Source organism: Cannabis sativa, chromosome 5 (assembly GCF_029168945.1).
Source record: "Cannabis sativa cultivar Pink pepper isolate KNU-18-1 chromosome 5, ASM2916894v1, whole genome shotgun sequence".
Lineage (NCBI taxonomy): Eukaryota > Viridiplantae > Streptophyta > Magnoliopsida > Rosales > Cannabaceae > Cannabis > Cannabis sativa.
This window is the reverse complement of record NC_083605.1, coordinates 28645399-28717487: the sequence shown is the minus strand read 5'-3', so window position 1 is coordinate 28717487 and position 72089 is coordinate 28645399. Positions and strand designations below refer to the sequence as shown.

Sequence of the window (72089 nt, the reverse complement as noted above, 5' to 3'; positions counted from 1 at the left end):
ATTTGCTAGGAAAAATGAAGTGATGCAAAGGAGAAGTTTGAACAAAAGTTGAAAACTGGACAGAAATGCTGAAGGAATGCTATAGCATTCTGGGCTGTTTGAGTAATGACGTGGAAAAAGTCTAAAAAACGACTTTCACTTATCCACATCAGCAAATTCGTCTAAGTCACTTAAAATGCACCAACTGGCTGCTGTGGAAGGAAGGAGACTAAACCTAGTGGGCCAAAGTGGAAAAGATGGGGGCTTCTATTTTTAGTGTATCATTTTGTACCCAAAAGACCTAAGAAAGAAAAGGAGAGATGAAGTACACCTCCATCATCATGAAGATGGCAGCTGCCATTTTTGAGGGGAACTAATTGCAGAAAGTACAAAGAGAAGAAAAGAGAAGGGGGACCCAAGTGCAAAAGAAGAGAAGGACACAAGCGTTTTTTTTTTTTTTTGTTTGCATTTCTCTTCCCTTTCCTTTTATATTTTGTACTTGTCTTTCTTATCTTTAACTATCAAAAACTTGATAAGTTGTGAAAAGGGCAGCAGCCATGGATGAAAAATTTCGAATTTGGATTGTAATTTTTGTGTTGAACATGAGCTAATTTTCTTAAGGCTTGAGTGGCTATGAACTCCTATGCTAGGTATTGTTAATTTTAAAGCGTACTTTAGTATTTTTGTCTTTGTTCATTCAAGTGAGTTCTAATTTTTATTTGATCGTTGTTTCTTGGCCAGTAATAAGAATTTGCTAAGTTAGATCTTGTTCCGGAAGGGCTAGATCTAGTAGTTCAACTTGAATGGAGCAAGAGAAATCCTAGATTTAGGTTTTTCTTTGTAAGTGGAATAGGGATATTTCATCTACCTTGCATAACCTAAAAATTGATGCATATTTAGTGTTCTATAATCTGGTTCGATATAGGAATATATGAAACTAGGTGTTAGAGCTTAAATTGTGAGTTTTGGAAAATTCTCACAAACACATAGGAAATTTTGTTATCTCTGGCAGGAATGCTGAGGTAATGCTATAACATCTGGGAAAAACCAGCATAGGAGTAATTAGCTATTCAAGCCACTTTTGCCATATTATATTTTCTTTCCTCTTTGAAAGCATTCTTCTAGCAATAATAGCATTAATTTTAGTACGTTTAAATACTGTAATTTTTAATTTTGAATCCATGCTCACTCATTTCCATGTTATTTCTTTATATTTTAAGTTGTAATTAGTTGGTTTTATAAGATATTTTTGTTTGCAATCCCTGTGGAGACGATCTTACTTATCACTTTATTACTTGTTTGACTACGTATACTTGCGTATATAATTTTCACAACAGCCTAATATGATTATCTCCCTATTATCAATTTCTATGCAATAGTAGGTTTACTACAGTAATTTATAGTCTTCTCAGATATATAAATCTCAATTACATGCAAACTTTTTACTCTCGTGATAAATTTAACATGCAACATGCATTAAACACAGAAACCCTATAAGCTATCTAAACCATTCAGGTATTCTCGTCCTGTATCGAAATTTAGTTCTATTTCACTATAGCATAATCGACACTCACTTCTCACATCTCACATCAAAATCATAAAAGAGTTAATTGATGGCTAAATAATTTAAAGTAATTAAGTATGAATGAAATAGAATACATAGAAATTAGGGAGAAAATAAATCATATTAAAACAATAAAATAATGTTAAACAATCTCCATCTAAACCCTAATTAAATGTTTAGCTACTCATGTTTATGGAAGCACAATCACACTAATTAACTTTAAGAAAAGAGAAGAAAATAGAGAAGAAAAGAATGTTGAAAACCCTCTGAAGAATACCTCCAATATTGCAGTTGATCTCTCCAATTCGTACTCTATATTCTCTGTTTATTTCCCTCTGAAATTGCTTGATTGAAATCAACTCCTGTTCAACCTTTATATAGGCTTTCAAAGACTAAAAAGATAGAAAAACGCACATGTTAAATGCCTATTTGAATTAGGAAACCACCAAAACCCATGTGAGACAAAATATATGATTTTTGTGCTGTTTAGGGGGGCGGGCCGTGGCCCAGCTTTATCATGCTGCGGCCCGTGTTGGAATTTTACGTTTTGACGGTGATTTTTCTTCTGCATTGACTGATAGTATTTTGGCCATAACTCTCTCAATATTTCTCGGAATCGGACGATTCAAGATATTCTGGAAAGATAAAAGAGAGATTTAGAACTTTGATGTTTTGACTTTTTCCAAAATATAACCAAAAGATAGTCAAATTCAAGCTTGAATTTCAGCTTTATTTTTTTTGCGTAATTTTCTCTATTTTAAATATCATCCTTTTGTGAAATATTTTTATCTTTTTTTCCATCTTTTTCCTCTGATATTTTTCTAATCTTCTTTTATTTTAAATCTGCAAAAATAAAAAATAACAAGCGTAAAAATGCTCCAAACACGATTAAAATTCAATTAAAAATATATTAAACTTAATCTAAAATTAATACTAAAATAACCTAACAAATTTACCCAAACTAAGCTTTTACTCGTCCTCGAGTAAAACACGAAATAAACATTAAACAAGTCAATCTCTAAAATATGAGAAATTTTCAAGTAGCTTCAATAACATGATTATGAAAAAAATTCACTTATGCATATAATCCAGAATTTCAGTTCGATTACACCCTTGAGATACATCAATTTATTTTCATTTAGCTCATGAAAGTATAGAATGTAATTAACTAACAATTGAATCACTTTATGCTTGCCGATTACAATCATCAGTCCACTAACCCAAAATTTCATATTCTTGCAATACTTACTATTCTTCACTAATATAGATTAATGCACAACTAAGAATCAAAAGGTCTTTCTAGGCTTGTAATGTTAGGCTTAGGGTAAAGGTAGTTGAAATTGTCATTTAGGCTTTACTATACCATAAGCTTCTCCAATCATGTCACCCAAAATATTTTTCACACAATTGTAATACACCTTTTTCTAATTACATGAGAGATATATTTTTTCACCAAAGTTGCAACAACTTTATATTTATCTTTTTTTTTTTTCTAGATTTGACACTGGTTGTCAGATTTCTCTTTCTTTTTTCTCAAGTTGTTGTCAAACTAATTTTTTTTTCTCTCTCAATTTTCACACTTTTTTTTTTCACACACATACAACAAACTTCCCATCCAAACTCCCCCAAACTAAAGATCTACTTATGGTATAATTAGGGTTAACTTGTGGATATTCATGGGTTTATCTTTTCTAGGCTCATATGTGTAGAGAAAAAAAAATAAGTTACGGCTCAAAAAAAGGGTAACTAGGATAAAATTACAGGGATGGCTTGAAAGACACCATCAATTCAAAAAAAATGCCTAAATCACTTTCTAGTCATGCATAATTTATTATTTCGCCTTATATAGCAAGCAAACAAGTTCTAGAATTTTTCAAACAACTTTCCACATTTCACAATTCGCATACATAAATCAATTCAATTACTAGAAAATTACTTAATATGATTACATGTTCTTTTAAAGCAAAAATTAAAATTAGTCAAGAGTATAATATCACCAAGTACACGGATTTTTCAAAAAATAAATCAACTTTTCAAATCATGTTTAGGGATGTAAATAGGGCGGGGCGGGTGCGGGGATTGCTCCCCAACCCCCATACCCACTTCTTAAATTCACCCCCATACCCGCCGAATACCCGTTTAAATTAAAGAGGGGGCGGGACAGAGATTACCCGACGGGGGAAGGATTCCCATCAGGTACCCATTACATATATATTTTTGAAAAAAAATGATGTCTCAAAGAGAATTAAAAAAAAATAATTATAAAAACTTAGTAAAACAATAAACTAATAGTATGTATAGTAAAAAAAAGAGTGTAATCAATAAAAAGCTTAAAGCATGAAATTATTTTAATTGTAGTAATTATGATTTTAAAACTTAAATATATACATATATCATATCGGGGTGGGTATCTATTCCCCCGCCCCGCTCCGTTTCCGACTCGGGTATGAATCTTTAAACCCATACTCGGGTATAATTGCCATCCCTAATCATGTTATCTACCTACTTTAAAATTAACTCATATTAAGCAAATTGACTTCAACAATAAAATCTCCAAATTAAAAATTAAAAGACTTAAAACTTAAAAATAAAAATTTTAAGTCACCCCCCAGAACTAAAGTGACAAATTTTCCCCAATGTGACATTAAAGAAAAAGGAAAAAAAACTTACCTAAGCGCCACATCAACAAGCGGTTGACGCCCGTAATAAGCTGTTGGAAATTATTTTACCAGGATCTTAGATCTACTCATAAGTATGTTGATTAACACCCTAAATATGAACTTTCTAAAACGATGAAATAAACACATATAAAGTATTAGAAACCTTACATTGGGTGCAGCGGAATATAATGACTCCTTCCGTTCAGATATCTAGCCCTTGATTCCTTTCTGTAGCAGAGAATTATCAATATCTGAACCTGGATCTCTTTCTCTGATTCTTTAGTGCTGAAACTCTTTCTTGCTGAAAGTCTTTCTTCACGATCTTCCTCACTATGATTGAGGTATCACTTGCTGTGTGTGGACACTACTCTAATCACTAAGAAATTTCGAAATTGAAGAGGAAGAAGAAAGAGAGAGAAGGGTCGGCCAAGAATAGAGAGAGAGAGAGAGAGGCTCAGTTTTATCTGAATGAAAAGTCAGAAGAAAAGTATATTTTTCCTGAAGCCTTCACTATCTATTTATAGCATTCCACTAGGGTTAGGTTTGAATTATTTGTCATTAAAAAAATGAAAATATCAGAGGGAAAACCCTACAAAAGTGGCCGGCCATGCAATGTGGATTTGGGCCTCACTTTTTGCAATTTTGCAGTTTAATCTTTTCTGCATCTGATTTTCTCAAAAACGCCAATTTTCAAATTCAACCATTTAAATGCCAATTCTAACTATTTAATAACTATAAATAATTATTAAATAATATTGTCATTTATCATATTTATTAATTGAACTATACAAAGTATCATAATTAACAAATATGCCCCTAAAACTCTTTCTTTACAATTTCGCCCTTACTTAGTGAAAAATTCACAAATAGACATAGTCTAAATTGAGAACTATAATTGATTAATCAAAACCAATTATATGAGTCTTACAAGCAATATTATCTCAACTAGTGGGGGGACCATGGGTCTATATAACCGAGCTTCCAATAAGCAGATCAAGAATTTATAACCTAAATTCACTGACTTATTAATTCTTCGTTGAATCCACGCATAGAACTTAGAATTGCACTCTCAGTATATAGAATGCTCTATATGTTCCACCATATAGACACATCATTAGTTATCCATTGTTATAACCCTAATTTAATCAATGATCCTCTATATGAAGATCTACACTGTAAAGGGATTAGATTACCGTTACACCCTACAATGTATTTAATCCTTAAAATACTTAACCCCGTATAAATGATATTTCAGCTTATGTGAAATGAGATCTCCACCATTTATTTTCGTTTGGTCAAGCTCGAAGGAGATCATCCTTTACTTACTATTCGCCAAATAGAAGCTATAGATTCCATGTTTATGTTAGCGCTCCCACTCAATTGCACTACCGTGTTTCCAAAATGTACGTATCACCCTGACCCAAAAGTAGGCTTAACTAACAAATCAAAGAACACGAATAGCCTCTTGAGATTGAGCCTAATCATAACAGGATTACGATCATTTGATCTAGGATCAACTAGGCGATATTGACTTGAATAGATATGACAGTAAGTTTAATAAATCTAAGTCAAAGTTCAATATCGGTCCCTTCCGATGCATACTCCATGCATCCAACCTGAGCTTTACTTTAACCAATGCTCTGGAAAGAACATAGCATTTCTCCAAATGCAAGTAAACTCTTGTTGTAGATTATCATATCAGTAAAACCCTGTGTCTGATAAATCTAGGAAACTTTATTCACATAGTCATGTTTAGTTTCCAATGTGTTGACAACACAATAAACAGGATCAAGTATGTGAAAGGAGTTTCAGATGAATTTATACATTATGTACATATAATCATGAAATAAATCATGTGAACCATGCAACATTAAATGTTATTTCTGATCTATATTAATAAGTAAATTTGATTATATTGAAATGAGTTTTATTTAGGGCATAAAACCCAACATAAGCGTCATGCAAGACAACTTGAAAATTGTTGTTGTACTTGCCTTCAAGCTTGGCAAGTGATGAGTTTGAACCAAAATCAGCACCAATAATATAAGACTTTGGATGATGTGCTTGGGGAGAAGCCTTTCGTAGCTCGTAGAGAATATAATATGATGTTGATGAAATATATGAACCCATTGGTGGTTTCTTAGTCAATTGTTGGAAATTATTTTACCAGGATCTTAGATCTACTCACAAGTATGTTGATTAACACCCTAAATATGAACTTTCTAAAACGATAAAATAAACACATATAAAGTTTAGGAAACCTTACATTGGGTACAACGAAATAATATGACTCCTTCCGTTCAGATATCTAGCCCTTGATTCCTTTCTGTAGCAGAGCATTATCAATATCTGAACTTGGATCTCTTTCTCTGAATCTTTGATGCTGAAACTCCTTTTTGCTGAAACTCTTTCTTCGCGATCTTCCTCACTATGGTTGAGGTATCAATTGTTGTGTGTGGGCACTACTCTAACACTAAGGATTTCGAAATTGAAGGACGAAGAGAGAGAAAGTGGGTTCGGCTAAAGATAGGGAGAGAGAGAGGCTTAGTTTTTTCTGAATCAGAAGTGTGAAATTTAAGTGTAAATTTCCTGAAGCCTTCACTATGTATTTATAGCATTCCACTAGGGTTAGGTTTGTATTATTTGGCATTAAAATAATGAAAATATCAGTTTAATTTCCTACAAAAGTGGCCGGCCCTATACAAGTGGATTTGGGCCTCACTTTTTGCAATTTTGCAGTTTTATCTTTTCTGCATCTGATTTTCTCAAAAACGCCAATTTTCAAATTCAACCATTTAAATGCCAATTCTAACTATTTAATAACTATAAATAATTATTAAATAATATTGTCATTTATCATATTTATTAATTGAACCATACAAAGTATTATAATTAACAAATATGCCCCTAAAACTCTTTCTTTACAATTTCGCCCTTACTTAGTGAAAAATTCACAAATAGACATAGTCTAATTTGAGAATTATAATTGATTAATCAAAACCAATTATATGAGTCTTACAAACAATATTATCTCAACTAGTGCGGGGACCATGGGTCTATATAACCGAGCTTCCAATAAGTAGAGCAATAATTTATTACTAAAATTCACTAACTTATTAATTCTTCGTTGAATCCACGCATAGAACTTAGAATTGCACTCTCAGTATATAGAATGCTCTATATGTTCCACCATATAGACACATCATTAGTTATCCATTGTTATAATCCTAATGTGATCAATGATCCTCTATATGAATGATCTACACCGTAAAGGGATTAGATTACCGTTACACCCTACAATGTATTTATTCCTTAAAACACTTAACCCCGTATAAATGATATTTCAGCTTATGTGAAATGAGTACTCCACAATTTATTTTCGTTTGGTCAAGCTCGAAAGGAGATCATCCTTTACTTACTATTTGCCAGATAGAAGCTATAGATTCCACGTTTATGTTAGCGCTCCCACTCAATTGCACTACCGTGTTTCCAAAATGTATGTATCACCCTGACCTAAAAGTAGGCTTAACTGACAAATCAAAGAACACGAATAGCCTTTCAAGATTGAGCCTAATCATAACAGGATTAAGAACATTTGATCTAGGATCAACTAGGCGATATTGACTTGAATAGATATTACGGTAAGTTTAATAAATCTAAGTCAAAGTTCAATATCCGTCCCTTACGATGCATACTCCATGAATCCAACCTGAGCTTTACTTTAACCAATGCTCTGGAAAGAACATAGCACTTCTCCAAATGCAAGTAAACTCTGTTGTAGATTATCATATCTGTAAAACCCTATGCCTGATAAATCTAGGAAACTTTATTCACATAGTCATGTTTACTTTCCAATGTGTTGATGGCACAATAAACAGGATCAAGTATGTGAAAAGGATTTCAGATGAATTTATACATTATGTACATATAATCATGAAATAAATCATGTGAACCATGCAACATTAAATGTTATTTCTGATCTATATTAATAAGTACATCTGATTATATTTAAATGTGTTTTATTTAGTGCATAAAACCCAACATCAATATCATTGATGAAGTCGAATCAATGATGCCATGTGCTTCCTCATCCTCCAATGTCAGCGTATCTACTCTTTCACCTAACAATCCCTCTTCTTGTTGCTCACTCTCCACGTGGCTATCCATACCCTCACTTGTGATTTTATATTCAATGATTTCTTGATCATGGATGAATTCATTCTCTTCCATGATTTTATTTACTCCATGATATTTATTATTTACCAAGTAAGAATCTGCTGTCACTATATACTACAAAATTCACTATTCACGTCAGTCAACGTGACTGTTTATCGCGTTGATCGACATTAATAGTATCATATTAAATGTAATTGTCATTTTTAAAATGACACAAATAATCAATGATTTGCGTCGGTGCTTAATCCTTCATTAATTACATAACCGACGGTAAAAGGAAAAATTTGAATATATATATACAATTAGCGTCGTTTTAAAAGACTCGCTAATGTGTTCTCTGTCATTTTCAAATTGACGCTAAACATGTTGCTAGTGTGATAAATTGACACAATACCTCTTATTGTTCACTTACTCAAATTTCTTAGACCCAACCAATTCATTTCGTGAACTCTTGGTGTGCGATTGAGTTGATCGAAGACCTCTGGCGATTCTCCTCTGCCTCTGCACCAAACCTTCAAATCCCTCTGCCACTCTGTCTCGGTCGGTCCTCTCATCTCCGCCTTCCCTATCTCTCGCCAGGTTCCTCTCTCCTCTACCCTTTCTTTCCCTCTCATTCCCTCTCAGTCAGTCAACCTCCTTCTTCTCTAATGGTGGCGACATCTCTTTCGTTCTTCCTCATCATCTTCTCCTTAGGTGAGAATCATCTTCTTCAATCATCATCCGCAATATTTTTATTTGCTAAGTGTAAGTTTTAATCTATATTGTGTATAATCTGTGTATTTTATAATACCTATTTAGGTCAAATCAAATTTTATTTGGGGCTTAAGGATTGAGGTTTCTTGGTCTATTTCTATATCAACTGACCCGTTCTCCTCGTTTTCTGGTGCGTTAATATAAGATTGTGTATTTTTTTGACCTGTTATAGTTGATATATTTGAATTTTATTTTATTTTGTATTTGTGCTTAGTTTTTTCCTCTCAAATTAAGATAGTAATAGTAGTAATTCAAAGGAATAATGTCGTGCATCGGCTAAGTTAGTAATTTACGAAGGTCAACAAAGTTAATTATTTTAGGGATGCATACTTGAGCAAAAATTATTAATCTTGCCTAACTTTTTGACTGTAAAATTTTGTGAAACAAGTAGGATAAGATATATTAAAATTCAGGAATTAGAAGATCTAGCTTTTCTCATCTGTTCATTTGTATTAAGATTATTTAATACTATGTTTTGAGAAAATTTAGTGTTTGAAATGTAGTTTGTTGTTTGTAGAGTAGTATGTATTTTGTTTTACCAATTATAGTTGGTTGATATATTATGTATTTTGTTTGAAATAGAGTTTAAGAAGATCAACACTAAGCTTCATTCTAAAACTACTAGTTGAAATCTTCATCACCAGTTGAAATTTTCAAAACATGGAATTTTATTTTCATGAGCAAAAGGAGTTTGTTTCAGCTTGTTTTAGTATGTAAACTTTTTTTTGTACTAAAATTTTGTCAAGTACTCTGATGATCAAATCAGTTTTATGAGATTTGAAAACTCTTTTCTCTTCTATAAAGTAATTAAGCTTTATTCATAGTCATTTTGGATGGTCTTATCTTAGTGTGTTTCAAAATACTTATTATGTTCCATTGGATGTATATATATAGAGAGAGAGTGAAGGCTGGTAAGTAAAGTTTTTTCCTTTCTCATATTCTCAACTTGGGTATAAGGCTTAATATTAGGTATAGATGTTAAAGATTAAATATTTTTCGATTATCATGTGAACTGCATTAACATCAATTGTTTAATTATAATAATATTCTTGTTATGCTAGCTGCACACAACGTTTGTAAATTTGTATTGCATTATATATAATTATATATATGTATTATAGATTGATTAGACTTTACAAAAATAGCTCAACTGAGCTTATATATAGTAAGCAACATATCGACCAAACTATAACAACAAAACCAATACAGCACCACTAATTAACTGGCATATAACAGTTCAACAATAACCACAATTTGCTATATCAATTTTCATTTATGATAAATCATGTTAGCAAACAAATTAATATCAACTAGCTAGCTAGTTGTAGAGAAATAATAAATTAATTAAGGCTAATTAGGATTTTTGTCCCTTGAACTTTGACATGTACCAAATCATGCCCCCTGAATTTTTAAAGTCATTGAAAATGCCCCCTGAACTATTGAGATAGTTGGATTTAAGGACTTTTTTCTAATTTTAGTAAAAAATTCTAACATGGATGAAAGTTCAGGGGGCATAATTTAGTGCATGTCAAAGTTTGAAGGCATGATTTGGTAGATATCAAAGTCTGAGGAACATGGTTTAGTACATAAACAATCATTGACATAGTAAAATTGAATAAAATTAGACAAAAGACCTTAAATCCAACAATCTCAATAGTTCAGGGGGTATTTTCAATGACCTTAAAAGTTCAGGGGGCATGATTTGGTACATGTCAAAGTTCAGGGGGCAAAAATCCTAATTAGGCATTAATTAATAGTAGAAAAATAAATAAGCATAAGTTTTCTTTAATATTGTCACTCTGGTTTTCTCATTGCTCCACTTATGAAAGCTCTAGATTAAAGTTCTTGCATGCTTTGAATTTCAAATGATCCTTTAGTAAAGCGTGGCACAACCTAGAAAATTCAGTAAAACATTACATAGTGTTCAATTGCAGTTGATCTCTCCAATTCGTACTCTATATTCTCTGTTTATTTCCCTCTGAAATTACTTGATTGAAATCAACTCCAGTTCACCCTTTATATAGGCTTTCAGAGACTAAAAAGATAGAAAAACGCACATGTTAAATGCCTATTCGAATTAGGAAACCACCAAAACCCACGTGAGAAAAAAAAATATGATTTTTGTGCTGTTTAGGGGGGCGGGCCGCGGCCCAGCTTTATCATGCCGCGGCCCGTGTTGGAATTTAACATTTCGACGGTGATTTTTCTACTGCGTTGACTGATAGTATTTTGACCATAACTCTCTCGATATTGATCGGAATCGGACTTTTGAAGATGTTACAGAAAGATAAAAGAGAGATCTATAACTTTTATGCCTTGACTTTTTCCAAAATATAATCAAAAGATAGTCGAATTAAGGCTTGAAGCTCTAGCTTTATTTGTTTTGCGTAATTTTCTCTATTTTAAATATCTTCTTTTTGTGAGATATTTTTATCTTCTTTTCCATCTTTTTCCTATAATATTTTTCTAATCTTCTTTTATTTTAAATCTGCAAAAATAAAAGATAACAAGCGTAAAAATACTTCAAACACGATTAAAACTCAATTAAAAATATACTAAACTTAATCTAAAATTAATACTAAAAATAACCTAACACAGGTCGATCGACCGCTATGACTCAGTACTACTCAATTTTGAGATGTCATATTTCTTGCCACGTGTCAATCATTGATGTTCACGTCACGGGAGAAAGTTTCCAGGTCAACAAAGTCCCTATTATATTTTTTCAACAGTTAAATCATTTAACTATGATATTTATAATGAAATTCTATTTTTTTTTTACAAAAACTAAACTTCGACCCGTTCTAAAATAATTTTTGATTAATTAATTATTTCTTTTTAAAGTGACATCTAATTATTTTTTTTTTTTTTTGCAATAATCGTTTGACCCATCTTCCTCCCTTATTAAAAAAAAAATCCCTAATTTAAAAAATTAAGGTTTCAGCCTGTTCCAACCTAACATCATGTCAATTTCGAGTTCGATGCAATCTCCTACATCTCTGCGCTACCACAAACCCATTCCTCCAATTCACCATGTACAATTAGATTCTCTTTGGTTTTAGTGATTTGCTTGTTATTTTTCTACTCTTATGCTTATTTGTGAAAAAAATAAGAAACAATCTTAGTTAATTGATAATCTACTTTAGTAATTTTTTTACGATCTCTAGATTGATGAAGATAATTTTAATCAGCAAAAATAATTTAATATTTAATTTAATAATTGTTATTACATTTTAAACTATTTTTTATTTAATTTTCTAAAACTTTCTTAAAAAAAAATTAAATAACTTGAACCAATATGAGAGTGAAACACTGATTTGACACTAAAGGTATTGTAAATAAGATCGAGTGTAAAATTACAACTAATTAAAGGTCATTCTTACTATTTTTTTATTAATTAAGGTTATGTGTGTAATAATTTTAAATTATAAAGATTTTTTGTTTACAAATATTTCAATTATTTAAGTTAAAAAAAATTAATTACTAAAAGATTTTTACTTAGTAACAAATTGAATAAAATTAATCAATAATTATTAGTAATTTAACTATAAATATAATTAATTTTAATTAAGTTTTTATAAGAAAATAAAATATTAGGTTACAAGTTATTTATTATTTATCTATTTTTTTATTTCTAAATTAATCACAAACATTCAATAATGATCTAATGACTAAAAATAAATATAACCACGATGGTTATTAATTTAACAATTTAAACGTCCTCTATAATATATATATATATATATGGGTATGCTCTTAATGGGTATTACCCATGTATGGGTATTTTATTCTTGACCATTAAATCAAATATCTAATGGTTGATATTTATAATCATTAATTAAATATTAAAAAAATTAATATTTCCTATTTTGTTATTCTCTATATTCCTAAAATAGATAAAACTATTAATAGAAATAAAAAATTTATAAATGGAATTGTTCTTTAAAAAATAAAACACACTAAAAAAACTAACAAACTATTTTTTTAATAAAAATCATTTTAAAGATTAAAAAGAAAAAAAGTGTATATTTATCTTTTTATAAAATTTCTTCAAACTAGAATTCTAAATTGCATTACTGAAAACAAAAAAAATAATAATTTTAAGCTTTAAAATGTATAAGATTTTTTCTAAACCTAAAATCTTTAATTTCATAATAATTAACAATTAGTTACTATTAAAAAAAAAACACTTATTTATATGTTTTTATTTTTTAAAAAAAACCTGAGCTTACCAAAATCTATAAGAACAAAACCAATGAAGAAAATTTTAACAAAAAAAAAAATGAAGGAAGAAAAAAGTGTCATTAACATTATTGAATAATGGCAATTGCCAACACAAGAATTTTGGCACAAAATATTATATTTGACCCCTAGACAAGATTATCATCTTCCAATCCTAAAAATATAAATAATGAACAATACCTCATTAGTTATTCTAGGAGAATGACGCATGGTAATATAAAAAAATCATTGGATGATAATAATATTTCTCTAACAATGATAGTCTAAGTAAGAACTAAGAAATATTGTAGCGTTTTATTTTTAAGAGCATGAATAATATCAAGACAATTGGATTTCACAATCAAACTCTTATTCTCCTAATAAAAAAAAAAACACATTAATATATATGTAAATAATTTTTAGTTTTACAATAATAAATTATTAATAAACTCACAATTTCATAAAATAATCAAGTAGTAATTTTAATTAATTTTTAAAAATAATTTATAATTTTTTTTCAAACTATTAGTTGTAATTATTATTTCTAATTTTATAAAAAATAAATATAATTTTTTTTTTAAAAAAATAATTGTTAGAAACTTGCCATAAAAGGTTATTAGATTGTTACCTTATTAATTTTTTTTAGTTCCCATCAAATGGGTATTATCCATTAAGAAGTGTTCCATATATATATATATATATATATATATATATATATATAAACTATTTATATTGCTTTTATATTTATATGTATGTTCATGTGTTATATTTCTAGTCTTCTATCTTTTCTTTTCTATTTACTTGTATTGTAGTTATAGAATTGTAACACTTATTTTCAAATCCTTGTATTAGAATTGTAATTTTTTGGTTTTATTATTCATCTTTTATTTCTTCTATTATTATATCATATATTTTCTAACATCTATTAATCAAAAATAATTAACAACATCTCAGCCAAAAAAACACTTAATATAATGAATTCAACAGAGGATATCACACAGCAGATATATATACCCGAAAAGCAAATTCAGAAGAACTAATTCAAGCATCAAAGCAGAGGATCATCAGAAGGAACAACAATAACATCAACAACTATATAAAACAAACAAACACCAACAAGAAACTAAAACAAAAATAAAGGAACAGGATATATATATATATAGCATAGCAGGAATGTCAAAGGATTGATTCCAGCTCATGAGAAAGCGGGTTTGTGTTTGATAAAAATAGAATGTATATTAATATATATATGTCAATGAAACCCTCAGTTTCATTGGTTTTCCCTCATTAAGCCAAGAATATGTGTGTGCAGTAAAATTACAGTAGTTGACTCCAAACAATCTACAGCCTTGTTGAACTAGCAAGCAGCTGGTTCCTGTAAATTAGTCACCACATGGTAGAAGTAGAAGAAATGTCGCTGTTCTTTAATTATTATTTCAATTAGTAGCTCGAGTAACCACCACAATTAATAAGATCAAAATGGAAAGAAGCAAAGAAGATCTAACTTTGTCTTCTAGTTGCTCTTTATTATTCTTTTCTTCAACAGGATTATCGTTGATCTCATTCAGAGACAGAAATTGGCCTATAAATTCCATAGCCTTTGCCTTTATCATATCCCATATCCATTTCAAAATAGTGATAGGAGCCTTGTTTGGTTCTTCTTCGCTTGTAACATTTTGCCTCTCACTTTCAGCTACAATAAATATAACCAATTAATATCATCAATTACTATGTCATATAAAGATATATATATATAACTCATAATTTTATTTTTAAAGAGTGTAATTAATATAAATATATATATATATGTACATATAACAAATTACCTAATAAGCATAAGGGTTCTATGAACTTGCGAACCACCTCGTTGTTCATAATAGCATCCCATAGGGCTTTATCAGATGATAGTGAAACCACTAGTTTCTGCATATATATTTAAGTAAGATTAATAATTAATTACTCAAGTACAACAAAATTACATTACTATTTGTTATTTAGGTATACATTTTGGAAACTTTTACATCTATATATATTTAAAGATTTATTTTTTTCTTTTTCTTATTATGCTCATGAAAGAAAAACAAATTAATTAAGTAATTAACCTTAACAAAAGGATCTGTCTGCAACAAATGGAAGGCTTCGTAAAGTCTTCTAATTCCATAGGACAACAATATTCTCGGTATAGGACCATCCAATATCTCAACGAGCCATTTTGAGTTTGAACCGCGTGAAGATACACCACGCATAAAACTGTTCAACTTCAACATACAAAGATAATCACCTTAATTTTTTATTGAAGAAACATAAATTTCATTTTTATCCTCCATGTTAGCATCTCTAAGGGTATTATTTATTTTTTTAGTTAAATTTAAGCTAAAATATTATTTTTATTATTTTTACTCTAATCATCTTCTTATTTTAATTAGTATTTGATTATTTTAATAATATTTTATAATTTTAATTTATTAAATATAATTTAATTTAATAAAATAATAAAAAAGTAATAGTATTTTTTATTAAAATACTATTAAAACAAATTTAACAAATATGTAGGGAGCTCCCTATACATTCTCTATTATAGGGAGTCATTTTTTTTTTTGTATGGTTAGGTTTATTTTTTTAAGGCTACTCTCTATTTTAGCTAATGAGTATGTTTTTTTAGAGAACTTTGGGAGAAAATGATAAACTTCATGGGTATAGAATAATAATGAAACAAAGCAAAGAAATTTTACTTGGTTTGATAAAACTAACAACCCACAAAGAGAGATATATATCACTTATAACTCAAAATTACACACTCACTATCCCAATACACTATTTACTTTTTCCTCACTCTGAGAGCACTACAAAGTCACACTCACTTTTCTTTTCATAGCTCACTCTTCTTCTCACACACTCACATATTTATAAAGTTACAAAATTTGGGCCCAAGACACTCTAAAACATGGCCACCAAGATACTTTAAACTTGGCCACCAAAACTAATTTTCTTACAATTAATATTTACCCAAAAAGGAAATTGCAACTTTACAAATATAGATAAATAAATAATTTGAGTCAAATGCTAATAATCTCCACTTGGACTCAAATTCTCATGTTGACTTATGAAATTGGACAACAGGCGTATGTATAGAATACGACACCTTTAGAACGATAATTAATAAACAGAATAGAGTACTAAGTAATAATTATAAAAACACACAGAATTATAGTGGTTTGACCTTGTCTAGACGAATAGTAACAACCTACTCTATTTTAGATTTCTTATTGCAACGATTACATTAGCCTGAGTAATCTTGGTTACCAAAACGCTAAGGTCACCCTAAAAATATTGAATATAAGAGTCAGAGAATTAAAGCTATTGCTTTGATATAAAAATCTCAATCCTCTTAAGTAAAGCTTTGGGTCCTTTATTAATAGTACCCAAGAACTTTACAAGTTTCAATGATAAAGAATTGTGGTCCACAATCTTTGATGATGGATGTGTGTGTCCACTCCCTCTAGATCAGGAGATCATGGGTCAAATTGTTGTCATCTCTAGATTGTGAAATTGTGTGATCAAGGTTGATATTCCACGATCAATTGCTCTGTGAAAAGATGCTAAGAGTATTTGTATAGTGTGTAATTATAGGTCACACACCCTAAGGCCTAGGTAGGTGACCTACAAAATCTCGATGCTAGGACATATTTTCTCCTTAGAGCCCAGATAGGTTAAACGCCCTAGCTTAATGAGTGTGAATCTCTATCCATTAGAGTAACTTGAACTTTCAAATGCGTGTTGAGCCCTAGGGACATGCAAGCCGCCTCCTTTCTCACTGGTATGGCTGGCAACACCAAATATTTGAAGTATTTTAATTGTTATTTCTTCACCAAGGATGCTAAGGAAGAATATTCTAAATTTAGGCATGTAGGTCCTTGTTTTAGACAGCTACCGACTCCTTCTATGGCCTCTAGGGCCAAAATACATAGAGACATGCCTCTAGAATAAAAGAATGTTCAGGCTCTTGTTAAGTCAGAGAACCTTAGGGTGGTCCAGTTGTATCCTTATTATTTTGTTGATGTTCCAGAAGAAGTTCCTGATGATGAAGGTCTTATCCAAGTGAAAGTTGCAGAGTCTTAAGAGCATGTACCTAGAGAGGATATGTCTTCTTTGTCTGAGTTAGTTGATGACGAAGTTAATGTGAACATAGCATGCTCAGAAATTTTCAGATGATTTTGATGAGGTTGCTTTTGAGGAAGAGTCTCACTTATGAGTGTTTGATACTCTTTTTTTTACTTTTGAGTTTGTTATTCTTCTAATTTTGGATTATTTTTGTGTAGGTTGAGACATGTTTTGTTTCATTCACTCTCAGTTGAATTCCAACATGTCTAGTTCTTCTGCTCGAGCAACAAAGAGGGCTTGGGTTGAGGTTGATCTTCCTAGTGAGACCCTCCTTGAGGAGTTTCCAAGAGCTCAAGGGACTTCGTCTCCTGCAAGAAAAGAGAGTGTGTCTCTGTCCATTCCGCCTCTATCTGTTCCTCCTCTAAGTGTATGTGGGACTTTGTCAGCATCTGCTACCTCATCTCAGTATCATCAATCTACTATGGGGACTATGGCTGTCATTTCTGCCCGGGCCTTCGGTGAAACCCGAGGGGTGTTTAATGAGATTGAGAGACAAGATTTGAGTATTGTCCTCGCCAAAGCACTTCTTGATATACAAAGCGTAACTCCTCCAAATTTCTCTTCAATGTTTGCTTGATTTTCTTTATGTCTTGATGTTACTCTAACATTTAATGGTATATGTTTGTTATATGTATTTTGCAATCACTAATGTTGGTCACTCATGCTCATAATCACTCCACAGGGTATAATACCACATTTTCAGACCTCTGCACTGAGTTAGAAGCTCTTCGTAGGAGGTATTGGATCTCAAATGTGTTATTACTTCTAGAGATGCAGATACTACCTTGAAAGACAAAGAGATCATTTCCCTTCATGACATTGCTAAGCTTAAACAGTAAGAGGTGGAGGAACTAATGCTCAAGGTGTCCCAGGTAGATACAAATTTCCTGACCATCTTGAGAAGTCTGAAATCGAGCGAAAGAAGTTGGTTCCTGAGATGGACCAACTTCGGAAGGAGGCAAAGGCAGCTCAGGAAGAGTATTCAAATAATGCCTTTACTTTCTTCTATTATGTTTGGAGAGCCAACAAAGATCACTTGAATTTGGACTCCATTCTTGAGAAGACAAGAAAGAAGCAACTTAAGAAGTGTCTGATTCGAGAAGTTACCAAGTCTCAATATCTTCAACTTGATGCTCCTCACTCCACTTAGTCTTCTTTTGTCATCTTTAGTCTTTATTTACTTTTTGTCTTTAGTTTTCATGCTAAGACTATGTCATAACGTACTTAGCAATACTTTACAAATGACATTTTTATACCTTATTGCTTTTTTGTTATAAGTACTTAGCATATTTATTGATTTTTTTTTCCAATGCCCATTAAGTATATCGACTAATAATTCTCATTGGTTCAGGTATCAATATATTTTGACCACGTTACTTTGCATACGATACTAACCTTATTCTTTTATACTTTCTATGATAACAACTATGGTAGTGTGAGTACCAAGAACAAATGGTGAGGCCTATCATTCATACTTTATTTATGTTATTTTTTGCTTTTGGTATTTTTGGAACACAAGCTCTTAATACTTAGGTTCATGCCCTCATTGCTTGTGTATACCCTTATTGGCATGTACTATATGCCCGTTAAGTGATCATGGGTATCATGGCCTTGGTCACTTGCTACTTGACGATGCCTTGCTTTCGAGCATTTAGACAAATAATACTATTATTTTCGTTCAATGATGCAAGTAGCAAATACTTGTCCTGTATTGGTATTCGGGTGGTAGTTTCATACCTAGTAGTCATTATACCTATACACAAATTGCATGTTGTGTAGCAAGTGTCGATCACGGTTCACGTAATCTCTTGGGTACTCATTATAAAATTATAGACAAGTATGTCTAAGTTGGACCAAATTCGAGTCTTAACGAGTCTTAAATCAAATTATCGATTGGTCTTTCAAGGTCCAAGTTCAATAATGATCTAATATTTCACGAATGGTCCTCACACCAGTTTTCTCGTTTTTAAACGTAAACTTTGAGAGGCCCCTCAAGGACTAAATTTGAAGATGATAAAATATTGTGACAATTCTCCTAAGACCAATCTCTCTCTTAGATCTTAAGGGTTGATAGGTTTGTCAAGAGCCAGAATCAAACATGATCTTTGATATTAACAACTGGTCCTTGGACCAGTCTCTTTTGAGGATCGTATGGGTCATAGGACCATCAAGGGCCATAATCGAACATGATCCAGTGGGGTGAACTAATCTTTTATGGAAGAAAATTTAAACAATTTTAAGTAAGATACTTAAAAAATTAAATTTATTCATTAATTTTGTGCACAATATTTATTACATAGATCGTTGAAATTATTACAATTATAAATTGAAATCTAAATTGAAAATAAATAACATGAGTGGTAGTATCGTCGAAGATGTTTACTATTCCAGTACTTCTTGATCAGCTCCCTACTCAGTCGAGCTAGTTTGTATGTTCTTGGTAGGATCACCTCCTCCACAACGTATGGTCCTTCCCACTTTAGTTCTAGTACTCCTACTGTATGATATTTACTGTTTTGGAATACCCTTCTGAGTATTATATCTCCAACAAGGAACTTTTGATCCTTCACCTTTGAGTTGAAATATTGAGCCATTTTTGTTGGTGTGTTGCTACTCTAAGACTTTCATTCTCTCCTTTCTTCAATAAGATCGAGTGATCCTTAGATTAATCATATGTCTCTTGTCTGTGCGATGGAAGAGTTAATTCAACTGGCAAGGGTTATGGCCAGTTGCAGTTTTGGCCATTATTTGATGTGACTAGAAGACCTCCAGGAGTAATACTAGCCAGGCTCCTTTGGCTTATTCGAGGAATTTTTTCATAGTGTCCTTAAGAGTCTTGTTTACTGATTCTACTTAACCATTGGCTTAGGAATGTGCGACTGATAAAAAGCTCTTTGTAATTTCATGTCTTGGAAAAAAGTCAACGAATGTGCCACTATCGAATTGAGTCCCGTTATCTAAGACTATTTTCTTTAGTAAGCCAAAACGACAAATGATTCTTTTACCACAAACTCTAAGACTTTCTTTGAGGTGACCAAAGGTCGATGGCTCAGCTTCAATCTATTTGGTGAAATAGTCCACAACTATTACAACAAACTGGACTCCTCCTCTACCTGTGGGTAGTTTCCCAATAAAATTGATCCCCCATATAGCAAAAGACCAAGGACTTTGCATTTGATTTAATGTGTTTGGTGCGCGTATCATTGAAAATATCTGACATATGTGGCATTTTTTAACATACTCCATAGAATTTTTGTTCATCATTGGCCAGAAGTATCCTTGCATTAATATTTTTTTTGACAAGATTTTCTCTCCCAACGCGATCTTGACAAAACCCTTCATGTACTTTGATCATTAATAATATTGATTGATATGGAGTAACGCACATTAGCAATGGTAGGGATTATCCTCGTTGGTAAAATTCATTCGACTATTATGTACTATCCCTTGGTTAAGATATTTAATGATCAAATTCATCCCCATATCTCCTAGTGCAACAGATAATACTTCCTGGTTGGTTGTGCTCCTTTCTGCTAAGTATTCAATGGGAGAAATGTTCAAGGTATCATTGTCTTTTGCACTGGCAAGCTTGGCTAAAGCATCGACATTAGCATTTTGTTCCTTCGGGACTTGTGTGATTGAGTATTTTTTGAACTGTAATAAGTCTTTTATTTTGTTGAGGTATTGCAACATTCTAAGTCCCTTCTTCTGGTACTCTCCTGGGACTTGGTATACCACAACCTGGAAATCACTAAATATCTCCAGAGATATCGCATGCACGCCTCGAGATATTTGTAATCCTGCTAGTAGTGCTTCATACTCAGCTTTGTTATTTTAAGTGTTAAACCCAAGCCCGGGAGCACAATGGATACAATGATTCTTCAGGGTGATCAATATGATCCTTGCGCCTGAGCGATGTTCATTGGATGCTCCATCAACATATAGCTTTGATATAGGGATATCTTCTTCCTTTTTGGCTTTTCCATTTTTGGTTTGTTTTTAAGGGTCTTCAAGGTTTGTGCCCTCAGCTATAAAGTCTACCAATGCTTGTCCTTTGATCGCTGTCCTTGGTTGATAAGTGATATAAAATTTCCTAGCTCCACTGCACATTAGAGTAATCAACTAGATGTTTCTGGTTTTTGGAGGACTTGCAGTAACACTTGATCAGTTAGGACTTGGATTGAGTGAGACTAGAAGTATGAACTCAACTTTAGAGATTCGGTGACTAAATAGTAGGCTATTTTTTCAAGAGGAGGATACCTCGACTCCGTACCTACTAGCCTTTTACTGATATAGTATATAGGGTGCTTAACATTGTCATTCTCTTTCACTAAAGCATCGCTAATAGCATATTCAGTCACTACCAAGTAGATGAATAAGACCTACAAATCTTCCTCCCACTCTTCGGTCCATTGGTTGTTCTTCTTGCTACCTCTTAGTAGATTAAAGAAGGGGACACACTTGTATGTCGACTTTGATATGAATTTACTTAAAGCAACCATCATCCCCATTAAGATTTGTACTTATTTGATCATGGTGGGTGACTTCACGTTGATCAATGCTTTGATCTTCTTAGAGTTAGCCTTGATTACTCACGAGTTGACTATTAATCTATGAAACTTACCAGAACCAACTCCAAAAAAAAAATACTTGAGAGGATTTAACTTCATGCGATACTTTATGAGTACTACAAAGCATTCCTCCAAGTCTTGAATGTGTCCTCCAGCTTCTTTGGACTTGACCAATACATCATCGGCAGATACCTCCATATTTTTTCCAATCAAGTCTTAGAACATGCAATTCACTAAATACTGGTAGGTGGCTCCTGTGTTCTTCAAGACAAATGGCATCACCTTATAACAATATAATCTCATGTATGCTTGAAAGCTGGTATGCTCCTCTTCGGGAGGGTGCATACTTATCTAATTGTACCCAGAGTAGGCATCCATGAATGTGAGCACTTCGTGGCCCATAGTAGCATCAACTAGTTGGTATATCCTAGGTAGCAAAAAATAATTTTTAGGACATGCCTTGTTTAGATTTGTGAATTCCACACATGCCATTCACTTCCCATTTGGCTTTGGAACCAAAACGGGGTTCGATACCCAAAAACCTCCCTTATAAAACCATTTCTTTTGAGTTAATTGACCTCCTTCTTCAAGGCTTGAGATCGGTCTCGGTCAAGAATTCTCCTTTTTTGTTGTACTAGTGGATAATTCTTGTCAATATTTAAGACATGGCTTATGACGGATGAAGAAATTCCAACCTTATCTTTCTATGACCAAGCAAAGATGTCCTAGTTTTTCTTACAGAATTTCATGAGTTGTGCCTTAATTTCCCTATTTAATTCTTTCCCAACTTTGATTACTCTTGTTGGGTCTTCTTTATCTAATATGACTTCATCGAGATCTTCGATTGGTCCTACCCTCGATATATGCTCAGAATTCTTACCAGATGCTCATGTCTTGGATCTATATTTTGAGTGTTTTCCTGGCCATAAGAGAAACTCTATTTCATCCTTTATCTGATTGCACTTGTTTGTGTCATGTCCATGATCATTATGAAATTAACAACTTTTTCTTGTCTATCTTTCTCTTAGAGTGAATGGGTGGTGGCTTTTGGTATGGTACTTCCTGGTATGTAGCCAAGTAAATTTTAGCACTATTTATTGTTAGAATGGTCTAATTAGTGAATCTTTGTTAGTAAGGTTGGTGTTTAGGCTATGTTGACTTGGCTTTCATCTTGCCGTTTTGCTCCAATATTGAGGCATTCCTCTTCTTTCCATTGCCCCCATTATCTTGAGGTTTGAAGTACTCCTGCTTGCTTTAGTGGTGGTCGGGTGATTTATGCCCTTTTCTTCTTTCATGATAGCATCATCTAGCTTCATGTATTTATCTGCCAAGTCTAAGAACTCTTGTAGGTTGTTGATGGGATTCTTATGGATGTTGTGCCATAAAGGACTTCGATATACAATCCTTGTTGAAATGGCTACAAACTTCCCTTCATCTCCTTTCGTAGATGCTTGGTTTGCTTCCCTTATGAACCTTTCGATGTAGTCCTTTATAAATTCATCCTTCCCTTGTTTGATATCTGCTAGCTGATTGGCATAAACTGGTTGGATCCGTTCCGCACTAAAGACTTTGCAAAACTCCTTTCTAAACTGCTCCCATGAAGTGATTGATGCTTGTTTGAACTTCCAATACCACTCATGTGCTGAGTCTAAGAGGGTGGTAGGAAATATATATTCATGGTCAACTATGAGTAATTCCATCTGATCTTAAAATTTTCCAATGTATTGTACATTGTCTTCCTTCCCATTATATAATGGAAGTTTTTGGGACTTGTATTTTGGTGGTGTTGTGCAGCTTGGATACTAATGCTAAAAGGGCTTCCACTCCTATGTGCCAACTCTATGTAAAAAGGTTTCTTTGTCTAGCCTTGGACTACTATGGTAAGTGCATCTATCTAAGCTTGTACCTCTGGTGGGATCACTGCCCCAAGTGAGGTAGAGGTCTCGAGTGTATCTCCTTGAGTGCTAGTCCTTCGGTTAATGAATTCTCTTAGGTCCTTGGGTCCTGCGTTGTTCCCAAGCCTATCAAACACATTGTTAGTATTATTCATTGGTTCCTATCCCTTCTGATGGTGCAGTGGCGATAGATCATTAGGGTACTCCTTCCTTCAGGCTTCTCTCCCTACGTGACTTTGAAATTTTGTCTGACCATTCCCGTCACGTCTCTCAAAAATCTATCCATCCTCCCCATGCCATTGTTTCCATTTTTATGGGAAGGTGCCTTAATAGCAATATTACGTCGGGGTGTAGTGTTACTCTTCCTGGGTGTAGAGGAAGTTGTCTTGGATTACACCTCCTCATCTTGCCTCTGGGAAGTGGCTCAGAGAGAGTTTTAGGGCTTCAAATCCTCCCCTAGGACTCACTGTAACTTTGTGTTGTCCTAGTTTGGGCCTCCTGCCTTACTTAAGCAGTAGCTTGTGCTTTATCTCAGGCTAGCTGGGTGGCCCTTTTAGGGCCACAGTCGCCTCTTGGTGTCTTCAGTCAGCCTCCTACTCTCGTTGAGGCATTCCCCAGACTTGCTCATCATTCTCTCACATTTGTTCCTCCATGGGCGCCCTTCGAAGGGCAATTTTGATAGGAAAGGCCTCATGCCTTGCCAGAAATTTCCCCATCTCCTCTTGGTGAACGTAATGTGGATTCTCTAATTTTGTACGGTCATCAACATCCAACTGAGGTTCGTTCATGGGATCAACACGATCATCGGCGGTTGAATCCTTTGAAGTAGTTTTCCTCGTTTAATCAGGTTTTGGAGGTCTTGTTAAACTAGTGAAATGTGTTTATTGACTTCATACTCTTAATAAAAGCAACAAAATATTGACCTGTGAAATTGGCCAACAGTCATATGTATAAAATACGACACCTTTTGAACAATAATTAATAAACAGAAAAGAGTACTAAGTAATAATTATAAAAAACACAGAATTATAGTGGTTCGACCTTGACCAGAAGTACAGTAACAACCTACCCCACTTAAAATTTCTTATTGAAACAATTAAGTTAGCCTAAGTAATCTTGGTTACCACAGTGCTAAGGTCACTGTAAAAGTATTTAATACAAGAGTCAGAGAATAAAAGTTATTTCTTTTATATAAAAATCTCGATCCTCTTAAATGAAGTGATGGGTCCTTGATTTATAGTACCTAGGAACCGTTACAAGTTTCAACGATAAAGAATCGTGGCCCACTATCTTTTGTGGTGGATGTGTGTGTCAAGTCCTTTTCGATTAGGAGATCACGGGTAAAACTGTTGTCATCTCTAGATCGTGGGATCTTATGATCATGGTTGATGTTTCATGATCGATTGCTTCATAAAAAGATGCTAAGAGTATTTATATAGTGTGTGATTATAGGTCATGCACCTTAGGCCCTAGGTGGGTTACCTATAATATCTCAATGCTAGGACCTGTTTTCTCTTCAAAGTGCATATAGATTTCCGGAGTGTTTTCCCCAGCTTACACGAGCGTGAATCCACATCCATTGGAGTAATGAGTGTTGAGTCTTGGGGACATCCAGACTGCCTCCTTTAACCACTTTGGTCATAGGGCCAAGCACCTAAGGCATAAGGCCAACTGCTTGAGATATAGGGCCAACCGCTTGGGGCATAAGTCCAAACACCATAGGGCCAAGCACTTAGAGCATAGGGCCAATCACCTAGGGTATAGGGCCAACCAAGTAAGTCCACTTCTACCTTCCAATTTGTTTTTCTTTCTGATTTGTAAGGCCAACTCCAATGGGCCTGCAAAAACTTAATTATAGTGTAATATTACACCAAAAGAAATCCAACCGCACGACATTTGTATAATCATTTTTGGGTTTGTCTACAGTGTCCCATTATATTTAGGTGGGCACTGTAGACAACACTAATTTTTGTTTTTAATAATTATATAATACTTAAAAAAAACTAAATAATTATAAATAAATATTAATCAAAACTTTTATAAATGTATTTGTTTGTATTTTTATATTTTTAAGTGTGCTAAAAAAATAATTTAGGGGTGTTCACGGTGCGGGTAGTACAGTTTTTGACCATTTTTTAAACCAATTCACACATGCAGTTTTTCCAATTTTCCAAACTACTCCAGTACCGCGAAACTAAAAAACCGCGAAAACCACACCACAAATAATGTGTTTACTAATATAATTTAAGGTGTTTTAAGAGTAAAAAAAAATAATGTAATGTTTATTGTAAATTAAAAAATTTAATATTTATTAATATATTTTATTGGATTTAATAAATATTTAGTATTAAAATATTTTTATTATATGAATAAAATTATAGAATAATAAAAAATATAATATTTGGTGTTGTGGTTGGAATTAAAAAAAAATTAGTGTTAAAATAATAGTTTTTTGGTATTAATTTAACACTAAATTTGAGATGGTAACGACAAGTCCCGCTTTTCAATTTGCCATGTCTTTTCTAAATTTTTATTATTAATTACAACATTATGCATCACTATATAAATAGGATGTGACAATTCGTAATTATTAGTGGTTTTTTTATATTATTTTATTTTATTAATTTATGTGATATGTTAAGATGCACAAATAATAGTACTAGCTAGCCCATAGTAATGCTTCAGTCCACTGTTATATTCAATTTTACAACACCCAGAGTCGGACAAACGGATGTGGATAAGAGAGAAACAAGTGGCTTTAATTCACAAATTATTCTAAATAATTTATTATATTTTCTTTTAATGTTCAAGTTATTAATTTTGTTCATCACTAATTATGAGTCCCATAAAAATAAACTGTACTCACTCTGCTCATATTTTCAACTTTGACTTTACATACAATTTTATTTTCTTTAATTTTTTTAAAAAGAGAAAGAAACGAATTTTAATAAATATGAAATGATTTGTAATAGATTTTTTTTTTTTTTTGGAACTAAATCAATTTTAAGAATTTAAATAAAAAAAAATCAATTTTAAGAATTCGATTAAACTAGTTTAGAGATAAATCTATAAATTTATACAAAAAGATAAATTATGCATAATATATACATATTTAGAGATGAGTAAAGTTGTTACTGACATTTGGAAAAGAGAGATAGCAGTTTGGACTTCGGATTGGGATGGAACAGGCCCAAAAACAGATTGAGAAGCTGAAGAAGAAGAAGACCCACTTCCATTAATGGCCGGTACGGTAACTGTAACTGGTGGGTTGAAGAGGTTAAGATTATTAGCTGAAGATTGAGTGGAGAGAGGAGAAGAGTATGTCTGAATTCGGGTGATTATTTGGAGATCAACATGCATGGTTCTGCCACCCATTTCTCTCCTTCTCGGTTTATTATTTTTTAGTTTGTTACTGTTAGATTAAAAATAGTGCCCAAATTCTATATTTAATAATCTTCTAGGAAAATGCATGGTGATGGGAAAGACACGCTGTAATTTATTTATTATTTTTTTTGTTTGAAAAAGAGGTCTTTTTTTTTTTTCTTGATATTGGTGGCATTACTATTAAAGTATTCATTTTGTTACACTTGACTCTATTATGCTATTCACTATTTCATTCAAAAATACTGATAAATATCAAATTGTATAATTGATGGGTATACAGTGGTACACGTACACATGACAACTTTTCGATGGTACACGTACTTTTAAGGAGTTTTTTTTCAAATAACTTTATTACATCTAAAATTTACTTTTTTTATAGTAAAAAAAAGCAAAAATAAACAAAAATAGAAAATTAAACTTTCTTTTTTAAAAATACAGTCTGTACATGAGACTTTCCCAATATAGTTTCTCCTAAAAATTTTAGATTTGAAATTAACATGAACATCGATCACCTCTAGAAAATCTTAGAACTCCTCCACAATCGACGTATCCTCTCCAAATAATACCACCAACGATATAGAAGTTTTTGTCGAACACCATGAATGCCGACAGAAAGCTTTTTATCAATCACCATGAATGCCGTCAAGAAACTTTGATTCGATATTCAGTTATGGTAGCGCAACCACCGATTAGAGATCTCCATAAAAAGCCAACAAAAGAAGATCAACAACTAAGAGGAGATGTCCATGAACGTTTACCCAAAAAAAATTGGGTTTTTTTTTTTTATTTTTTTTATTCTTTTTACAAAAATAACAAATTTGATATTATTAATTATGTTTACTTTAATTGTTTTCTAATATATTATTATTAATATTTTTGAGAATTGATTCACATATATTTTAGTGTTTTTTGAAAATCTAAAATGAAAACCAGTAAATTAATTTTTTTAGGTAGTATAATGAGAATATTGAGTGTGTTAAAATTTTAAAATAAAACTATGTTATTTTAGCGTTGTTTTTATGTTTTCTTTTTGTTGTTGTCCATGATCGTGAAATAACAAATGTATAAATAACATAATAACAATAATAAAATAATGACAAATATAACTTTAATATTTAGAACAATAAATAATGAAATAAAGAAATAATTATCTTCAACACTATGATCAACTTTTTCTTAATTTTTAACGAAATTTTTTAAACAACTCGGAAGAATTTGACAAATAAACATAAAGGTACCAATATTTTAAATATTTTTCTTCGTAATCAGGTTGTTATTTAGTGTTTCTGAAGTATATCTAAGTAAATTCATACTAAAAATTGGTTGATCTGAATAAATTGGTACAAATAATTTAAATTTGAAAAAGATAGTGATTCATTTAAGGTCATTTACTGATTACCGTCATGTAATAGTTGTTTATACGTTGTTCTCATGTGTTAAACTGGTTGCTTAACAATATAGAAAAATTAATACACTAGCTTTAGGCATGAAACCACTGTAAATTTTAGTATAGAACAATGATCATTGGGATCACAACAAGCACTATATTGATTACGAATCAAGTGAAGAATTAATATCAAGAGATTGCACTTTTGCTAAACTAGTGCATATAATGATGGAGAAACTACAATGAAACCATGAAATAACTCAAATACAACTGAAATACCAACTGAAGGAAGGCTGCCAACCACTCCAAATCAAGGATAACAAAAGTCTGTTGTTTTACATAAAGCTATTAACCAAAGAAACTGATTTCATGCAGTATCCATTGTGTGTGAACACATTCAACAACACAGAAACACAATTCTTTTTGGCAACTACCCAAACAATAGTGTGCCATAATGTGATAATGACAGTAAGTGACAATCACTTAGTGCACTCAGATGTACAACAACTTGACAACAACAGCGAAACAACTTTTATCTGCTCCAATGAGGGAATCAGTTTCAAAAATATTATTTTGACATGAACATATTTTATTTACCATACTTCAAAATCCTAGTTGCTTCTTAGCCAACCACTCTAAATTAAGGATGACAAAAGTTTGTTGTTTTATACAATCCTTTTTGGAAGCTACCCAAACAATGGAGTGCAACAATGTGATAATGACAGAAAGTGACAATCACTCAGTATTTTCACATGTGCAGCAACCTGACAACAACACAACAACAACAATTAAACAAATTTTATCTGCTTCAATGGGAGGATCTGGTTTAAAAGAGGTTATTTTAGTTGATATTGGGACTTTGACTGCAGAAACAACCATAAAGCAACAAGAAAACATCCAAAAGCAAATCTCCAAAGATGTTAAATATTGAAAAATCTATAATTATTTGCTCAGCAATTGATATTGTTTTGGTTGAAAACAACAAAAACAAAACTACACAATGTCTACAAAAGAATCATTAAGTTGTTTTCATGTTATATGTTGTGAAGTTTCTTTTGTGTTGTTTTTGTAACATCTTATTTCAACTTGAAAATAAAATCAAGTTATTTTCATATTGTTGTAAAGTTAGTTATAAATTGTTATACACTACACTAGTTGTTCAACAATTAAAGGAATAGATTTTTTACATGTTAAAATAAAAATTTATCTTATCTCTTACATTCAGATATGAAAAATAATAAGAGAATACACATTATGTTGATTTTGAATCAAGTGAGGGCATTAATAAAACTAGATTGTAAATATGAAGTAAAATTGTTTATATTTAAAAATAACATTTTTTGTTGTTTTACAGTTGTTTTAAAGTTGAAAACATGTTGTTTAATTTTGTTATTTTTTAAACATGTTGATTTCACGTTGTTTGTACGAACAGAATCATATAAATACTTAATGTATAAATTAAAAATATAATAATAGTTATTTTTCACTGTACTAAAATATATTAAAAAAATTTAAAAAAATTATAATGTTCAATATCATGTGCAAGATACATGTAAAATTAACTACAAAGCAATGTTTCTTAAAAAATGTTGTTCTCCAATGCATAACCAAATCCAAACGCACTTTTCAATCACTAATCCATGCACAATAGCTTGAACCTTCTTGGAAGATCAGAATATTTTCTTGTACACTTTCAATGTATGTAACTCACTTCATTTTATCAAAGGAATAGAAGTAGATGACAAGCCTATTCTGATCAACATTTAAGTACATCATCACTGGAAATCAAGTTTCTTGCATTCAATTGCAGTAACAAAACAACAAGATAAAAAATGAAAGTATTTGAAAATAACATATAAACATCTTATAAAAAATGCTAAAACAACGATGTATCAACATAATCATTGAACGTTGTTAACGCAAATTTTTGTTGACTATATTTGAGCCTAAATTGTGATAGATTTGCACAGAAAACAAAAGCAGTAAAGAAAAAATAGGAACAAAAAGGTTTTTATGTGGTTTTGTAGTTAAAATTCTGCATAGTCCACGAGTCAATCTTATTAGATTTTTGATACAGTTCTAGGGCTTTTTTTCTAATAAGTTTTTTATTCCTTTTTCAGTGTAACCTGCTCCTATTTATAATTACATAGGAGGGCAGTTAATTACAGATTTGACTGATATTTTACAATAATAATCCCCTGAAATCGTGGGATTTAATTACATCCCACGTAAAATAAATGCGGTTAACATTTGAAAATGACACAACTGTGTTTGGTCCACTTTTACTGGTTCAATGTAAACGTGTATTAAATACATTGTAACACATATTGTTATTGGACGTCTCGCTGGGAACATAGCAACAATAACCCTGGTAGCGAGCTGGAACTGTTCCCATGTCTTTTTGAGGTTGATAATTTAAACCTTGTCGTTTCTGCGCTTGAAGACATAACGCTCCATTTCACAATCGCAGTTCTTGGTGACAAGGCAAACTTCAGTAGTCAACATCATTTGAGTGTCCGCTTCTATCTGAGAGAGCTGACTAGATGGAATTGTGGATCCAATTGAAAGATGTCTGGAGCTGATTAGTGAAGGTACCATGAGTGTGCCTTCCTATAGCGAGATGGATGCCTTGTTATTAGTTATTTGGATTTACTTGAGCGTTATATTTAGTTTGTATAATGTGCATTATAAGATAAGTGCCTTAATAGTCATCATGCCTCGTCTATGTCTCTTCATGCGTAGCGAGGTTGATGCCTTATCTTGTACTAGTGGTGTCGTATGGTTTCTCGTTACTGTATGAGCCAACGATTTGTATATTTTTATCTCGCGTAAGACCTTACAGTCAGTAAGTTGTAAACATACTCTGTCTGTTCTGCATTAAATGAGTTATTCAATTTTCAAATATAAATATCATTACATTTGTTGATTCATATTCTCCCAGTTTGACACGTGTCCTCCTCTGAAGTGCTAGCCAAATTTCGGGTATAACAATTGCCCCTTAAAAAGTTCCTTTTAATAAAAAGTGCTTTTTAATGATTACAGAGGGTATATCTATCATAATCACTTTCATTTTAAGTAGTTAATAGTCTAATATGCTGGAGCAGTTCATTACCTGCCATGCTTTTAATTTGTGAGCAGTTATCAATTCTGCCTCGCAATAACAGTTATAATCTGTTTCAAGCAAACTTGAATATACTTTTAATGATTTTATCACTTTTTATATTTTTGATTGCTTATATGAATAGTTAGATCGTCTATTCATATACTAGGTTTAAGTACATTTTTCAAGACACCTTGATGTCTCATTTAATACTTTCCTATACAATGCGAGTCGTTAGTATTTAGCTTTATATTGTGAGTTATGAGTTATATCTCATTTATAACTTTTGATTTTCCTTTCTTGTCAGACAGGTTTTTAATCAAAAAGCTATTCGTAATAGTTTGATCCTCCTTTCTCGCCAGAAAGGTTTGATCGAGAAATTTAAAGAATTTTCAATTTTTTTTAAAGTGATGGGTTTGCATTATATTATGTATTTCCAGATAAATTCCATTAATCATACACATATGCCCCTCAAGTAAATTTAAAGAGTAACACTTTATAATTACTTGAAAAAAGAAATGATTAACTTTACTGATGTTCAAAATATTACATCAGAGATGTGAGTTACAATCATTAATTTACTGGTAGTAGGGTCACAAATGTTCCACATTCCAGTAGTTCTTTATTAGCGAGCCATTCATTCAAGCCAATTGTAAACCCCGGTTCTTACTATCGCTTCAATCACATAAGGACCCTCCTAGTTCGGGTTGAATACTCCTACAAATGCATCTCTCGTATTTGCAAATACTCGCCTTAGCACCAAGTCTCCAACATTGAATAGCTTCTTTTTGACCCTTTTGTTGAAGTATCTTGTTACTCGGTGTTGATATGCTGCATTAGTAACTTGCGACTCAATGCATTTTTCATCAAGTAGATCCAAGGATAGTTTTATGAGTTCTTGGTTTTCTTCTTGATTATAAAACTCTCATCTATGAGTCGGGTTGTTTACTTCCACAGGTAACATTGCTTCCGAGCCAAATGCCAGCGAGAATGGAGTATGTCCCGTTGTTGTCTTTTCAGTACTTATGTGAGCCCAGAGTACTTGAGGTAGTTCATCTGGCAGCATCTAACTTCTTCTTGATAGTATCCTTCATGGTTTGGTTAACAACTTCCACTTGTCCATTCGCGTGAGGCCTAGATACTGACGAGAAGCTCTTAATTATTTTGTTCCTCTCACAGTTTTCATTGAATAAGTCTCCATCGAACTTTGTTATCGGACTCTATCTTCATTGGAATTCTAAACCTGCAGACAATGTTTTTGGCAACAAAGTCGAGGGCTTTCTTGTAGGCTATAGAGACAAGAGGTTCAACCTCGATCCATTTAGTGAAGAAATCAACTGCTACCACTGTGTACTTGGGCTTCCCCTCGCCTTGTGGGAAGTTCCCCAATCAGATCAATCCCCCATATAGCAAATGGGTAAGGTAAGGTCATCATCCTCAGTTCCGTTGGTGGTACGCGAGGTATATGGAAGTCGACGGTTTCACCAGCATGTCATTGGCATAAACCTCCATGTTCTTCGTAGTACATTCTGGAACATCTGTTAACCATTCATTGGTAGATAAGTCTAACGTTCTTTAATCCAAAGGGCATGACCTTGTAGTAATAGATGCCTTTGTCAGTTTTAAATCTTGTATGCTCTTGCTCAGCCACGTGCATTTTTATTTGGTTGTAAGCGGAGTATGCATCCATGAAGCTTAAGAGTTTGTACCCCGATGTTTCATCAACCATCTGATCAATGAACATAAGTGAAAAAAAATCTTTTGGACAAGCTTTGTTTGTATCTGTGAAATCTATACACGTGTGCCATATCCCATTAGGATTTGGGACGAACACCGGATTGGCTAGCCATATGGGATATAGAGCTTCCCTAAGGAAATCAATGTTGGTTAACTTGTCTACTTTTGCATTCACCGGTTCCAATCTCACTGGATCCAAGGGTCGATGCTTCTGTCAAACTGGATCAGCCTTAGGATCTATGTTTAGTGCATGAAAAATTACTCGAGGACTGATTCTGGTCATGTCATAATAACTCCAAGGCAATACATCAATGTTTTCCTTAACTATGGAGACAATCTTTTCTTTCACTGCCGAAGGCAGATTCTTTCCCAGTCTGATGACTTTGGTGGGATCTGTTGGAAATTATTTTACCAGGATCTTAGATCTACTCACAAGTATGTTGATTAACACCCTAAATATGAACTTTCTAAAACGATGAAATAAACACATATAAAGTTTAGGAAACCTTACATTGGGTGCAGTTTTATATAATGACTCCTTCCGTTTAGATATCTAGCCCTTGATTCCTTTCTGTAGCAGAGCATTATCAATATCTGAACATGGATTTCTTTCTCTGATTCTTTAGTGCCGAAACTCTTTCTTGCTGAAAGGCTTTCTTCATGATCTTCCTCACTATGATTGAGGTATCACTTGCTGTGTGTGGGCACTACTCTAACACTAAGAATTTCGAAATTGAAGAGGAAGAAGAAAGAGAAGGGTTGGCCAAAGATAGGGAGAGAGAAAGGCTCAATTTTTTCTGAATGAAAAGTCAGAAGAAAAGTGTAATTTTCCTGAAGCCTTCACTATCTATTTATAGCATTCCACTAGGGTTAGGTTTGAATTATTTGGCATTAAAATAATGAAAATATCAGAGGGAAAACCCTACAAAAGTGGCCGGCCATGCAAGGTGGATTTGGGCCTCACTTTTTGCAATTTTGCAGTTTTATCTTTTCTGCATCTGATTTTCTCAAAAACGCCAATTTTTAAATTCAACCATTTAAATGCCAATTCTAACTATTTAATAATTATAAATAATTATTAAATAATATTGTCATTTATCATATTTATTAGTTGAACCATACAAAGTATCATAATTAACAAATATGCCCCTAAAACTCTTTCTTTACAATTTCGCCCTTACTTAGTGAAAAATTCACAAATAGACATAGTCTAATTTGAGAATTATAATTGATTAATCAAAACCAATTATATGAGTCTTACAAGCAATATTATCTCAACTAGTGGGGGGACCATGGGTCTATATAACCGAGCTTCCAATAAGCAGATCAAGAATTTATAACCTAAATTCACTGACTTATTAATTCTTCGTTGAATCCACGCATAGAACTTAGAATTGCACTCTCAGTATATAGAATGCTCTATATGTTCCACCATATAGACACATCATTAGTTATCCATTGTTATAATCCTAATTTGATCAATGATCCTCTATATGAATGTTCTACACTGTAAAGGGATTAGATTACTGTTACACCCTACAATGTATTTTAATCCTTAAAACACTTAACCTCGTATAAATGATATTTCAGCTTATGTGAAATGAGATCTCCACCATTTATTTTCGTTTGGTCAAGCTCGAAGGAGATCATCCTTTACTTACTATTCGCCAGATAGAAGCTATAGATTCCATCTTAGATGGATATGTAAATACCATGAATTATTTCCATCTTAGTAATAATTTCCAATAAATATTTAGAAAAAAATATTCAATTTAAGTTGTTACAAAATTAATTTACAACTAAAATTTAATTTTCTATACATACATATTGTATTTCGAAAAATTAAAGTACTTAAGAATACAATTTTTCGAAAATGCATGTTAAAATAAAAAATAAATTCTGGAAAAATTATTCTAATTTAATGTTGGCCCAAAATTAATTAATAAAATTAATTTACAACAAAAAATATAATTTTTCTATTTAATTAAATATATAAGAAAAATTTCAAATATTTAAGTATGATGGTGAAAATAAACTTAAATATTAATTTTTTATTTAATTAAATACACTAGAAAAATACTTCAAGCAAAAACAGATAATATCTATCTAGATTTTCATGGACTAATTAATTCAATTTCTAATAATATACTTTAATTCATTTATTTTAAATTAATCAATAAATGAAAAAATCATTGATTTAAGTTGGTCCAAAATTAAAATAAATAATTTACAACTTTAATCTATTTTTCAAATAAAATTTGAAATTCCACCATTTAAGAAATGCAATTTCGAAATTTGATTAATAAAATAAAGAAAAAATATATTTTGAATTTTTTTTAAATTTAAGTTGAAAAATTAAATTTCAACTTAAAATAATTTTCTATTTAATTAAGTGTCATGAAAAAGAAATATTTAAGTATCATGATGAAAATCAGCTTAGATATTTAATTTTCAAATTAATTAAATGTATTAAATTCAAGAAATAAATAATTAAGTGTAGAGAAGGCTTAATTATTAATCTCTAGTTTAATACTAGGAAAAAATATACTTAAAATAAATTGTACCAAAATTAATTATTTAAATAATTAATTTCACAATTTATAATATTTTCCTATTTAATATTAGAAATAATAAGTAGTCTAGAAATAGCTATCTAGAAAATATCTTATTTGACTAAGTATCTTTTCCACAAAATTTGAAAAAAAATATCTAATTTAAGTTGTATTAGAAAAAATCTAGAACTTAAATATTTTTCAAATTTAAATTTAATTAAATATCAAAATTAAGTTGTAACCACTTAATTTGAAAATATTCCATTTTAAGTTAATATTCGAAAAGATATCAACTTAAAAAATATCTAAAGAATCTTAATGACCAATACCTAAAATTTCTCAACTTAATTTTGAAATTTTAAATCCAAAAGATATTCAGATTTAAGTTGATTAGTTAGAGATAACTAAATATCAACTTAAATAGGAATATTTAATGAAAAATTTAAATTAAGCTTCAGAAAGAATCTAGATGGTTATAATTCTATATTTAATTAAATACAAGAAAATACATATAGTTTAGCTTAGAATATAAAATTCTTTAAACTATGGTTTTCTTAAATTAATTTCACAATAAATGAAATTAATTATGTTGCTAATCAATTTTATTAGGTTAAACTAATTTAATTAACCCAGTACAGTTATTCAAATCAGGCAAATGGGCCTTCACAATTCGGGTGGTTCATGTGAGGGGGTGCTGGGTTCAGTATGTCGTACCCACTACTATGGCTCCCAACTCTCACACAGCCCAAAAGAGAGGAATTTAACCTTAAAATGAACAACTGTTATTAATTGAATAGGCCCAAAAACTAAATGGGCCTAAATAAAATCTATCAAGAACTATGATATTTTATTTAGCAACAACAACCTATATGCATCTATAATGAAATTAAACACATAGGCTCACACAGGCACACAATTTGGATGGATCCTATCATGTTGCTAGGTCATACACAGATGAAAGAAGATTGTGAAAATTACCTGTTACAAATTATTTACTTGACCAAGGGAGCCATGAGTTAAAATCAGATCATTGGATCTGTCAACAAGTTAACCATGGCTATTTGCAATCAAGTAATAACAGGTTTTAAAAACTTATAAACAAGCTAAAACACATACTCCTGCACAAGGTTAGCTGGATAGTTGGATGTAGGATTTATTTAATTTAAAATAAATAATTTTGAAAAATAATTAATTAAATAAATAAAAAATTTATTTTTCAAAAATTTTAAAAAAAAAATATTTAAAAAATTAAACCTACAATTTTAAAAAATTAGGTTTCAACCAACCTAATAATTATTTCAAAATTTGCTAACTACTTTTAAAAGTTTAATGTTATTTTATAAATAAAAATTAAATAAAAAATTTAAAAAGATAAATGAATATCTTTTTCAAATTTTAAATGTAATTTAAATAAATAAAATAACAAAATTTAAAAGTTAGCAAAATATCTTACATCTATTTAAAATTACATGATTATAGTTATCTTATTTTAAATTTAAATAAGGTCAAATTATTTAAAAAAAATTAATTTAAAAAATTTAATATCTGACCTTAAATTTAAAAATAAGATAAGATATAATCAAATTTAAAAATAAGATAGATAATTAAGCAAAATGATAGATATTTACTATTTTCAAATTCAAATTACACTAATATCATGAATTAAATTTTAAAAAAAAAATATTAATTAAATTAATTATGATAATTAGAATTGAATTAGGAATAGTAAATGTATAAATACAGAACTACACAAAAAATCGGAAGTTAAATCCATGAAATAGCATGAAAAAACGAAGAAAAACGAAAAATTTGCGAGCTGTACGGACAGTATGCTGAGCATACATGTCCGCGCGCGCATGGGGGGTGTTTGGGCGTGAAAACTCGGCGCAGGGGGAGGTTGCATGATTTCCGCGCGCGCACGAGGTGCAGCGACACCACCCCGATTTTTCGAAACTTCAAAAAATCATAACTAATTCAAATTAAATCGAAATTGAGTTCTGTAAAAAGGTAACTTGCTTAATGTTTTCCATACTATCCAATAAAAATAATTCCAGAAACAGATATTTAATTATTTTTCACGAAAAATTCACAAACATCAATCAATCATCAAATAACACTCAATACAACATGATACCATCCAAAACATCAAACAATCGTTTTAAAGTCCAAATTTCTTGCAAGCAAATCAATTACCATGGCTCTGAGGCCAGTTGTTGGAAATTATTTTACCAGGATCTTAGATCTACTCACAAGTATGTTGATTAACACCCTAAATATGAACTTTCTAAAACGATGAAATAAACACATATAAAGTTTAGGAAAGCTTACATTGGGTGCAGTGGAATATAATGACTCCTTCCATTCAGATATCTAGCCCTTGTTTCCTCTCTGTAGCAGAGCATTATCAATATCTGAACCTGGATTTCTTTCTTTGATTCTTTAGTGCTGAAACTCCTTCTTGCTGAAAGTCTTTCTTCACGATCTTCCTCACTATGATTGAGGTATCACTTGCTGTGTGTGGGCACTACTCTAACACTAAGAATTTCGAAATTGAAGAGGAAGAAGAAAGAGAAGGGTCGGCCAAAGATAGGGAGAGAAAAAGGCTCAGTTTTTTCTGAATGAAAAGTCAGAAGAAAAGTGTAATTTTCGTGAAGCCTTCACTATCTATTTATAGCATTCCACTAGGGTTAGGTTTGAATTATTTGGCATTAAAATAATGAAAATATCAGAGGGAAAACCATACAAAAGTGGCCGGCCATGCAAGGTGGATTTGGGCCTCACTTTTTGCAATTTTGCAGTTTTATCTTTTCTGCATCTGATTTTCTCAAAAACGCCAATTTTTAAATTTAACCATTTAAATGCCAATTCTAACTATTTAATAATTATAAATAATTATTAAATAATATTGTCATTTATCATATTTATTAGTTGAACCATACAAAGTATCATAATTAACAAATATGCCCCTAAAACTCTTTCTTTACAATTTCGCCCGTACTTAGTGAAAAATTCACAAATAGACATAGTCTAATTTGAGAATTATAATTGATTAATCAAAACCAATTATATGAGTCTTACAAGCAATATTATCTCAACTAGTGGGGGGACCATGGGTCTATATAACCGAGCTTCCAATAAGCAGATCAAGAATTTATAACCTAAATTCACTGACTTATTAATTCTTCGTTGAATCCACGCATAGAACTTAGAATTGCACTCTCAGTATATAGAATGTTCTATATGTTCCACCATACAGACACATCATTAGTTATCCATTGTTATAATCCTAATTTGATCAATGATCCTCTATATGAATGATCTACACTGTAAAGGGATTATATTACCGTTACACCCTACAATGTATTTTAATCCTTAAAACAATTAACCCCGTATAAATGATATTTCAGCTTATGTGAAATGAGATCTCCACCATTTATTTTCGTTTGGTCAAGCTCGAAGGAGATCATCCTTTACTTACTATTTGCCAGATAGAAGCTATAGATTCCATGTTTATTGTTGTCGAGTGAATTTCGCAACTCCAGATTATATGATATTGTCAATAACAAGAAGAAATTTACATGAAGAACAAGTGCGAGTATTCAACATAAAATGGCGAGTACTCAAACTGGGAATGAGAAATGATCAACCAAAACTGGAAATAGATAAAGAGACAAAGAATTATAGTGGTTCAGTCAGATCACGGTCTGCTTAGTCCACTGTAGCAAGAGTTTCGTAGGTGCCATTTCACGGTGGATCACCCCTTTTTATACAAAGCAGGTGTCCAATTAATTATACAAGGACTGCATTCATTGTCAATCCATTTTTACACATTGAATTACAATAATTAACTAAACAACGTTAACATTAATAAATGAACGGCAGTTACTAAATTCATCAACGTATGCGTCTTCTAAATCTGCAAGTTGGCGGTTCATATTCTGGTGATAAACTCGCGGGTTCATCGATTATGCTCGGAATGTCTGCGTCCTTAGGTAGTCGCCTCCTGTGGACATCGCATGACAGGCTGATAGGACCTAGACATACAAGTCTATATTACATTATAAAAGGCTGCAGGGTTCTTAGGACCAACTCGCATTTATAGAGAATCATTCTCTTGGTTTACGCACGGACACGGGGAGGATGCTCGCATATAGTTCGATATATGCGAGCTACTCTCTTGTCTCAGATGCGATTAGACTTCGGTCATGCTCGCCACCTCTCGCTGATTCTATCTTAAGCGAGGTTTAAAACTTCAAGGAGTCCCTCAGGGACATCTCAACTTTCTGAGTATACGTGTCCTCTAAGTAGGGGTCTGGCCTCGAGTTTCTAGGTGAGAGAAATCTCACTATAACACATGCCCCTAGTTTCGCGATGTGACAGGTACGGTCACAAGGGAAACTATACTCGAGAGACAGGTGAAAGGTTGTCACGAGGAGGTGACCTTTGGTTGTCCCTTCGAGGGTTTCGAAAAATGACGGCTACAATCATTACTTTTATTGCGTTTATGATGCCACGTCACTAAACTCTTCAGTTTTTGTGTAGGCGTGGCCATCTTTGGCCGTTGGATTGGGCGACTCTAGGCATTCCAGCTGCCACGTGTCGTGATCCCAATTAATGAGGGATTTGGGTATTTAAACCCCCTGATTCGAACCAAAAATCCCCATTTTCCCTCATTTTTCTTTAACTTCCTTAACTCCTTTGTTTCTTCACTCTCAGAGAAACCACCAAAAAACACTTCCATAAATTGCCCAGATTTTTGCCTTTCTTTGTGGGTTTTTCTTGACTCCACAGTGCTGTCAAGGGCGATTCGTGGGAACAGATTTAGCAGAAGTAAAAGGTTAGTTTTCGAATCTTCATTGTGTTTCGTTTTCTGTTTGAGTGGGGACTGTATTTTCTGGGTTTTTAGTATGCATGAGGGTGGTTTAAGAATGAATGTTTATAGATGGTATGTATGAGGCTATGTTTTTTAGGTAAAAACCTGGGTAATTTCATAGAGAATGACCTGTAAATTGGCATAACCGCATACGGTGTAAGAAATACTTGAATAGGCACTGTTTCATGCTTTGAATACTCGCGGGTATTCGGATGAACACTTCGAATACTCGCATATTTGCGAGACTTACTTGCTTCTGATTGTTGCCTAGATCTTTTAGGGTTTTGTATACTGTGAATTTAGTCGCGAGAACATTAACTGAGTTTTCCAAATGGTGGGTGTGTCACAGTATTCTAATGGTCATATACGCGGTTATATGCCCCTTGAGATATTGTGATACACCCAGCCATTTGCGACATGTGTTAATGTTCTGATGAGCGTACTCTTTGGCTGGTAGATATTCTCGAAACGGTGGGAGTACCTCACTAACTTCAGGGTCATGCTTGAGAACGCATGCCCCTTGAGTCACTGAGTTTCTCCCAGCCGTTTCTAGAGGTATATCGCTTGGCCCAGGATGCGTGACTTATTCACAGGCTGCGACTCTAGTTAGACTCCTACAAATGGTGGGTGCCTCCTCGTTACCTCAGGGTCATGCCAGGAGACGCATGTCGCTGAGGTCACCAGGGCGCCCCTGACCATTCATTGGGATGCTTTTCTATTCGCATTTTTAGTTTTCTCTCTACTCGCATATTGATGGAGTGGTCAGTATTCGCAAGAACGCTGACCATTCTATCAAGTGCGACTTTATGCGAGTGTGATCACTTACTTTGTTTTCACACAGTCACCATGCTGAAAAGATCTTCTATCTTTCAGATGAGCGACCTGTCGGATAGTCAGCTGCTCGGCTCGGGAGGCCACGCATTCGATGGTGACGAGGACCAGGAGGAAGATAGCTTTATCCCAACTTCGATCTCAGAAGAGGAGATCGCACCTACTGTAGGTATAGAGCTAGGTCCGATGTCTTCTGCAGACATCGAGAAAATGGTGCAGGAGCTCGCTGAACCTGGGGCCATTGATACTCGAGATAGTGAGTCTACGGTGTCAGCCCGTGACTATCTTATTCACTAGAGGCATGCTCCTGACGTCGAGGTCGAGGAGACAGACGACGACTGGACGGCCCCAGCTCGTGAATCCGGGGAGGAGGAGGAAGAGGCAGAAGGGAGCGGTACTGACTCGGTGGACGACACCCAGCTGAACGAGCCTTTCTCATGCAAGGATTTGGTTTCGAGAGTTACCAAATCAGACCTCACCACCTTTACGAGGCTTAACCTATTGCGACTTGCTTCTTTGCGACCTAAGCCGACTCAGAGGGCGCACCTTCCTTTTACTAATCCAGCGATTATCCCCACAGAGGATGTGGTAATCTCAATACCCATTCTCCGATGTGGGGTATCGGTCCCTTTCCATCCCTTTATCGCGGCTATCCTCAAGCGTTATGATGTATCTCCTTTCCAGCTAACCCCAACAGCTATCGCACAACCCTGGCTTTTTATGCGATGTATATGGAGTATGTACATAGGGCTCCCTCGGTAGAAGAGTTTAGCTACTTCTACGATATAAAAAGCGTAGGCCTTCACAATGGTTTCTACTGCTTCAGCAAATGAGCGACTTCTGAGATTAACAGGGTAGAAGGGATGGTATCTAATATGGGAGATTGGAAATCAAAGTGGTTCTACATATTCAAAGTCCCAGGGATTAGAACTGACTTTAACCGTCGACCTAGTACGTCGCATGTCTCCTGACTTAGATATTTTTCTGAGTTACTTTGAGGTTTTAATCTGACTCGCTCTTTTCTTTTGGTTTTCACAGATAGACCGTCTCGTCCCACACTCGACTCGACTCGCAGAGAAACAGCTGAAGTTATGTGGAGCCTTCCTGTACAAGATCGCGACTGGCGATTGTTGTGTACAACTGCTAAACTGCGTGAACACAAACTGATTCCTGAGAACGCGAGTCTTTGGAGAGAGCCAGTGTACAAGGAGCCTTCTGAAAAGCAGCAAGAGCGAATTGATAAACGCCTTTCCAAGCAAACTCCTCGACCTTTAATGGTGTGTTTTATTATTTTGTTAACAGCTTCAGTCTGTCCGTTGCTTTGCGGGTAAGCAACTGCGGAGAATGCCTTCCTGATTCCCAAATCGTCACATAATTGTCGCATCTCTTTACAATCGAACTGCTTTTCATTGTCTGAGATGAGTTTGCATGGAATACCAAATCGACAAATTATGGAGTTATAGACAAACTCGCGCAATTTAGTTGCTGTAATGGTTGCGAGTGCTTTGGCTTCGGCCCATTTCCTGAAATAATCTACTGCTACTACTGCATATTTGACTCCACCTTTCCCTTTAGGTAGCTTGCCTATTAAGTCGATCCCCCATACTGCGAAGGGCCATGGACTTGTGATAGAATGTAGGTTACTCGAAGGTTGGTGGGTATATGTGGCTATTCGCTGACACCTGTCGCATTTCTTCGCAAAAGCGAGAGCATCCTGTCGCAAGGTTGGCCAGTAATACCCTTGTCGCATGATTTTTAGTGCAAGGGAGTTACCCCCTGTATGATTGCCGCAAATTCCCCCATGTACCTCACGAAGTATGTAATTGCAATCTTCCCCGCTGATACATTTGAGTAGCGGTTGATTAAAACTTCTGCGATACAACCTTTGATCGTACATTACATATCAGGCGGCTCGTTGTCGCAGCTTTCTTGCTTCTACCTTGTCATCGGGTAAGACACCCTTTTCTAGGTATGCGACTATTGGGGTTATCCAGGTTACCTCCTGAACGGTATCTATTTCCATGATCACTTCTTGATTTATAGTTGGGTGAGCCAATACATCTACCGGAATTACATCGAGCAATTCGGCTTCTCTAGTTGATGCCAAACGGGCCAGTGCGTCTGCGTGTGAATTTTGAGCACGCGGTACTCGAGACACAATTACTTTTTTGAATTTCTGCATTAGTTCGCATACAATGGCTAAATATTTAACCAATCTCCCGCCTCTTGCCAGACATTCTCCATTCACCTGGCACACCACGATTTGGGAGCCGCTAAAAGCCTGAAGATACTCGACTTTCATCTCGAGAGCGAGTTTCAATCCTGCGATTAATGCCTCATACTCGGCTTCATTGTTAGATGCAGAAAATTCAAAACGTAAAGCAGCATGTACCTTAAAATTGCTTGGACTGATTAATAAGATCCCGCTACCAGAACCCTCGTTATTTGAGGCTCCTTCGACGTACAATGTCCACATCTCTCTATTCACTATAGCAATGTCGCTTTTGTCTTCTATGAGTGCTACCTCGGTGCTGGGGAACTCAAGGATAAAATCTGCAAAGACTTGCCCCTTGATCGCAGTTCTTGGTTTATACTTGATGTCGAATTGGCTCAACTCCATCGCCCATTTCAATATCCTCCCTGATGCTTCTGGTTTTGCCAAAACTTGCCTCAGTGGGTAGTTTGTCAAGACCTCGATACTGTGAGCCTGGAAATAAGGTCGCAATTTTCTTGACGATGTTATCAAGGCAAAGGCCAACTTTTCCATTTGGGGGTAGCGTGTCTCGGCATCTAGTAATCGCTTACTGACATAATACACCGGGTATTGTCGTCCTTGATCCTCGCGTATTAGTACTGAACTAATCGCATATTCTGACACTGCTAAATAGATGGATAGGACTTCGCCGGTCATGGGCTTCGATAAGACCGGAGGTTGCCCCAAATGCGTTTTTAAGGCTTGAAAAGCCTCCTCGCATTTTTCGGTCCAGTGGAACTTTTTGTTGCCTTTTAGAATCTAGAAAAACTCCTTGCACTTATCAGAAGATCGTGATATAAAGCGGTTTAAAGCAGCGACTTTACCTGTGAGGCTTTGGACCTCTTTTGGCTTGGTTGGCGATGACATTTCCACCAATGCCCTGATCTTCGCAGGATTGGCCTCTATTCCTCGCTGATTAACCATGAACGCAAGAATTTCCCGGAGCCAACTCCAAAGACGCACTTCAAAGGGTTTAGCCGCATCTTATATCGTCGCAATATATCGAACATGGCCCGTAAATGGGCAATATGATCCTTCGCATGTTGAGATTTTACGAGCATATCGTCAACATATACTTCCATGGTGTTTCCAATGAGATCTGTGAACATCATGTTTACTAGCCTCTGATAAGTCGCACCTGCGTTTATCAAACCAAAAGGCATTACTTTGTAACAGTATAGTCCTCGATCAGTAATGAACGAGGTGTGCTCCTAGTCGGGCTCATACATCGGGATTTGATTATATCCCGAGTATGCGTCCATAAAGCTCAGAAGTTCATGACCTGCAGTGGCATCAACAAGTTGGTCAATGCTAGGAAGGGGAAAGCTGTCTTTGGGACAGACTTTATTTAGATCTGTAAAGTCAACGCATGTGCGCCATGAGCCATTAGGCTTAGGCACGGGTACTGGGTTCGCTAACCAGTTGGGATAAAACGACTCCCATATAAAGCCGCAGGTTAGGAGGCGGTCGACTTCTTCTTTTAGCGCTTGGTACCTCGCAGTGTCCATTTTGCGGCGCTTTTGTCGGACACCTCGCACCTCGGGGTCAATGATCAAGCGATGACACATGACCTGCGGAGATATTTCGACCATATCTGAATGTTTCCAAGCAAAAACATCAAGATTTTGTTTCAAAAAGGTCGTTAATTGTTCTCGCTACTGAAAATTTAACTTAGAACCAATTTTTAAAACTTTGCTATTGTCTACAGGATCTATAGGTACCTCAATGGTGTCTTCCGCGGCTTGGGCTGCGGCGGGATGATCGAGGATTCTTAGATCCAAATCTGGTTCTTCTATGTGCGGGACCTCCTCGATTTTGAGGATCTCCTGGCGAGGAGGTGGTGCCTCCAACAGGTAGATAACATTTACTGTCCTTTTCTCCGCGAGCTTGACTGCTGTGTTGTAGCATTCTCGCGAATCTTCTTGGACTCCTCGTACAGAACCTACTCCAGTGGGAGTAGGGAACTTCATTGTGAGATGATAGATCGATGTTATGATCTTCATCTCCTTCAGGATCGGTCGACCAATCACGACATTATATGCAGAATACTGGTCGATTGCTGCGAAGTCAGCCATTGACTTGGCTGTTACCGGGGGAGTTCCCAAGGTGATTGGGAGTTTGATCATTCCTTTTAATGCTATGACGTTGCCAGTAAAGACATAGATGCTCGACGTCACAGGCCGCAGGTCCTTCTCCTGCAATCCCATTTGTTTGAAGGCTTGGAAGTTCAACAGATTTACTGAACTTCCATTGTCGACCGAGTATGCGGTGGACATTATCTCCGCCAATATTGGCGATGATAACCAATGCATCGAAATGCGGGTGATGGACCCATCTCGCATCACTCTCCATAAAGGTGATGTCGTCGCATTCCTTCTTAAACAGCTTCTCGGGCCGCTCACTAAGATTGTTCACATTGGTGAGCGGCTTCTCCTTGGCTTCTCTGGCATATCGCTCTTGCGACTTGCGGGAGTCTCCTGCGATATGGGGTCCTCCAATAATAGTTAAGATGTTGCGAGGTGTTCTCGAACCGCTCGCATTTTGGTTTTCTTCTTTGTCATCCGCTCGGGGATGACTTTCCTCGCCCTTCTTATACTTGTCGAACTTTCCTCTCCGAATCAGCTCCTCAATTTCATCCTGCAAGACCCAACATTCTAATGTGGTATGACCAATGTCTTTGTGGTACTTACAGAATTTTTTGGGGTCTCTTCTGTCGCGATTTCTCCTGATGGGGGGCGGCTTTTTGAAGACTCCATTTCTTTCTTCGATTGCATAGATATGGTCTCGAGGCACTGCGAGTTCAGTATAATTGACGAAACGGGGTCCACCCTTCCTCTTCGGCGAGGATTACTTTTTGGGAGGAGACTTGGCCAACTTCGGACTTCGCTGTCTCCATGGGCTGCGTCTTCTTGGGCTTCGGCCCCTGGAGTTCTTCCCTCGGGGACTGCGAGATCTTGATCGCGGTATTGGTGATTTGAGCTTATCCTTGCCCTTCTCCAACTCTGCCAGAGAATTCTCGATTCTCTTATGGGGTTCGGCCATGGCGAAGAATTCGACTAAGGATTCTGGTCTCCGAGCTTGTAACTCCTTCCAGAAGTCGGTCCTCAAAAAAATACCTGTTATCAACATACAAACAAGCGAAGACTCGGGAGCCTTCTCGACTTTTGTTACCTCTGCGTTAAACCATTTAAAATAGTCTTGTAAAGACTCACCGGGTTCTTGCTTGATGTTGGCCAAAGTCGTATAAGGTGGCCTATAGGTCATCGTGGCCTGGAAATGCATGAGGAATAAGTCGACGAAGGTTTCCCATGTCGATATTGATGCCTCGGGCAATTAGGTAAACCAATCGTGGGTGTTTTCCTCGAGTGTTGCCACAAGAATGCGGCATTTTGCAAGCTGTGGTACCTGATCCACCTCCATTATAGTATTGAATTTTTCAAGATAATCTATAGGGTTAGAGGTACCTTCATACTTTAGGGATTCGGATAGACGAAATCCCTTAGGAAGTTGGGCTTGTCGCACTTCCGTAGTGAAGGGTGAGGTCCCATGCAACTTGTATATGGGCTTTCGTTGCTGCTCGATCATTTTCAAAGCTTGCAGAAGCATGCTTTGGTCAATCCCTCCAGTCGCAGGAGTTGGGACTGCTGTGACTGCGGAGTCGCAACTACTGCGGCGAGGTTCGCTGGGACGGTGATTCCAGTAGTCGCAATCGGTGCGGTAGGCGGGTTATTGTGAGTGTTGACACCCTGATTGTCCACATGGGGATCACGGACGGAGTGTTTCCTCGTTATGAGGGGCGCGAGAGCGTGCTCTAAAAACTGCGTTGAGGTGATCACGCAGATCACCTCGGTGTACCTGATAGTGTCCCCCCTGCTGCATTTCTACAGAGCCAGACCTTGTATATCTACTCGATGTACGACCATGCGATGACAAAGAGGCTGATTCTGCGTCATTGTCTCTTGGTTGTCGACTGTGAGGATTGCGTCGCTCAGGGTCTTCATTAGTCTGCGTGCCCTGGTTAGGATACCTCACGGATTGGTCCCTCGATGTTGGATGGTTCAGGTCCAAGCCTTCAGGGTTGGTTCTTCGTTCCCTACGTACACGGTTTGTACGACGTCTAGAAGTTGTTACCTGAGGGTTGTCCGTGCGAGTAGTAGGGACTTGAGGGGGGCGTCGGGCCCGGTTCTGTCCATCCACTTCTGCCTGTAGTGCACGCAGTTGGTCCTGAATCGCAGTACACTGATTAGTGGTGAGCTGGATGATTCCCTCGAATACCACTGCCGGAGTGACAGGGGGAAAATGCATGGTTGCTGGTGGTGTGGACGTATCCCCGACATGAGGGTCAGTTGTTTCTGGGAACAAGTTGAGGGGTCTGATGTTGCTCCTCCCTACTCTGCCATTAACGACGTCCACAGGCGGTGTTCCAGCTCCGGATAACGGTACGTTCATCATCCCAATGTTGATGGACCCGTTGTTAGCTCCTCCGTTTGTTTGATTTCCAGCCATGATGGTATTTTTCTTGAAGTGAATAAGATCTTAATTCTCGTTTCCCACAGACGGCGCCAAATGTTATCGAGTGAATTTCGCAACACCAAATTATATGATATTGTCAATAACAAGAAGAAATTTACGTGAAGAACAAGTGCGAGTATTCAACCTAAAATGGCGAGTACTCAAACTTGGAATGAGAAATGATCAACCAAAACTGGAAATAGATAAAGAGACAAAGAATTATAGTGGTTCAGTCAGATCACGGTCTGCTTAGTCCACTGTAGCAAGAGTTTCGTAGGTGCCGTTTCACAGTGGATCACCCCTTTTTATACAAAGCATGTGTCCAATTAATTATACAAGGACTGCATTCATTGTCAATCCATTTTTACACATTGAATTACAATAATTAACTAAACAACGTTAACATTAATAAATGAACGACAGTTACTAAGTTCATCAACGTATGCGTCTTCTAAATCTGCGAGTTGGCTGTTCATATTCTGGTTATAAACTCGCGGGTTCATCGATTATGCTCGGGATGTCTGCGTCCTTAGGTAGTCGCCTCCTGTGGACATCGCATGACGGGCTGATAGGACCTAGACACACAAGTCTATATTACATTATTAAGGGTTGCAGGGTTCTTAGGACCAACTCGCATTTATAGAGAATCGTTCTCTTAGTTTATACACGGACACGGGGAGGATGCTCGCATATAGTTCGATATATGCGAGCTGCTCTCTTGTCTCGGATGCGATTAGACTTCGGTCATGCTCGCCACCTCTCGCTGATTCTATCTTAAGCGAGGTTTAAAACTTCGAGGAGTCCCTCAGGGACATCTCAGCTTTCTGAGTATACGTATCCTCTAAGTAGGGGTCTGGCCTCGAGTTTCTAGGTGAGAGAAATCTCACTATAACATTTATGTTAGCGCTCCCACTCAATTGCACTACCGTGTTCCCAAAATGTACGTATCACCCTGACCTAAAAGTAGGCTTAACTAACAAATCAAAGAACACGAATAGCCTCTTGAGATTGAGCTTAATCATAACAGGATTAAGATCATTTGATCTAGGATCAACTAGGCGATATTAACTTGAATAGATATTACGGTAAGTTTAATAAATCTAAGTCAAAGTTCAATATCGGTCCCTTCCGATGCATACTCCATGGATCCAACCTGAGCTTTACTTTAACCAATGCTTTGGAAAGAACATAGCATTTCTCCAAATGCAAGTAACTCTTGTTGTAGAGTATCATATCAGTAAAACCCTGTGTCTGATAAATCTAGGAAACTTTATTCACATAGTCATGTTTACTTTCCAATGTGTTGACAACACAATAAACAGGATTAGGTATGTGAAAGGGTTTCAGAAGAATTCATACATTATGTACATATAATCATGAAATAAATCATGTGAACCATGCAACATTAGATGTTATTTCTGATCTATATTAATAAGTAAATCTGATTATATTGAAATGAGTTTTATTTAGGGCATAAAACCCAACAGGATCTTCATCATTAATGCATACTTGTTCTAGCTCTTCCATAGGCTCAATTGTTCTTTCCATGCCTACCCATTGATCTAGTTCATCTTCTTCACGGACCACCCCCAATTCTAACTGAGAAGTGGTTCCAGCTTCTACTTCATTTCCTCCTTGGACCATGAGAACAGTCTTGGTTGAAACATTGTAGCATTTTGGCATCGCCTAGGAATTTCAGGCACAAGTGGTTGATGGATGTTACTTCTCCAAAATCAACCAAAAATTGTCATCCCAGGATAACGATGTAAGTTTTTGGGCAATCAACTACTACGAAGGTGTTGTACTTGAAAGAGGACATCACATAGCTTCCAAAGACTTCTCCATTTATTGTCATTGGAAGTTGTATTTTTCCCATTGGGATCAGCGTGTCTCCATTGAAGCCTTGCAGTTGAATTGGAAAAGGTAACAAGTTGGCTTCCACAAGACCGATGGCTTTGAAGGCATCTTTGAAAATGATATTGATAGAGCTTTCATTATCTACGAGAATCTTGGAAACTCTTTTATTCGCAGTCAAAACTTCTATCACAAAGGATGATTGAGGAAAAAATGCACATGCTTAGTGTCATCTTCTGTGAAATTCATTGGCAAATTCATCATCCGAGGACTTTGAGTAGGTGCTTGTACCAAATTTTAAGTTTTGTCTTGATCCAACTCATTCAAGTACCTTTTCAGTGCATTTTGGGTGCTTCGGGCAATGTGTGGGCCACAAGAAATGGTTGCTACATGACCATCTAGCATAGGATGGGCTGCTCCTAGAGGATATGGATTTGTAGGACTAGGAGCTACAACAAGCCTTACTATTGGAGCATTTTGTACCCGCTGAAGGGCTTGTGCATTGAGAGTTTGAATTCTAGGAGCTTGTGAATGTCCTAATCCCTAAGGAGGATTATTAGCTCCATGTTGTCCAAGAATAAAAAGCTGTCCTTGTGCAACCCCCTATCTAGGATAAATGACTGGAATTCTTACCCAATTTGATAGATGCCAGTTTCAAACAAATCCTTCAATCTCATCCCTCAGATAATCACATCATTGGTGGTGTGCCCTATATTACCATGATATTTACACCTCTTATTAGGATCTCTTTTTCCTCTTCTGCCCTTTTACATTGGCTGAGGCTTCTTTATTGGACCATGTTACAAGTTTCCTTATAAATATTCTCTCAAGTATCCACAAGAATTGTATACTTAAAGTATCTTGACTCTTGAATCTTTCCTTTCTTTGTAGAATCATTTGTTGTGGGCCCTTAGAACTCCTCTTGCTCCTTGATTGGCTTATGTTGGATCTGGAGCTCCTATTTTTTTGTTTATTTGTCCATGAGTGACACTGAATACAGTTTCTATCGCTCTGAATCCAAAAAAACTAGCCTATGTAGCTGGTTGTACAGAAACACTTGGTCCGTAAATGGTAGGATTCGTGAATGCAGTTGCCGAAGGTAAAATTGATGGAGTAGTCATCTGCAAAGTTTGGGTTGATGTCATGTCTATGGAAGAAACTGGAAGTACTCCATAAACTTAAGCGTAAGCTTCTTCTAAGTTCATGAATCCTTGATCTCTTGTAAAGAAATAAGTCAAAGTATCTACTCTTTTATGCTAAAGATCTCCCCATAGCAAAGATCGTGTGGTTAATCCTGATGTCAAAACCACCATCTTCCTACAATCAATAACCTTTGTTTTAGTAGCAACATCACCATACATTGGGTGTATTTCTTTAGGCTTTCTCTAGGTTGTTGTTTGACACTGGTTAGAGAACTAGCTTCCAGATGAAAGGCATGTGTTGATAAAAACTACTTTTTGAACATTGCTTGTAGATCTCTCTAGTTGTGGATCGATCCCGAAGATAACATCTTCCACCAGTCTTCCACGAATATGCTTAAAGTCAGTGGAAAGCAAAGACATTTTGCATCATCACTGGCGTTAGCGACTTCCATCATACGGTTGTACTTGGACAGGTGGTCCCTGAGGTCCGTCCTGCCTTTGTACAATTCCATTTGTGGCATTCTGAAGCGCTCTGGCAGTGGTGCATCTATTATTCTTTTCACACATGGTTCTGTGTCTTCTTCTTTAGAGTCTAACACAGTACCATTTTTCTTTCTGGAGATCTTCTCTGCAACCTTCATCAACTCTTCGACTTTGCGTTCTAAACATTAGGTTATGTCACTTGAAGACTCCCTTCCGTAAACACGGTCATTGATATGATTTCTCAAATCATTCCTACGGGGTCTAGCTTTCTCTTTCTTCTCATTTAATCTTCTTCGAAGATCATTTATGGAGAGACTTCCACCATTACCGTCTAAAACTTGAAGTACCTCATCAACTTCATTGCTTTGACTACTAGAGTTGTTGTGACGATGATTTTCCTTCCTATAAGAAAACTTCTTGACTTTATCATCACTCTTATCTTTCTATGCGACTCTTCCTCTAGAATTAGTCTTCTTCGATGTTTCACCAACTATCCCTTTTCCTTTATCCTTGCAAGGATTTGAGGTGCCAAGATCTTTTTGATCAATTCTTCTAGGAGCATCAATTTTTGGAGGTGTTTGCTTATTAGGGATCCCTTTGGTTGTCGTCACGACCTCCATTCTTGTCATCTTCTCAAGCAGTATCTCGTTGAACTAATCTTGACGAGATAACCTATTTTCAATTAACTGGAACCTTTCGGCCATGGAGACCACGGTATCTGACTCGTCGGGATTGTCCTTTCCTCCAACACTGCCTTCAACAAGTTTATCCTACAAATCATCCTTTGATGTGTCTTGAGGATCATCTTTTGAGGTCTCTTGAGGATCATCATCAACATCATCAGAATTGTTCTCTTCTAAGTCATCATCTCCAAATACAGGAGTGTCTAAATCTGTATCTTTGCCGACTTGATCCTTGTGACAGCTAGTCACCTCATTTTGATAATCTGCATCTCCTACTTTGGCATTAGGATCAATGAAGTGAAGACCATATTTGTTATAGGTGAGTACCATGATTACTAAGCGTAATCTTTAGATGGTATCACTACTTCCTACAGCTCTCAATGAAAGTACCAAAATATTTACAAAGATTTTTGAAAAACCAATTATAAATAATTAGAACTATAGAAATAAATAATTAAGAGAGAAAGAGTAAGAACAACACAAATAATTTTTATGTGGTTGGGGCGTTAACGAGCCTTAGTTCAGGAGTAAATATTATTATGTAACTTAAGCTAAAAAGCCTTTAGGAATACAATGAGCATAAGTTCTCTATTTTGCCTAAGCAAGGTTCATCAGAGAATTCAACCGTTAATTCGAAGGATTCATTGGGTATTTATAGTGTTAAGAGAATTATACTTAGTTTCCCTTTTTCTCTCTAATTGGGAGATTACATTGAGTTACATAATTTGGGTTGTCCAATGAAGTCCAGGCTACGAAGAAGATGATCTGCTGACAAGGCAAATTAGATACAGTTGAATTAGTCCAAACTATGTCCTATAATTGTTGGCAATCAATCATGAATTAATTGTTTAATCTTTATTTAGGTAGTTTTCCCTTTCAGCTTGATATGATCTTTTATCGAGATTTGAAGAGCATTCATTTCCCTATTTTGTGCGCTTGAATAAAAAAGGAAACTGGGCTGGTCTTCCATTAACACGTTGTTTTAACTTCTAGCATCACAGTTTTAGAGCTGCTTCTAGATACGAATTATCACTGGCAGAAGACCATTTGTTCACGGAGTAAAGGTACATTCCTAGAAGGTCCTATGCAAATTGGGCTTGGCCCAAATTGTCTATCTTTAGGCCTACTAGTTTATTCCAACACTAGACCAAAAAGCAGAAATAAACATGAATTCAGATATATTAAGTGCACTTTTCTTGGCTACAGACTTAAACATAAGGGTTATAAATGCTTACCTGACAATGGTAGAATTTATTATCAAGAGATGTCATTTTTTTTATGAGTATTCTTTTTCTTTTGCTCAGCTTTGTTCCTCATGTCATGATACCTCTAGTATACCATCTATCCTTATACCAATTTCTCCCACCACTCCCATCCCCCTACGGATCATATCATCATCTTCATCTCAGTCCTCAAGTCATTTTGATCCCACCACTTCTTCTCCTTCTCCCCCTTCCTTATCTTTCTTCCACACTTTTGTTGTGCCTCCTTGATCTACATCCAATTTGCCTAATCTTTTACCTGAGTCTTCTACACCAACAAACACTAGCATTGCACCAACAAACACTACCATTCCACCTCCCTCAGTCAACAATCACCCTATGGTCACTTGAGCTAAAGTTGGTACTTATAAGCCAAAGGTTCTTATAGCTTCCTAAGAACTTATTACTGTCTTAGAAGTCTTAAAAACCCATGTGTGGAACTTTGTTAGGAAAACTGAGATTGCAGCCCTTCTTAAAAATAGGACTTGGACACTTTTTCACTTACCTAAAGAGAGGAAAGCCATAGGCTGTAGATGGGTTTACAATATCAAATACCAACCTGATAGTTCTATTGCTAAGTATAAAGCAAAGTTAGTTGCAAAGGGCTATCTTTAACAATATGTGTTTGATTTTACTGAGACTTTCAGTCCAGTAGTTAAGCCTACAATAATCAGAATTATTCTCACTATTGCCTTGTCCAAGAGTTGGAGCGTTAGAGAGTAATGTTGGGATTTATACCCTAAAAGTAAGTAATTAATGGATAATTTATTATTGAATATATAAAATACAAATGTATTATAAATAACTATATTAATTATTAAAAAATAATTAATAAATATCATGAATTTTCTTATTCATATAAAGAGTGTATGATCTTTTAAGAGTACAGAATTAAGATCATATCATATAAGTAAAACTAGACTGTAATGTATTAAAGTATGGAATCTCTAATATGGAGTTACCTAGTACAATTTACAATATGTTGTTATTATAAGGCCTCAAATTTCCTATGTTGTCAACAAAGTATCTCAGTTTATGTAGAAACCTTTGGAACATCATTGTAAGATGGTGAAGAAGATTCTTAAACATCTCAAAGGCACCTTAGACCATGGACTTCATCTTCAAGCCTGGTCCACTTTCCAACCCACAGGATTTTATGATGCTGATTGGGCGTCAGACTCTTATGATAGGCACTCTACATTACAATTTTTCTTTTACCTTGGTCGCAATATCATTTCCTAGAGCTTAAAGAAACAAAGGATCATTTCTAGATCTAGTAGAGAAGCTGAATATAGGAGTCTGGCCAATGCAACAACTGAGCTAGTTCGGATACAATCCCTTCTAGGAGAAATCAGCATCACTCAGCTACATATTTCTAACATTTAGTGTGATAACCAAAGCACTGTCCTCATGTCTGCTAATCCAGTTCTGTATTCCAAAACCAAACACATTGAGCTACACCTTTAGTTTGTGCTAGAATAGATTCTCAACAAGCAACTTCTTATCAAACATGTTCATGCACAAGATTGGATTGCAAATGTTCTCACTAAACCCCTCTTTAACACTCAATTTACTCTTCTTCGAGACAAACTGAGTCTAGTTTCATTATCCTAGCTCAACATGAGGAGGTGTTAGGACTTAGGACAGTTAGGTAGTTAGTTTGTTAAGTTGGTTATGTTGAGTTGTCAATTCTATTATTTCCAGTTGTGTTGTAAGCTAACTATTTTACATTCTCTTCAGCTAAGTTAAGCTAATTACTTGATTGTACAATGTATATAAAGAGCAATTTCTCTCATAGTGAAATAGAATTGTTTTCACTCTCAAATTCTCTATGTCTCAATTGTTTCAACATAATGTATTAGGATAGGAAAAATAATAACAAGCTTAATAACTCTATCTATGGAATTCCATCAACAATCTCGTTCTTTTGAGAAGACAGACACTGTAATCACCAAACAATTTAGTCTACCCGTATGTGACATTAAGAATCAAACATCTAAGAAGAAATTTGATTGATACTAAGTAACACAAGGTAATTACTTGAATCATATATTAGCTTTAGTTTGGTTCAGGATACAAGCAACTAATAAGAAAATCTAACTGAAATGAGTGGACGTAGGGTTTTAGGCACGCATATCCAATGATTATTTGTTTATTCTTTGTAAAATAACACTCCCATCATATAATACATTGTATCATATAAGTTGATCATGAAGAGATCTAGTTATATAGAAATGTATAAACTAATTATAGGAATTTGATCAAGTATTACAGACCAAAAAATATATTGTAGAAAGAAAAAGATTTTTTGAAATAACATTCTATCTACTGAAAATGCTCTGTGCAAATTTGTGTGAACCCAACTGCTTATGTGTATCTCCACCCCTTCTTACCCTGGAATGGAATGAGTGTTCTCTCATTGTTGAAGAAAAATACAAGTTTGATGTTGTCGCGCCTAATAAAATCAACATATGAAAGAAGGAAAACAGAAAGAAGAAAAATCTATACGACAGAACACAAATCCTACAAAGACTGTATCTCCATGTTGGTGTGATCACCATGTTTTGATGGGGCAGAAGCTGCAGAGTGATTGTTTTCATTGGATTCCATCTCTTGAAGCTGAGGCGGGTTAATCATGGTCATATGTGAAGCAGCACTGTCTGAGAGATGGTTCTTCATTTCCCTGTGCTCTTGACAAAGGGAACACCAGTGCATACAACAATGCACAAGGCATGGATCACAAGGCGAATTCTACAAGTAATCAGCACAACGAGTAAGCATCCAATAGGAAAAGTATCTATTCAATATATGTTATGAACTGATAGGACACAACAAGTATTTTGGCCCCACACAAAAATATAAATAGAATTTCACCACAAAATTTACACTTGTATCTCATAGATTTTTGTTTGCAGTTAAAATCACCAATGATCAATGATCCCCTAACTTTCCTTTAAGAATTTTTCTACGTGTTACGTATGAAATTTTTTCACCTTAAGATGGTATTTCTTCTGTAGCGATTGTCGAAAAAGACCGGTGTAGATGCCACACATCCACCATGAAAAAACCAGGCTCTCACAAATGAGAAATGAAGTATGTGGATCTATACCATGAAGGAAGGTTGTTGCTGCTGCAAGTGCTATTCCACCTTCAACGCAAATGGCATGACAAACACACGCATTCGTCCAAGGAATGTCATCTCTCAATGTTTCAACATTACGACCAAACAAGACACATGGACAGAAGAGTCCAGTCCAACCTACAACACAAGAACACATATTAATAAGATGACCAATGAACAAGAGAATGTGGTACATAGAAATATTTTTCGTCCTAATCATTAAAAATAAAAACCCATTTTTCTCAGTCATCATCAATTTCATCGTGTTAAAAGAATCTCAACACTAAAAGACAAACCATGAATATAATAGTTTTATTTGTATTCCTTCTCTTCTAGCTCTAATTCTAGATGTAAAGTAATCGTGAAAAGAATTACATATACAAAAAATTATTATATTCTAGTCCTAAGCCTTCAACAACTTATCCCAAATTGCATATGTGAATACCTTTGGCTTTAAAATAAAAATAAAAACAATAATATTTTCTCATATGCTCATCTAATTTGATTACCAAAAGACTTTTGAAACTGTTGCAGTGAGTAACCTTTGGTATAAGAATGTGATCTAACATAAATATTAGATTATCTATAAGTCTTGTAAAATTATTACTCTAAGCAGAAGAAAATAAATATTAAGAAAGTAAATGAGAGTCTTACAACTCTGAGTATCATCAGCACAACCACAAATCCCAGTTGTCCAATCCTCATCGGCTGGAGGTTGGTAGCTTTCTGGCAAAACTTGTCCGCATTCTGTACATCTATGAACGTCCAACTGTCATGACAAACAAAACAAAATCTCCATTAACACAAAGCTACACAAATAAAATCATCATCCGAGTTCAAAAAAAGGAATTTAAAAGTAATGATCATAAGAACATGTCAATATATCATCATTCTATAACTGCATATGAATCCTGTACCAAAGACCATAATTCTAAATCCACCCAAATTTTACTTTGAGTTTGCCTCACTTTTTTGTTTAGCTTTCTCTTTTTTTTCTTCTTAAACAATATGACAAATAATCCTGAACAGATTACAAATTAAGATAAAATATGACAAATAATAAGATTTTAAAATTTCAACATGAACCAATAGTGGAGAGAAAAACTTGTGTAGTTATATAATCTATAAACGAAAAAAGAATGACAGTGATAACATTTTGAAAAAGAAAAATAATATAAGAGAGAGAAGGGGACCTGAGGAACTTCAATAGGCTGATTGAGCTCTCCAGGAGTTATATCCTCTACAGGAGCTTGATCCTTTGTGAGTTTCACGTACTTCGATTGGGTATTTCCCTCAGCCATATAAATTCTGATCTATATGATAAGTTGATGATTGAATTGGCAGAGCAGAGCACTCAATGTTGATGGTTGAGATTTATAGGATGAAACTCTCTCTAAACTTTTAACCAATTCCCATTTACTACTCTCCCACAAGATCTACTTTGGAATATTTCACCGTTATTTACTTGGTACCCAAATATATAGATTAATCATTTACTTGTTTTTTTTTTTCTTTTCAAATTCATCATTTAATTCTAATTAGTAATTACACAACAAAATGTATATTTTTTTCCTTTTTTGGCACAAAAGATCACAATGCAGAATTAATCTTTCTTCTCTTTTCTTTCTTTATTTTTTTCTTGCAAAATTATTCTTGTTAATCATAGAAAAGGAATTTATAATTTATTTTTTCAACCAACTTAATTAACATTTAATTTCTCTTAAAAAAACATTTTTCATTACGGCTTATAATTATTCTTGTTAATCATTTATTGTTATGTTCTTAATTTTTTTTTTTACGGCTTATATTAAAGCCTTTCATTACTATACTTATACCAAAAAAATAGTTCAAAAATACGACATAGTCAAAACCACACACATATATCTTTATTCACTTAACTATTTATGAGAGATATGTCTCTTTATTATATCCCTACTTGTATACTCTTTCTCTCTAATATACCAATTTTTCTATATATAAAAAAACATTCTTATTTATAAAACTTATTGAATTCTAATACAAATTTCATCGAGTACATTGTAGTAGTAGTATCAATAATAAAATAAAATATTAGAAACAAAGATTAATATTCTAATTTACATAAAAAAAATTAGTATTTTGAAAAATCTCATATTATTAATAAGCTTACTTATATGATCATAATAAAAAAGAAACACACAAAGGCACATTGCATAATTCATTTAAAGTTGCTATAGGTTAACAAAATAATATTTTAATGATTTATCCACATTTATTTTTGTAAGTATGATATCATAACATGTATTTAATTTAATTATAAAACCATTTTATGGTGCCTTTACCATTTCTATATAGTAATTTCTATTATATGAGAATATTTACCATTTTTACTTTTTAATATAGCCAAATGCAATCAAATACAACCCATTTCAACTTTCATGTATCTTTAAGCAACCCAATACATACAATATGATATAATGAAACCAAAATACAATATACATATAACAACCCTTACAACAACTGAATCTTATATGATATCCATGTTAAAAATATCTAGTACAACTCAATATCATACATGATAACAACTATGTTGGCAATTCTTATAATAATCTTGTTAGCAATTTAATCTTGTACAATAATCATATTAGCAACCTTTAAAACAACTCAATCTTAGCAACTCTCATACAACAATAATGTTAGCAACCCTCTAAGAAACTTAACTTCATTCAAAAATAAAATTATACAACAATTCAATTTCATACAACAATTATGTTAGCAACACTTACAACATCCATGTTTCTAACTCTATCTCATACAATAACCCTGACAACAATCCATTTCCTCTTATCACAACTATGTTAGCAAACCCTTGCAGTAATACTACTACAAAAATGAGCTTCAATTACCCACTTAGAGGGACTCTAAATGCTTTTAGTGACTCTTCAATGCACGTCACTAATGTGCGCGACTAAAAAAATATTATTTAATGACCCTGCATTACGTGTTACAACCTTTTAGAGTTTCTCAATGTCCATTACTGTATCCTTTTACAGTCCCATCTAAAGGTAACAGCTACACACAAAGCGTGTCACTATATCTATATATTTGGTGAAATTGACAATTGTAAATTTTAAATAATAATATTCATGGAATTGGATTAATTTTTTTATTATTATTTTGATGATAAAAGGTGAAATAAGAGTTCAATTTTTACAAACAAATTATGATTTATTCTTGTGTGGTAAATTGTACCAAAAAAAATCAGAAAATCTTTTATGCATATATTTTCAAGTTAATCTATATATTTCATATTGGTAAAATTAAACAAATATATTAAGTGTAAATCAAATGTGGAATAAGTTACAAACAAATTACATGACCAATATTTACAAAAATGGGTGATTATTCAATGGTTACATTTGTATTGTAACCATCATGGTTACGTTTTTTTTTTTTTACCTGTAATAGTAGGTTACGAATAGATAAAAATTCTATTTTTAGAATTTATTAATTATAATTAACTATTTTTTAAATAATTAAATAAATATTTAACAAGATCTTTTTTAGCAATGAAAATTTATAAATAATTTTTTTATTTATAATTAAATCCCTACTATAATTATTTTAACAATTAAGCCACTTAATTATAATATTTATAATTTTTTTTATATAAAAATTAAACTTATTTTATATAAATTAAAATTCTATCCTTATAATAAATTTTTAAATAATAATTTTTTTTTTTTACAATTTGGTGGTCTTCGGTGGTCTCCAGTGATTTCCAACGATCACAAGGTTTGAAGTTTAAGAGAAAAAAGGGGAAAAGAAAAGAGTTATTGTAAAACTGAAAAGAAAAGACTGATTTTAATGTAAACATAAGAAAATGATATATAAAAATGAAAAATAAAAATAAAAACGGTAAAAGTGGAGTAAACATATAAAAATAGCGAAATTTGTGGCTAAGTCCCTCTATGTTTAATTTCTTATACACTTAATCCCCTTTTCTTTATTTTTTGGGGGAAAACTCCTTTAAGTTTAGTTCTATTTGTAAATCCTTTCTTCCGTTATTTAACCTGGTTATCCCCTTATGTGTAGTGATCCAACTCAGCTCAACTATCCAACGTGGCAACTGAAATATCCCACAAAAATATTTATATATATATGTCAAATTTCTTCATTGTCGTCATCATCAAAATCAAAATAAAATTCAGATTTTAGATTTAGCCATTCCTAATACAAAGGAACATAGCAATGAATCCAATGATTCAAGAACACATAAAACTCTCTTGACGATCTCAAAAATGCGGCACCATCAAGCCATCCAAGATCCAGCCCAGTCCAGATCTCACCCATCACTTTCTAACCTTGGACAATTTTGTGGCAGTAAAGAAAGCTTAGCATTGCACCTCCTCCGTCTGAAAAGCTTGCCCCCGTATAACTTTGAGATCGTGAAGAGTAAGAAGAAACTATTATAAAGAAGAATTGAGAAGTGAAGAATGATGCAAATCTCTTTGACCTTAGAACGTGGATGGACAACAGTGGCAGAGCTCAGCTGGCGACGATTGGACGGACGACACTGGGTCTTGAGTAGGAATGTCAATAGGGCGGGTCGGATCAGATCCGACTCTGATCCGACCTGATCCAGATCATACACGGATCTGCCCCGCCCCGCCCCGCTGGATTAGATACTCGGATCGGATCTGATCCGACCCGCCTTATACGTATCGGATCTAATCCGACCCAACTTTTTTTTTAAAAAAAAAAATATATTTTATATCTAAATTTATATTTTTTTTCCAAAATTTATTTGTTTAAGAACTAATAATGCATCATTTTTTTCTTATATATTTTTATTTTATTTGTCAAAATCAATAAAAAAAAATATATCAAATTCTTATCACAGAAAAATGTAATTTTACTATTGAAAAATTAATTTACCTGTAAAGCCCGCTTAGTTAATTTAGAAATTATCAGTTAATTGTGATTATTTATGAAATTATTTATAGCTATTTAAATAATTTATTATACTGTTATTTATGGAATTCAGAAATGCATGGTTATGTTATTCAGTAGTTTTCATATTTTGCATTTCCGGTGCCCGGTATTTTGGAACTCGGCGTTTGGCTCAGTAGAAATCACAACTTAGTATGCTAGTAGTTTGGGGACGGGTTTTAGACATTGGGAATGTCGGGAATGGCCGGGAATTCAGAATTTCCCAAAAATACCCCTTTAGTATGATTTATGTGGTTTTATGGTGGAGGGGCAAAATGGTCTTTTTGCCCCATTAGTATTTTGTCTTTTGTGACTTTATGAAATGAAAAATAAATGTTATTTTATTTAATTGTTGGCTGAAATGTAAGTTGATATGTGGCTTTATGTGTATTCCTTCTTTTTACAAAAATTCACTAAGTAAAGAAAAGAAAGAAAATTTCAAAAACCCTCTCTTTTTCTCTCTATTTTCGGCTGTGCATGGGGGTGCTTGGAGCTGGATTTTTGTGGTGATTCAAGCTTGGTTTGCAAAACTCTAGTGAATTCTTGATTGTGGTAGGTGTCTTCTAGCTTTCTTCTCTTATTTTCTTAGGAAAAGTTTGATAAATTGATGATGCATGCATGAGTTTGGTGGTTGTTGCTGCTGTATTTTGTGATTTTTTTCTGAGATTAAAAGCATGATTTTTAGTTGGTATTAAGCTATTTGTGAAGTATGATTCCTAGGTTGAGCATGCTAGAGTTTTATTATACAAAAGTTTGGTTTTCAACATGAAAATTGTGTAATCTGTTTCTGTGATGTTGCTGTTGTTTTTAATAGTTTTCAAAGATGATTTTATGCTAGTTTAAGTAGAATTAAGCTAGTGGAATGCCTGATTAGGTGGATTTGCTCAAGTTTGAGTTTAGAACTCAAAGCTTGAGCTCCAATGGTGATTTTTGTTTCTGTGTATTCTGGGTTATTTTGAGGCCTTAGAAATGTTCTAGGGAAGGTATAGAACAGGTCTGGAAAGTTTGAGGGGATTTGGGGTTGATTTGTGCAAGTTATGAGAATTTGATGTTGCTGCCTGCGAGGAACCGGAATTCCGGATGAGGGTCCTGAATTTCCCAGAACCGGAATTCCGGTTGGGCAACCGGTCTACCGGTTGGGGAATTTTTCAGAACCCGTGTTTTCCTCGTTTTTATGTTTTTAGGGGTATTGCCATGCTTTTTATCGATAGGGAAACTTTTAGTTCCTAGTTTATGTCCCCGGGAAGTGATTTAGCGTGTCACTTATAGCGTTGTGATTTTTATGGTTTAGGAGCCAGTAATCCGCCGCTCAGCTTCAGTTCCAGTCAGGTTGACCGGCACACCTGAATTCGGAATCCAGGTAAGATTAGTATAACAAGATGCATATGTAGATTACATGTTTAGCGAGCATGTAGGAAGCCTATTAGATTACATTAGTTGTATGTTGGCTTCGAACCATCCAACCCCGTCACGTCGAGACAGTGCCGGAGTATGACCAGCAGCCGCAGTATGACCGGCTTGACCGATCAGCCGACACTTGGTTGGTGGTTCCGTGCTATTGACGTATCCCGTCGGTACAGCTGAGTATGACCAGCACGGAGTATGACCGGCTCGACCGATCGGGAGGATATAGTAACACGTCGGTACAGCCGGAGTATGACCAAAGAAATGAGTATGACCGGCTCGACCGATCAAAGTTGTTACGTGTCAATAGTACCGTCCCTATGAACGTTCGTAACTCGCACCATGTTGGACATGGCAAGAAGTGGCTCGGCACCATGTTGGACATGGCGTGCGGGACTCAGTATCGTGTTGGACACGGCAGTTAGTTTTATGTATGAGTATTATTATGCTTTTCTTACTGAGTCTGTCGACTCACAGATCTACGTTGATGTGTAGGTAAAGGCAAGGCTAAAGCTGATGGACCGTCAGCGAGCTTGAGAAGATTGTACATGTCGGGGCGGTTAGGCCTGGAGCATACGATCATCGGGACAGCGAGGCTGATTTTTGTAACTGGTCGTTAGACGACTTTTATTTTTGTAACAGTTAAACAGTTAAATATTTTTGTAAATGATTTTATAATCGGGATCCCGAGTCTTTTGTAATAATGTTTTATAAGTTTAATTAAAAAGCAAAATTTTAATTAATCACGTTTTTCCATAAACCTCGTTGATTAGCAACGAGCTGCACAGTATGTTTAAAACTCACGTAATACGCCTATGGTAGTTAGGGTGTTACAATTTGGTATCAGAGCCGCCAGGTTGTCTTCCGAAGATCGTCACGACATGTACAATCATCATCAGCAGTTATCTCGTTTCACGGTTCAGTAAGCCTTTATTGCTTTAGTAGTTTATTTTATTCAGTTATGAAAAAGAAAAGCCTGTTAGGAAGCATGTTAGTAGCCTGATAGTAGAATAGGCGCATGTTTCGTTTTTAATTTCCAAATTAAGCAGCATTAGTAAGCTCTCGATGATCGTGACCTGAAGTGCCAACTCGGGATTTCGAGGCGGTTCAGACTAGATGGACGCCAGACGAAATATTAGGAGTCAGGGCATCTCAGTCGGGTCAGATCAAGGTCGAGGAGCTCAGTTCCCCTCAAGTGTTTTGGGCCGAGGTAGAGGTCCCAGGGGCAGGGTTCGCGGTTGGAGTGATGTTAACTCGCCGCAGGCTGCCCAAGTCAATCAGGAAGCCCAGAAATGGGAAGTTGGGGTTGCTGAAATGCAAGCCCGGATTGAAGAGCAAGACCTCGAGATTCAGAGGGTGAGACAGCAGGGTGCTCCCGCAGTTCCAGTGCCAGTAGTTCCAGTGGCACCTGCCCCTGCTGCCTAGGCCGAGATAGTAGTGGCGACTAATGGATTGGAACCCTTGTACGAGCGGTTCCGGAAGCAAGCACCTCCGGTTTTCCTGGGAGGTCCGGACGTGATGAAAGCCGAGCAGTGGCTGACGGTGATTACCAAGATCTTGAACTTCGTGGGTGTCACCGGTAATGATAGAGTGGTGTGTGCCACTTTCCAGTTTCAAATAGACGCTCTGGTCTGGTGGGACATGGCGTCTCAGATCCATGACGTCATCACTATGACATGGAAAAGGTTTTAAGAACTCTTCAGCGCTAAATATTATAACGAGGCGGTCAGACGCGCCAAGAGGAAAGAGTTCGCCCACCTGATCCAGCGAGAGGATATGAGCATGACGGAAGATATTACTCAGTTCAACCGGTTGGCGAGGTTAGCCTCGAGTTTCGTGCCAACCGATTTCGGTAAGAAAGAAAATTATCTTGATGGACTTGATGTGAAGATCAAGTATGACCTTGTGATCACTACCGACGATAAGACCATCTATGCTGAGATGGCGGAGAAGGCATGGTGAGCTGAGGGTGCTGTTAGATGTATGTGGAATCAGTTAGGACTCCGGAATGTGGCGGGGCTCCTACCCCTCCTGCGTCAGGTTTCAGCAGGGGAGGTAGTGGTTCGGCCATGGACTGGAGGAGGAAATCATCCACTGCATCCGGTGGCTCGAGGCAGAACAAGAGGTTCCGAGGGAACCAGAATCAAGACGATCGTCAGGGTAGTGTTGAGACCCATTGTTCCTACTGGAGTGTCTCATTAGTAAGAGGCATCCCCCGGGTGAGTGCTTGGGTCAAGGTTATTTTTGTGTGGCTGCTAGAATCTTTAAAATTGGATAGACCGTATGATAGATATGAATCAGGGTTTGGAACCCTGTTACCTGGCGGAGAATTGGTTATCTCCAATAGGTGGATTAGGTCTATGCCGATCAGGATAGATGGTAGAGAGTTAAGCGCTAATCTGATAGAGATGAGTTTAGTCGAATTCGATATTACTTTAGGAATGGATTTCCTATCTAAATATTCAGCGAGCATTGACTGTAAAAGGAAGATGGTGGTCTTCCAACCGGAAAGTGAAGAACCATTTGTATTTGTTGGTTCAGTTCAGGGATCTCGGATCCCGGTGATCTCGGCTATGTCAGCGAGAGAATTGTTCACGGCGGTTGCTTAGGGTTTCTGGCCGTGGTGCTGGACACCACTCGGCCAGATACCATTCGGCCAGAGGACATCAGGGTGGTTCGGGAATTTTTGGATGTTTTTCCCGAAGAACTTCCAGGGTTACCACCTCAGCGGGAGATTGATTTCGTGATTGACTTGGCACCAGGGGTGGAACCGGTTTCCAAAGCCCCGTATAGAATGGCTCCAGCTGAACTTAAGGAATTAAAGATTCAGCTCCAAGGGTTGCTTGACATAGGGTTCATTCGGCCCAATGTGTCACCCTCGGGAGCCCCGGTTTTGTTCGTCAAGAAGAAAGATGGATCTATGAGGATGTGCATCGACTACAGGGAGTTGAACAAGCTAACGGTGAAGAATAAATATCCATTACCTAGGATCGATGACTTGTTCGATCAGCTTCAGGGGAAGACGGTCTTTTCTAAGATTGATCTCCGTTCGGGTTATCATCAGTTGAGAATCCGAGAGGAGGACATTCCGAAGACGGCCTTCCGCACTAGGTATGGACATTACGAATTTCTGGTTATGCCATTCGGACTAACCAATGCTCCTGCAGCATTCATGGACCTGATGAATAGAGTATTCAAGGATTTCCTCGATATCTGTGTGATTGTATTTATCGACGACATCCTCGTGTACTCTCAATCAGAAGAGGAGCATGAGTTACATCTTCAAATGGTACTGCAACGACTTCGAGAACATAAGCTTTACGCCAAGTTCAAGAAATGTGAGTTCTGGTTGTCTCAGGTGTCCTTCCTAGGGCACATTGTGAGTAAAGATGGGATCAAGGTGGATCCTGGGAAGATTGAATCCGTCAGAGATTGGCCGAGACCGAAGACAGTGACAGAGATCAGAAGCTTCTTAGGTTTAGCTGGGTACTACCGTAGGTTCGTCGAAGGGTTCTCTAAAATTTCAATGCCCCTAACCGAACTTACAAAGAAGAATCAGAGATTTATTTGGTCAGATAAGTGCGAAGCTAGCTTTCGGGAGCTAAAGCAGAGGTTGATTACCGCTCCAGTGCTAGCTTTGCCTTCGGACAAGGAGAAGTTCGTAGTCTACTGTGACGCATCCAAACAGGGTTTGGGGTGTGTATTGATGCAAGCCGACCAGGTTATCGCTTATGCCTCCCGTCAGTTAAAGGATTATGAACAGCGATACCCAACTCATGATCTAGAATTGGCCGCAGTGGTTTTTGCACTGAAGATTTGGCGGCATTACCTTTACGGGGAGAAGTGTGAGATCTATACCGACCATAAAAGTCTCAAGTATTTCTTTACTCAGAAAGATTTGAACATGAGACAAAGGCGTTGGTTGGAATTAGTGAAGGATTATGATTGTGAGATCCTCTATCATCCCGGAAAAGCCAATGTAGTGGCCGATGCCCTGAGCAGAAAGGGTCCCGGGCAAGTAGCTAGTATGGTTCAGATCTCACCTCAGCTAGCAGAGGATATGATTAATTAGATCCAACATTGAGTTTGTGGTAGGTCAGCTTCACAACTTAACGCTGCAATCTGATCTGTTGGAAAGAATAAAAGTCGCTCAGATGACAGATCCGGAGTTAGTGAAAATCCGAGATGAGGTGTTGGCTGGTCAAGCCAAGGACTTTTCAGTGTCAGATAGTGGGATGCTTTTGTATAAAGCCAGGGTTTGTGTTCCGAACAGTATGGAACTTAGAAATGAGATCTTTGAGGAGGCTCATTCTACCCCGTATTCTCTGCATCCCGGCACCACTAAGATGTACCAAGATTTGAAACCGTACTTCTGGTGGAGCGGTATGAAGAAGAATTTGGTAGAATTCGTATCGAGATGCCTCACTTGTCAGCAGATTAAGGCTGAACATCAGAGACCAGCAGGGTTGTTGCAGCCTCTAACCCTACCAGAATGGAAATGGGAAGATATCACGATTGATTTTGTGGTCGGGTTACCTAGGACCACGGGTTTGTATGATTCCATCTGGGTAGTGGTGGACCGATTTACGAAATCTGCTCATTTTCTGCCGGTTAGAACAACATTTTCAGTGGATCAGTTGGCAGAATTGTATGTCAGAGAAATAGTGAGACTTCACGGGGTACCGAAGTCTATAGTTTCGGACAGGGATCCGAAGTTCACCTCCAAATTTTGGCAAAGTTTGCAACGGGCAATGAGTACAAAGCTGAAATTCAGTACAGCATTCCATCCTCAGATAGATGGTCAGTCCGAAAGGACAATTCAGATATTGGAGGATATGTTGAGAGCCTGTGTTATGGACTTTGAAGGCTCATGGAGTAAGTATCTACCGTTGATAGAATTTTCTTACAACAACAGTTATCAGAGTACGATAGGGATGGCTCCCTATGAACTGTTGTACGGTAGGAAATGTAGATCCCCTATCCACTGGGATGAGACAGGGGAAAGGAAATACGTAGGTCCAGAGTCGGTGCAATGGACCAATGAGGCGATAGAGAAGATAAAAGCTAGAATGCTTGCCTCACAGAGTGTATTAAAAGAGTTACGCAGATCCGAAACGCAGAGATGTTGAGTTCCAAGTAGGGGAACATGTGTTTTTACGGGTATCTCCGATGAAGGGGATTAAACGTTTCGGAAAAAGAGGCAAGTTATGCCCTAGATTTACAGGACCTTTCGAGATTCTCGAGAAGATAGGTCAAGTGGCATATCGGTTAGCATTGCCTCCAGCCTTATCAGCAGTTCACAACGTATTCCATGTCTCGATGTTGAGAAAATACGTTTCAGACCCCTCTCATATACTCAGTTATGAGAGTCTTCAGCTTCAGCCAGACATGACTTATGAGGAACAGCCAGTGCAGATCCTGGATAGAAAGGATAAAGTCCTTCGGAATAAGACCATAGCATTGGTCAAAGTTCTCTGGAGAAACAACAAGGTGGAGGAAGCCACCTGGGAGCTAGAGTCAGATATGAGAGCTCAATATCCAGAGTTATTCAGGTTAGATTTCGGGGACGAAATCCTTTTAAGGGGGGGATAGTTGTAAAGCCCGCTTAGTTAATTTGGAAATTATCAGTTAATTGTGATTATTTATGAAATTATTTATAGCTATTTAAATAATTTATTATACTGTTATTTATGGAATTCAGAAATGCATGGTTATGTTATTCAGTAGTTTTCATATTTTGCATTTCCGGTGCCCGGTATTTTGGAACTCGGCGTTTGGCTCAGTAGAAATCACAACTTAGTATGCTAGTAGTTTGGGGACGGGTTTTAGACATTGGGAATGTCGGGAATGGCCGGGAATTCAGAATTTCCCAAAAATACCCCTTTAGTATGATTTATGTGGTTTTATGGTGGAGGGGCAAAATGGTCTTTTTGCCCCATTAGTATTTTGTCTTTTGTGACTTTATGAAATGAAAAATAAATGTTATTTTATTTAATTGTTTGCTGAAATGTAAGTTGATATGTGGCTTTATGTGTATTCCTTCTTTTTACAAAAAATCACTAAGTAAAAAAAAGAAAGAAAATTTCAAAAATCCTCTCTTTTTCTCTCTATTTTCGGCTGTGCATGGGGGTGCTTGGAGCTGGATTTTTGTGGTGATTCAAGCTTGGTTTGGAAAACTCTAGTGAATTCTTGATTGTGGTAGGTGTCTTCTAGCTTTCTTCTCTTATTTTCTTAGGAAAAGTTTGATAAATTGATGATGCATGCATGAGTTTGGTGGTTGTTGCTGCTGTATTTTGTGATTATTTTCTGAGATTAAAAGCATGATTTTTAGTTGGTATTAAGCTATTTGTGAAGTATGATTCCTAGGTTGAGCATGCTAGAGTTTTATTATACAAAAGTTTGGTTTTCAACATGAAAATTGTGTAATCTGTTTCTGTGATGTTGCTGTTGTTTTTAATAGTTTTCAAAGATGATTTTATGCTAGTTTAAGTAGAATTAAGCTAGTGGAATGCATGATTAGGTGGATTTGCTCAAGTTTGAGTTTAGAACTCAAAGCTTGAGCTCCAATGGTGATTTTTGTTTCTGTGTATTCTGGGTTATTTTGAGGCCTTATAAATGTTCTGGGGAAGGTATAGAACAGGTCTGGAAAGTTTGAGGGGATTTGGGGTTGATTTGTGCAAGTTATGAGAATTTGATGTTGCTGCCTGCGAGGAACCGGAATTCCGGTTGTGCATCCGGAATTCCGGATGAGGGTCCTGAATTTCCCGCAACGGGAATTCCGGGCTGGGCAACCTATCTACCGTTGGGGAATTTTTCAGAACCCGTGTTTTCCTCGTTTTTATGTTTTTAGGGGTATTGCCATGCTTTTTATCGATAGGGAAACTTTTAGTTCCTAGTTTATGTCCCCGGGAAGTGATTTAGCGTGTCACTTATAGCGTTGTGATTTTTATGGTTTAGGAGCCAGTAATCCGCCGTCACTTCTTCCAGTCAGGTTGACCGGCACACCTGAATTCGGAATCCAGGTAAGATTAGTATAACAGTATGCATATGTAGATTACATGTTTAGCGAGCATGTAGGAAGCCTATTAGATTACATTAGTTGTATGTTGGCTTCGAACCATCCAACCCTGTCACGTCGGTACAGGCTGGAGTATGACCAGCAGCCAGAGTATGACCGGTTTGACCGATCAGGCTGACACTTGGTTGGTGGTTCCGTGCTATTGACGTATCCCGTCGGTACAGGCTGGAGTATGACCAGCAGCCGGAGTATGACCGGTTCGACCGATCAGGAGGATATAGTAACACGTCGGTACAGGCTGGAGTATGACCAAGAAGAATGAGTATGACCGGTTCGACCGATCAGGTTGTTACGTGTCAATAGTACCGTCCCTATGAACGTTCAGAACTCAGTACCATGTTGGACATGGCAGTAGTGGCTCAGTACCATGTTGGACATGGCAGTAGCGGGACTCAGTATCGTGTTGGACACGGCAGTTAGTTTTATGTATGAGTATTATTATGCTTTTCTTACTGAGACTGTCGACTCACAGATCTACGTTGATGTGTAGGTAAAGGCAAGGCTAAAGTTGATGGACCGTGAGCGAGCTTGAGAAGATTGTACATGTCAGGGCGGTTAGGCCTGGAGCGTACGATCATCGGGACAGCGAGGCTGATTTTTGTAACTGGTCGTTAGACGACTTTTATTTTTGTAACAGTTAAACAGTTAAATATTTTTGTAAATGATTTTATAATCGGGATCCCGAGTCTTTTGTAATAATGTTTTATAAGTTTAATTAAAAAGCAAAATTTTAATTAATCACGTTTTTCCATAAACCTCGTTGATTAGCAACGAGCTGCACAGTATGTTTAAAACTCACGTAATACGCCTATGGTAGTTAGGGTGTTACATTACCAAACTTTAGAAATTCCACTAATATAACCATCAATAATAATGTAGTATGATGATTACATGAAATAAATCTCCTCTAAAAAAATACATGAAATTAACCATAAACTTTTTTATGTTGTTCTTCTAGTCTTCAAAATTAAATGTGTACGGCTCCTACAAAACAATAAATATGTTAATAATAAAAGTAAGATTTTTTATATTGAGTCACAAAAAATTGTAATTTTTGTAACTAATACTTTTAGTGATAGACATATTTTAGTCACAACATAAGAATGATGATTCATAATTAGTTACAACTTTTTTACTTTTAGTCACAAATTTTGTTGTGATTAAAAATAAGATTTTTTGTAGTGATATTTTTCTTATCAATTTTTAAAATTAAAAAAAAAAACAAATATGGTTATAGAACACATATTTTTTAAAAACAAAAAATTACGTTTATTTTTATGATTAAAAAATTAAAAAAAAAATAAAAAATTAAAATATTAGCAAATGCCCCTTAAATAATTAAATATTTAAGAGTCAAATAATAGTATTAATTACTCATTATTATAATATTTAATTAATTAGTAATTTTATTTAATAAACAAAAATTAAATATTATTCTTATTAATTAAAAATATATTTATATTAAATGTAAATTATTGTTG

At 35.2% G+C, this 72089-nt stretch overlaps 2 protein-coding genes across 2 annotated transcripts; both read right to left on the bottom strand.

Annotated features, from left to right (window-relative positions):
• Window positions 1-14488: 14488 nt before the first annotated feature.
• Window positions 14489-27435, bottom strand: LOC115717341 (uncharacterized). The gene is made up of 4 exons (XM_030646312.2): window positions 27120-27435; window positions 15456-15603; window positions 15180-15276; window positions 14489-15046 (listed from the first exon to the last, which is right to left on the bottom strand). The coding sequence occupies exons 1-4, from the start codon at window positions 27353-27355 to the stop codon at window positions 14790-14792; spliced, it is 738 nt and encodes a 245-aa protein (XP_030502172.2). The 5' UTR covers window positions 27356-27435; the 3' UTR covers window positions 14489-14789.
• A 28720-nt stretch (window positions 27436-56155) lies between these two features.
• LOC115715722 (cell number regulator 6-like) lies at window positions 56156-58812 on the bottom strand. The gene is made up of 4 exons (XM_061115587.1): window positions 58349-58812; window positions 57810-57924; window positions 57028-57293; window positions 56156-56785 (listed from the first exon to the last, which is right to left on the bottom strand). Exons 1-4 carry the CDS (start codon window positions 58454-58456, stop codon window positions 56558-56560), a joined length of 717 nt encoding a protein of 238 aa, XP_060971570.1. The 5' UTR covers window positions 58457-58812; the 3' UTR covers window positions 56156-56557.
• Between the last annotated feature and the right edge of the window lie 13277 nt (window positions 58813-72089).

Bases quoted from the DNA above. Each gene is read 5' to 3' on its own strand.
- LOC115717341 (XM_030646312.2), bottom strand. From the start codon at position 27,355: ATGGGTGGCAGAACCATGCATGTTGATCTCCAAATAATCACCCGAATT. The intron at 15,277-15,455 runs GTTAATTACTTA...ATATATATGCAG, and splicing joins AGACAGATCCTTTTGTTAAG to AAACTAGTGGTTTCACTATC. The intron at 15,047-15,179 runs GTAATTTGTTAT...TATTTATTGTAG, and splicing joins AGAACCCTTATGCTTATTAG to CTGAAAGTGAGAGGCAAAAT.
- LOC115715722 (XM_061115587.1), bottom strand. From the start codon at position 58,456: ATGGCTGAGGGAAATACCCAATCGAAGTACGTGAAACTCACAAAGGAT. The intron at 57,925-58,348 runs GTCCCCTTCTCT...TTGTCATGACAG, and splicing joins AGCCTATTGAAGTTCCTCAG to TTGGACGTTCATAGATGTAC. The intron at 56,786-57,027 runs GTGAAAAAATTT...GATTACTTGTAG, and splicing joins AGAAGAAATACCATCTTAAG to AATTCGCCTTGTGATCCATG.